Here is a 58,734-nt window from a genome sequence, read left to right as displayed (position 1 = left end):
TCCCAGGGCGGAAATGGCTAACATGAGGGGCCATAATTTTAAGTTGATTGGAGGGTGGTATAGGGGAGATGCCAGAGGTAGGTTTTTACACAGACAGTGGTGGGTGCATGGAATGCACTGCTAGTGGTGGTACTGGAGTCAGATACATTGGGGACATTTAAGCAACACTTGGATAGGCACACGGATGGTAGTAAAATGAAAGGTATGCAGGTTAGTTTGATCTTAGAATAGGATGATAGGTTGGCACAACATCATGGGCTGAAGGGCCTGCAGTGCTGTACTGCTCTATCTTCTATGTTCTATATCAATTGTGTATCTATATGTTGGAAATATACATTTATTTTGGAACCCTAACAAAATGTTAGCAAGTGATTCTCCTCGTTGGGGGATTGGGTGGGTGCGGTGGGTGGATTTGATAGCAACAGCATCTATTTTGGTATATTGTGTCATCAAAACCGAACTCAACTGCTTCAGTTGCTCTGTTCATATTTTTGATGAATACAAATTCAAAAAGTTATGGTAGGTCTGGATTGCCACAATATTGTGAAGTGTTGCAACAACCTTCTTCCATGGGTGTCACTGGCAAGACCAGAAATTATTGCCCATATTAATTACCCATGAAAAGTTGGTGATGAGCAACTTCTTGAACCTCAGTCTATCTGGTGTGGGTGGTCCTACAGTGGTGTTTGGAAGTGAGTCCCAGAATTTCAGCCCAACAACACAGTGACATTTTCCAAGTGAGGATGGTATGTAGTTTGGAGAGGAACTTTAAGTCTTGTTGTTCCCATCCATCTGCTTCCCTTGTAAGTGGTGAAGGTTTGAATGGTTCTGAGGTAGAGTGTCCATGAGTTTCTGTAGTGGATCATGGCAATGGTACACACTGTTGCCACTCCGAGTTGTTGGTGGACAATTAATGTTAAAGGATGTGAATAGGGCAACAATCATGTAGCTGCTTTTACTTTAGTAGGGTTTATGTAAACTGAGACAGTTCAAATAGATTGTAATTAATATCTGACAGCTGCATCAAAACTCAGAAAGCTGGAAACCAACCAGGACAAAGCAACCAGGGCAAAGTTTTATCAATGGCTCATGTATTAACTCAATCAACTATTTCCTTGTTCTCTATTGTACAATGACAGCAGTGGGTCCCATCTACAAGATGCACCGCAGCGCATTCAGAAAGGCATTGAATAATTTCTTACTTAACAAAAGCCCAGAGATCAGACAGATCTCTGGGCAAATGGTTTCTCAAAATTCTGTGATTTCCTGTTTGCAAGAAGACATTGGTTTCCACATTAAATGTAAGATTATCAGTCACTACTTCAGCTTCATTGGTGGGCAAGAGAACTGGAGACTTACACTCAATTGGCTTTCCTTTCTTTGCTTCATTCTACATTCTGATACTGAACTTCCTCATCTGTGGTGAATTGCAATGACAGCATTTTCCAGGTTTTAGAATCAAATGGAATAGTTGCAGCATTGGAAGGACACCATTCAGCCTGTCACATCCATGTCAAGTCTCTTCAAGAGCAACTCACTCAGTCCCACACCCTTAACTTTTCCCTGGCACCCTTCAAACCTTTTCTCCTCAGATAGTTATCCAATTGCCTTCTGAAAGCTACCAATCCATTCCAGGTTGTTGCTGAGTAAAAAAAGATTTTCCTCACGTCACTTTTTGCTCTATTGTTAATTCTCTTAAATCAGAATCCTCAATTCATTGGTGATTCCATCAATGCAAATAGTTTTTATTTTCTCCTTACCTATTCTGCTCAGGCCCCTAACAATTTTGGATGCCTCCATCAAATCCCTTTTTTAACTTCCATTCTCAGCGCAGTACAATCCAAGCTTTGCCAATCTGTCCATGCAGCTAAACTAACACAGAAATAAGACTTGCAGGAACAACTGCTTTCCAAAGCTCCTCGTGGCTTTGGCACAATCTGTCAACTGTGAAGTATAGCTGCCAGGTGTCTGCTTACATTTGACCTCAATTTGTTCAGTTTTTTTTGGTCTGTTGCACTTGGTTGAGAAGTGTGATGAATGTTCAGGTGGTGCATCTTGAATAATCCTCATTCTGTGTGAGTGAAGCATCTCCTAACCTCCCTCCCAACAACAGTTTCCGGAAGGTGAAGACTGCAGCGTGCTGTAGGCCAACAAAAATATACAAATGTTAACCTCATGAAGCATCCTGAACTTTCAATTAAATTTCAAAATTTAATGTCAGACCAAGCCTATTGGAGAGGTTATAGAATTCTCATCCTCTTTTCAAATCTTAACATTGCCCAACCTTTATACCTTTCCCCTTCTCACCTCCTATCTTTTTTCATCTACTATAGTCCCACAATCCTCTGAGACATTCATGCTCACTAACCCTGCTTTGAAACACAGAATCCCCACAATTTGGGAGCAGTCCATCATGCTCATTAAGTCCAAACAAGACATCTCATCCCTGTAACTCTGCATTTCCTATGACTAATCCACCTAGCCTGCACACACTGGGTAAGTTAGCATGGACAATCCACCTAACTAACACATCTTTGGACTATGGGAGGAAACCACAGCACCCAGAGGTAAATGTGCAAACTCCACATAGCGAGTTACCCACTGAAATTGAGCCTGGGCCCCTGGCACTGTGGGTCAGCAGTGTTAACCATGAACCACCGTGCCACTTTTTTGCACAGTTCAGATTTTTGTGACTCTAATTTTGGAAGGCAGCTCAATTACTGAACCTGCTAAAGTCTGGAAACTTTTCCCAGAACAAAAATGCCTTTTGATGCCTCTTTCCTTCTTGAAAACATTCCTTAAAGCAATCTGTTTGGCGAAGCCTTGTGTTTCCATTCTAATGTCTCTTGATGTGGTCTGCTATTACATCTTGTTTGATAATGCTCTGTGAATGTTTTGGTATGTTTCATTATGTTAAAGACTTTATACATAAAGTGCAAGTTCCTTTTGTCATGGGAGGAGAGGTGACTAACCATGAGCCAATGAGGTGGGCTTTAATTGGCATCTACAAGGAGGAAAGAGCAAGTGAGAGGTTGGAGAGGCTGAAATCATTTGGAAGGACTGAAGACCCAGGTGACTGAATGTAATGTAACAATCGGTGGTATGAAAGTGCTGCAGAATGCATGAGTGATCAGATTTGGAAGAAGATGGAGGATTGCAGTTAAAAGTTGCTGCATTTTCTTGTCAGGAATGGTGACTGGCTACTTTTTCTCTCATGATCCACAACTCAATTCATTGTGACTCACGTACCAGTGAGTCCTGTATGTCCAGTCACAAAGCTGCAAAATAAATGAGATAACCAATGAAGAACCCTGAATTAACAACCTGCAAAAGTCCAAGTTGCCAGGACTGAACTATAAATGGCACCCCTGCCATCATTGACTCTGCAGTTTTCTGACTCCACAGGCTACAATGGGTCCTATAAGGGGTCAATCTGTTTCACATATTCCTACCCTATACAGTCTCCTTTGTGTAAAGGAAATGAAAACTATAATTAATTGCGAACCCACTACTACCACTGTTACCTGTAAGCAGTGCCAAGCCCCGGTAATACTTTTCACCAGCTGTTCAAGCAGATCTTGTGTCAAATTCATTTGACTGGTACCTCCTATAAAGTGCCTTGTGATTGTTTGGTGCCTAAAAGGTGCCATGTTACTGCAGAGATAATAGGAACTGCCGATGCTGGAGAATCTGGGATAACACGGTGTGAAGCTGGATGAACACAGCAGGCCAAGCAGCATCAGAGGAGCAGGAAAGTTGACATTTTGGGCCGAGACCCTTCTTCAGAAAAGGGGGAGGGAAAGGGGATTGTGGAATAAATAGGGAGAGGGGGGAGGCAGACAGAAGATGGATAAAGGAGAAGATAGGGTGAGAAGAGACAGACAGGTCAAAGAGGTGGGGTTAGAACCAGTGAAGGTGAATGTAGCTGGGGAGTTAGGGAGGGGATAGGTCGGTCTGGGGAGGATGGACAGGTCAAGGAGGTGGGATGAAGTTAGTGGGTAGGTGATGGTGGTGGGACTTGAGGTGGGAGAAATGGTTAGGGAGGCGGGGACTAGCTGGGCTCGTTTTGGGAGGGGATCTCGAACAGTTCATCCACTTCACTAACACCATCCACCCCAACCTTAAGTTCACCTAGATCATCTCTGATACCTCTCTCTCCTTCCTGGACCTCTCTGTCTCCATCTTTGGCATCCACCTGGAAACCGATATGCATTTTAAGCCCACCGAATCCCACAACTACCTAGAATACTCCTCCTCTCACCCACCTTCCTGTAAAAAAGGCCATCCCCTATTCCCAATTCCTTTGCCTCCGCTGCATCTGCTCCTGAGATAAGGCATTCCACTCCCAAACATCCCAGATATCCTCTTTTATCAAGGACCACAAATTCCCCTCCACAGTGATCGAAAATGCCCTCGACCTTGTCTCCTGCATTTCCCACAACTCATCCCTCACACACCGCCCCGCAATAACCGCCCTAAGAGAATCCCCTTCATCCTCACATACCACCCCACCAACCTCCGGATACAACGCAGCATCCTCTGACACTTCCGCCATCTACAATCCGACCCTACCACCCAAGACATTTTTCCATCCCCACTCTTGTCTGCCTTCCAGAAAGACCACTCTCTCCGAGACTCCCTTGTTCGCTCCACACTCCCCTCCAACCCCACCACACCCAGCACCTTCCCCTGCAACCACAGGAAGTGCTACACTTGCCCCCACACCTCCTCCCTCACCCCCATCCCAGGCCCCAAGATGACTTTCCATATTATGCAGATGCTCACCTGCACATCTGCCAATGTGTATACTATATCCGTTGTACACGGTGTGGCTTCCTCTACATTGGGGAAACCAAGCGGAGGCTTGGGGACCGCTTTGCAGAACACCTCCACTCAGTTCGCAATAAACAACTGCACCTCCCAGTCGCAAACCATTTCAATACCCCACCCCAACTCCTCGGACGACATGTCCATCCTGGGCCTCCTGCAGTGCCACAATGATGCCACTTGAAAGATAAAGAAGCAGCGCCTCATATTCCACTTGGGAACCCTGCAGCCCAATGGTATCAACGTGGACTTCACCAGCTTCAAAATCTCCCCCTTCCCCCACCGCATCTCAAAACCAGCCCAGCTCGTCTCCGCCTCCCAAACCTGTCCTTCCTCCCACCTATCTGCTCCTCCCACCTCAAGCCCCACCACCATCTCCTACCCATAAACCTCATCCCACTTCCTTGACCTGTCCGTCCTTCCTGGACTGATCTATCCCCTCCTTAAATCCCCACCTACACTCACATTCACTGGCTCTAACCCCGCCTCTTTAACCTGTCTGCCTCCTCTCACCCTATCTTCTCCTTTATGCATCTTCTATCCGCCTCCCCCTCTCTCCCTATTTGTTTCACAGTCCCCTTCCCCTCCCCCATTTCTGAAGAAGGGTCTTGACCCAAAACATCAGCTTTCCTGCTCCTCTGATGCTGCTTGGCCCGCTGTGTTCTTCCAGCTTCCCACCGTGTTATCCCATGTTACTGCTGTTGCTTTTGCTTGTTGTTGTATTCGAAGATGATCTTGCATAATTGCAAAATTGAACCTGAATTCAGCCTGTATCTGAATCTTGATGTATCATCTGCTTACTTACAAAAGAAATAGGAGCGTGGGTCACAGATTCCCTGGAAACTTTTCTCCCCACTTCAACAAGATCTTAACCAATTTTATTGCCTCATAGCCCAGATTTCAACTCCCGAAGTAAATATTTCAAGTTAGGTAATATTCTTGCTCATCACACTTGCCTCGGGGGAAAGGTGAGATCTTTGCTCCATGGTGGAATTGGCTTGTCACCTCTGGAACACCAGTTACAGGTGGCCAGGAGGAGTGTCAAGATGAACTGATTTAAAGATCTGCCCCAGTTCTCTGTGACTTCTTCATTCCCTCTGTCAACATCAGTGGACATCCATCAAGGCCCTTGAGAAGGTGGTGCTGAGCTGTCTTCTTGAACAGCTGCAGTCCTTATCCTGTGGGTAGACCCACAATGCCCTGAGGGAGGAAGTTCCAAGACTTTGACCCAGCAACACTGAAGGAACAGAGATATATTCCCAAGTAATGGAGCACAAACAGTCTGCAAATAAGTGGCTTGAAGGAGAACTTGCAGGTTGTTTGTGTTCCCCGTATCTACTGCCCTTATCGTTCTGGATGGAAGTAGTTGCAGGTTTGGAAGATGTTGTTGCAAGGAAGCTTGGTGAATTTTTCTAATGCATTTTGTAAGTGGTGCACACTGAGCATCAGTTGTGCAGGGAATGGATGCTTGTGAATGTGGTGACTCTCATTCAGGCTACTTTCTCTTTGAACAGTGTCAAACTTCTTTCTTCATGAGCTGTATTCATCCAGGCAAGTAGAGAGTATTCCATCACTTGTGTTTTATCGATGATGGGCAGGCTGTCGGGTGTCAGGAATGAGTTACTCACTGCAAGATCCCCAGTTGTTGTGGCCACTATAGTTATATGGCTAGCCAATTCCAATATTGGTCAATGGCAACCCCAAGGATGTCAATAGTGGGGAATTCAGATATGATAATGCCATCAAATATTGAGGTGTAATAAAGGATTCTGACTAGGAAATGGTCATTGCCTGACACCTTTGAGGTACAAATGTTTCCTCAAATCACTTATCAGCCTAATCCCGCTAATCTTGATGGTCATTGAATCACTTCAGTGTGGAAGCAGGCCATTTGGCCCATCAAGTCCACATTCATGCTCTGAACAGCATCCCACCCAAACCCTCTCCATCTCTGTAACCCTACATTTCGCATGGCTAATCCACCTAACCTGCACACCTTTTGGACTGTGGAAGGAAACTAGAGGACCCAGATGAAGCCCACACAGACACAGTGAAAACTCCACACAGACAGTCAGTCAGCCGAGGGTGAAATTGAACGAGGATCCCCGCCTCTGTGAGGCAGCAGTGTTAACAACTGAGGCACTGTGCTGCCTCTTTTCTTATGTATATTTTACTTAATTTCTTTTCCTCCATTGCTCTCAACACAATTACCTCGGCTTTCACAAGTCATTTTCAGATCATAAAATAATAGGTTTTATGCAGCTTACACACTGAAAGACACCTCAGTTATTGACCCAATGTTTTACAGTTCAAAGACCATCTTAATCAAGATTAAAACAGAACATTCAAACACAGTTCTGTAAAAATAAAAGTGTTCTGAATGGGTTCAAGAAGGACGTAGAACACAGCTGATATCTAGCAGTGACACATCATCTTTTGAGTGCTCTATGTGGGTCGTTTCCATTGTTAACAGTGGTCACTGTTGCAGATCCACTGACATTGGTCCCCACCCATTGGGTCTTCCACCATGTACAAAGTTAAGGTTCTGTTGTTGTTGATGGCTGTTGCTTGATGGAGGAAGTCCTCCTTGCAATGGTCCACATTGTGAACGAGACAATGGCCTACTGGCATTATCACTGGACTGTTAATCCAGAGACCTGAATAATGTTCTGTGGACGTAAGTTGGTCCCACCATGGCAGATGGTACAATTTGAATTCATTAAAAGTCTGATGATGACCTTGAATCAATCGTCAAGGAGAGGAGGGGAAAAATCATTTGGTTCACTAATGCTCTTAAGGGAAGGAAGGGAACTGCCAGCTTTACCTGGTCTGCCCGACATGTAACTCCAGATGCACAACAATGCGGTTGACCCTTAACTGCCCTCTAGGCATTTCGGGATTGGCAATAAATGCTGGCCTGGCCAGTGAGGCCCACATCACGTGAGTGAATAAAAAATCCTGTTGTACCTGTCCATTTTTAGCTTGCTGACTAGGAGGAGAAATGGTTCTATGTTCACTTTATGCAACTTTGTTTGTTTGTTTGGTTCAACTGGTTGAGGTATTCTGGACTTGCTGCACTAAATGTGGGTATTTCTGAATATACCAGACAAAACTTTCCTAATTTTTGAAGACCGCCATCTCTCCCAGGAAAGGAATGTTAGGCTGTTTTCTTTTCTTCACCCTGAAGCATAGCCACTCTTCAAACAAATAATATCCCCTGGCTGTATGAGACCTCCAATCTCATTCTGCACTGAAACTGCGACGCTGCCCGTTTAATCAGCCACGTTGCCTGACGTCACCTCAAGTCCATCTTTATTTTTGGTCACCGGACGTATTTCCAGAACAGTTAAAATGACATCTACATTTTTCATTCCTGGCTTAATATCTTTCACAAAAAAATGTGCTATGTGTCGTTGGTCACGCTCACGGTGATTGTGAACATTTGTAGACATGCAGTGCAACACGAAGCATCACTCGGGAGGGGGCAGTGTCTTGTTGCCTGGATTCCTGTGTGGGGAGCCGACTGCTGCTGGTGTACCTTCGCGCACAAAGGGACAGAGAGAGAGAGAGACGGCAAAGTGGGCTTGTTTCATCTAGGTGTTCTTTTATAGAGGAATGGAGTGCTTCAGTTTTTCAGGAGTCAACGAGTGGTGCTGAACATTGTGGGACAAAGAATGCAACAAGTAATGGCATATGCGTATGACTTGTAAGTGTAGAGGTCAGAGGCTGGGAATACTGCAGTGACTAACTCACCTCCTGACTTCTCAGAGCCTGTCCACCATTTAGAAGGCACAAGTCAGGAGCGTGCTGAAATACTCCCCGCTTGCCTGATTGATTATGGCTTCATAAGAGTCAAGAAGCTTGACACCATCCAGGATTGGCACTGGACCCTTAGAGATGAGCAGCACAGAAACAAGTCCTCCAGTCTGACTTATCCGTGCTGGCAAGTTTTGTTTTACATACCTCTCGTTCTATTTGCCAGCACTTGGTCCATATCCCTCTAAGCCCTTCCTATTCATATACCAATCCAGATGCCTCTCAAATGCTGTAATTGAACCGGCCTCTGCCAGTTCCACCAACGGCACATTCCACACATGCACCATCCACTGCGTGAAAATGTTGTCCCTTAGGTTCTTTTTAAATCTTTCCCTTCTCACCTTAAATCTATGCCCTCTAGCTTTGGGGTCCCTTACCCCAAGGAAAAGACCTTATCTATTTACCCTATCCATATCCTTAATGATTTTATAAATTTCTATAAGGTTGTCCCATAGCCTCCAATGCTCCAAGGAAAATAATCCCAGCCTAATCAGCCTCTCCCTATTGCTCAAAGTCTCCAATCCTAGCAACATCCTTTTAAATCTTTTCTGAAACCTTTCAAGTTACACAATAACCTTCCGATAGCAGGGAGACGAGAACTGCACATAGTTTCCCAACTGTGGCCTAACCAATGTCTTTTTCGACCACATTATGACCTCTGAACTCCTATACTCAAAGCATTGACGAATAAAGGCAATTAAACTCCATCTGCCATTCATCAGCCCACCAGCCTATTTGGTCAAGGTCCCTTTGTACTCTGAGGTAACCTTCTTCACTGTCCACTACATATCCAACATTGGTGGCAACTGCAAAGTGACCATAAAAACGATGAAAAGCAGTGGGCCCAGTATGGATCCCTGTGCCACATCACTGATCACAGGTCTCCAATCAGAAAAGCAACCCACCAGCTCCACTCTCTGCCTTCGACCTTTGAATTCTGTATCCAAATGGCTAGTTCCCCTTCTATTCCATTGCTAACCAGTCTACCCTAAGGAACCTTGTTAAATGCTTTACTAAAGCCCATATAGATCACGTTAGTTAGTGAGACGCAATTTCCCATGCACAAAATCATGTTGACTATCTCTAATCAGTCTTCGCCTTTCCAACAGAATCCATTTAACATTTAGTGCGGTACCTTGAAGGGTTGAAATGTTTTGTTAAATGAAGGATTTCTAATAGGGATTAGATTTCTGGGATAGTCAAACAGAAAAGAGAGAGAAAAAGAGTGAGGCTGACACACAACGTGCCACAGATATATAATACAGGAATCAGAGACTCAAGGTGCTAGCTCCACCTGTGGTAAACCAGGATTTAGCATTGCTTTGGGAGACGGTGGCGGGGGGGGTGGGGGGGTGGGGGGAGGTGGTGAATTTTGAGGGGAGAACATTTCCGGAAGTAATTTAAAGGCCTTTTATGAAAAATCTAATCAGGACTCAGACCAAGTGGATAATCCTGACCCAGTCAGGAGATGCCTACAGGAACAGCATCAGAAAGATTCTACGGGCCCTGGCACACGCATCACACCACCCTACATCAGGAACATGTCAGAACTCACCACAAGATTTCTATGACCACTGGGCATTAGAGTGGCACACAGGCCCACATCAAACCTACAACAAGCGCTCACCCGAACTAAAGACCCACTCCCTGCCATGGACAGGACCAATGTCATCTACAAGATCCCCTGCAGAGACTGTGAGAAACACTACATGGGACAAACAGGAAGGAATCTAACAACAAGAGAACATGAACAGCAACTGGCTCCAAAAAGTCACGACCAATACTCACTCATCCAATCCACATGGACAAGGAGAACCACCACTTCGACTGGGACAGCACCAAGATCCTGGGACAGGCCAGGCAGAGACAGGCATGAGAATTCCTGGAAGCATGGCACTCCATGAAGCATACGATTAATAAACACATTGAACTCAACCTCATATACATTCCACTACGAAGGAAACCCAGGAGTGATGCAATCCATCGCAACGGACACCAGAGTTTAAAGACCAGGCAGGAAAACACACTGACACTTTATCAGAGGCTGCACTGAGGATGTTACCAAGCACAGTAGCGAAATGTCTGAGGAACAACAAACCAGCTTGGTGACCCAACCAACCTCAACACCCACAACTTCGAGCTACAGATCTACTCCAAAACCTTAGAATTATGGGCATTGACAATTGTTGATTTTGATTAGCAGTACTTTTAATTAAAACCATGACTTGGTTTTGTTTTGGAAAATACCTGGGCTGTTGGATTCCAATAATTAGATGTCACTGGTCTCCAACCAGGCTCAAACTAACATTCCCAAAGCCTGAAGGTAGAAAGGATGGAGGGGATTCAAAACGGAGATGAGCCAACACAGTTTGGAGCTGGAGGACCACAGCAGGCTAGGCAATATCAAAAGAACAGGAAAGCTGCTGTTTCAGGTTTTGACCCTTCTTCAGAAATGGGCGTTTTCCTGAAGAAGGGTCCCGACCCGAAACGTCAGCTTTCCTGCTCCTCTGATGCTGCGTGGCCTGCTGTGTTCCTCCAGCTCCACACGGTGTTGTCTCTGACTCCAGATCTACAGTTCTTGCTGTCTGTGGTGTTGGTGAGATTGATCTTTTGAAAAGCTGACAATGACACAATGGTCCAAGTAGTCTCCTCCCCCATTTCACAGATTCTACAGGGCAAGCTTTGCTACCCAGGAGGTGGTGCTGAAGACTCAGCAGCTTGAGAATCACTTGCCCTCACCACCTCTGCCTGACACCATGCGGCCTGACATCCGTTCGTCCATCATACTGTATCCTTCCCAGCCTCATCAAACTCAGCAATTTGCATTGAAACAAATATGCACATTTCTCTAGCACCTCTCACAACATCAGGACATCCAACTGTGCAACAACTGAGAGATTCACCTTTGAGCCCAGTAATGAAGGAAAGTAGAAAAACCAATTAACAAACAGCACTATAGTCATGCCTGAATGATCTGTTTCATTTTGTGATGCTGATGGAGGATTCCAAGGATGCCAGGAAGAATTCCCCTGCTCTTTTATGAACACGTACCTGAGAGGGCTGATAAGTTCTTGATTTAACATGTGTTTCAGAGGACAGGATCCTCTGGTAATGCTGCACTGGTAAGGTATTGCCCGTCCTAGTGCCTACATTGGCACAATTTTCTGAAACAAACACAATGATACCACTCACTGAGCCACCAGCTGAAACCATCAGAGACTATGATGCTACTCATGATACTGTTAAGGAAGATCCTGTTGAGCGAAGCACCCTGGCTCAGTGGTTAGAATTGCTGCCTCACAGCACCAGGGACCTGGGTTCAATTCCATCCTCAGGCAACTGTCCATGTGGCATTTGTACATTCATCCCGTGTCTGCATAGGTTTCTTCTAGGTGCTCAATTTCCTCCCACGTGTGCAATTTGCTGGATTGGCTGTGATAAACTACTAACAGTATTCAGGGATGTACAAAATAAGTGGATTGGCAATGGGAAATGCAAGGTCACAGGGATAGGTTAGGTGTTGTTGGTCTGGGTGAGATGTCTTTTAGAGAAGCAGTGTGCACTCAATGGGCTGAATGGCCAGTTTCCATGCTGTAAGGATTTTATGATTGTCTTCTCTGATTAAGTGAAGATGCCACAGTGAGCGCAAAGATATTGAATAATTCTTAAGAGCAGTATTTGATTCAATCTCCATTTTAAAAAAAATTATTCATTAACAGGATGAGGGTGTCGCTGGCAGCATTTATTGCCCATCCTTAATTGTTCAGAGAGCAGCTGAGAGTCAACCACATTACTATGAGTCTGGAGTCACATGTAAGCCTGACAAGGTAAGGATGGCAGTTTCCCTCCCTAAAGGGCATTAGTGATCCAGATGGGATTTTCCAACAAGTCAAAAAACTGTCAAAGTCATTGCTGTGGCCTTTTGAACATGAACTTTGTAAATTGACCCACTGCCAAGTCTGGTCCTGAACCATACTTCAAGGGATCCCGAGTAAAACGGCACAATGTTGGCCAACACATCTGTTCTTCTCGTTCTGTGGCAAACTTTGTTTCCTCCCCTTGTAAAGAATCCGATAAAGCCTGTAAGAGTTAACTTTTATTTCTCAACATTAGCTTTATTGGAAGACATAAAATCTTACATCCATTCATCTCCCCATCTCTCAATCCAGCCCTGAAGGTGAAGTCGGCAAATTATTCAAGCTTCAGTTTCTCTTGTACAGTTACGATAACCTCGAGAGGCAGCAATGTTTATTCAGTGACAATATCAAATCTGACAGCAGAGGAGCTTGCCAAAAATAATTGAGAACGGAAATAAAGCACATCCAGGGACAAAGCGAAAGAAAATAGATTTGGTGAGGGAGCTGGTGTTGGAGGGAGATGTTTACCTAGAAAAAGGTTGATCTGAACCACCCACCAGCCCTGTACCTTACCTCCTAACAGGAAGTGGGTTGGGTGGTCAATTTAAAATAGTTCACAGGGCAGTCACTTGATAATGCAGAACTTAAATATTGCTGAAAAGACAGACGTGTTGCTGTAAGTTAAAATTGTGATCAGAGATGATGGGAACTGCAGATGCTGGAGAATCCAAGATAACAAAGTGTGAAGCTGGATGAACACAGAAGGCCAAGCAGCATCTTAGGAGCACAAAAGCTGATGTTTTGGGTCTAGACCCTTCATCAGAGAGGGGGATGGGGAAAGAGTTCTGAAATAAATAGGGAGAGAGGGGGAAGCGGACAAAAGATGGATAGAGGAGAAGATAGGTGGTCAGGAGAGCATAGGTGGGGAGGTGGGGAGGGGATAGGTCGGTCCGGGGAGGACGGACAGGTCAAGGAGTCGGGATGACGTTAGTGGGTGGGAAATTGAGGTGCGGCTTGAGGTGGGAGGAGGGGAGAGGTGAGATTAAGAACAGGTTAGGGAGGCAGGGACGAGCTGGGCTGGTTTTGGGATGCAGCGAGGGAAGGGGAGATTTTGAAGTTTGTGAAGTCTACATTGATACCATTGGGCTGCAGGCTTCCCAAGCAGAATATGAGTTGCTGTTCCTGCAATCTTCGGGTGGCATCATTGTGGCATTGCAGGAGGCCCAGGATGGGCATGTTGTCTAAGGAATGGGAGGGGGAGTTAAAATGGTTCGCGACTGGGAGGTGCAGTTGTTTATTGCGAACCGAGTGGAGGTGTTCTGCAAAGTGGTCCCCAAGCCTCCGCTTGGTTTCCCCAGTGTAGAGGAAGTCACAATGGGTACAGTGGATATAGTATGCCACATTGGCAGATGTACAGGTGAACATCTGCTTAATATGGAAAATCATCTTGGGGCCTGGGATAGGGGTGGGGGAGGAGATGTGGGGGCAAGTGTAGCACTTCGTGCGGTTGCAGGGGAAGGTGCCGGGTGTGGTGGGGTTGGAGGGGAGTGTGGAGCAGTCAAGGGAGTCACGGAGAAAGTGGTCTCTTGGAAGGCAGACAAGGGTGGGGATGGAAAAATGTCTTGGTGGTGGGGTCAACTGTAGATGGCGGAATTCCTGCAACACATCCCTCACACCCCGACCCGGCAATAACCGCCCTAAGAGAACCCCCCTCGTCCTCACATACCACCCCATCAACCTCCAGATACTATGCATCATCCTCCGACACTTCCGCCATCTACATTCCGACCCCACCATCCAAGACATTTTTCCATCCCCACCCTTGTCTGCCTTCCAGAGAGACCACTCTCTCCGCGACTCCCTTGTCCACCTTCCGTTGCAACCGCACGAAGTGCTACACTTGCCCCCACACCTCCTCTCTCACCCCCATCCCAGGCTCCAAGATGACTTTCCATATTAAGCAGGTGTTCACCTGCACATCTGCCAATGTGGTATATTGTATCCACTATACCCATTGTGACTTCCTCTACATTGGGGAAACCAAGCGGAGGCTTGGGGACCGCTTTGCAGAACACCTCCGCTCAGTTCGCAATAAACAACTGCACCTCCCAGTCGCGAACCATTTTAACTCCCCCTCCCATTCCATAGACGACATGTCCATCCTGGGCCTCCTGCAATGCCACAATGATGGCACCCGAAGACTGCAGGAACAGCAACTCATAATCCGCTTGGGAAGCCTGCAGCCCAATGGTATCAATGTTGACTTCACAAGCTTCGAAATCTCCCCTTCCACCACTGCATCCCAAAACCAGCCCAGCTCGTCCCTGCCTCCCTAACCTGTTCTTCCTCTCACCTATCCCCTCCTCCCACCTCAAGCTGCACCTCCATTTCCCACCTACTAACCTCATCCCGACTCCTTGACCTGTTCGTCCTCCCCAGACTGACCTATCCTCTCCCCACCTCCCCACCTATACTCTCCTGTCCACCTATCTTCTCTTCTACCCATCTTCGGTCCACCTCCCCCTCTCTCCCTATTTATTTCAGAACCCTCTCCCCATCCCCTTCTCTGATGAAGGGTCTCGACCCGAAACATCAGCTTTTGTGCTCCTAACATGCTGCTTTGCCTGCTGTGTTCATCCAAATTCACACTTTGTTATGCTGCTGTAGCGTTCTGTTTAAACTCACCAGGAGAAATGAAAGAATGCCAAATTTCAAATGATCACAAAGAGTTTAACTACAGAAGAAGAGTGTTGCTGATTGGTTTGTTGGTGAACTCTAGTTGGTTGAGATGTTGATTTCAAAGAACAAAGTAGGGGACAATGGACTCTCCAAACATGCTGCTAACTGAAAATAAAATTAAAATTTTATCTTTCTCTTTGCAAAGTATAGGTGCCTGAGTTTGATCATATGTCACTTCTCATGTAAGTGAACTATTGTTTTGGCTATATACTAATGATCTTTAAATCATTCTTATTAGTCACCTCAGGCTTGATGAGCAAGTGCTGCCCAATTTTACAACTGCATTTTCTTTAAAGGCAGAGTTGGCTCTTTGGGCCTACATCTTCTCCTCTTTCTTCTGCTATGATGACATAACATATTCTTACATGTGATTTTAAAGTAGTCGAAAAAATACTATATCACCATCTTTTATGTCCTTGGAAATATTTCATGACTGATCTGACATTTCTTTACATCAATATTGCACATTATTCAGGCCCCGGGGCAACCACATAAACAAATCAGGTTGGAAAATACTAAGCACATTTAAGAAAGATCCTCTTTGACTTTCTGAAACATGCTACAAGCTTTAAAGTATGTGTGCAGTTTCAATCATTGCTTCTAAGCTTGATGTTCTCCTGAACACTTCAGGCTGCCCCACTGGTTATCTGGAAGGGTTGGCAGCAGAGTTATATGCTCAGCAGTGCTGATTTCATCCACAAAATACATGATTAATGTTGCTCCAGGCACTAGACAGGGCAGAAATATTCCTTGGGAATTTTCCTGTTTGATCATTTTCTCTTGTTGGCAAAGTGAATGTGACTGCAAAGAGTGAATTCAGTAATGGTATCTTTCTGTACTCTGTAACAATGAGAATATGGAGAAGGTAGACAATAGGGAGGAAGATAAACAGGCCAGAGGTGATCAAAAAAACAGTTAGAACCCAGGATTATGTTAGCTGTACATTTTTAAAATGCCATTTCTGCGACAAGACAGACTCAAGCAATTGTTTGCAATGAAGATAATTCAAATCCACTTAAAATATACACTTAAATGCATTGTTCCTGGTTGTATTTCTAAATGGATGCAAACCCAAGAAAAAGAAATTACTGTTTATAATAGTGCTCTTCACAGCAATGGGCATCTTAAAATACTTCATTCATAGTGCAGTGTTTTTCAGGAATTTTTAATTTGAGAATATAATTTATACATAAAAATGTTTATAGTCACAGTCACAGTTCGGTCTGTACAGTAGCATCTCAAGGAAATGAACAAACAGACCAAAGGCAGCTCTTATTTGAACAAGGCAATATGACAATACATTTGAGGCACTGGGAGAGTCCAATAACTGAACAGACCCCCATTTAACTTCGGCAGAAGCACCTCAGACAGTGGTCTTTCCCCACTGCGACTTGGCAGCAGGTAACCCAGGCATCCCTCAGCACATAGTCCTGGACACTAGAATGTGCCAGTCTGCAACACTCAGTTGGGGTAAACTCCTTGTTGTTCTGAAAGACCAACAAGTTTCAGGCAGACCAAAGAGTGTCCTTCACTTAGCTGATAGTCTTCCTGGCGCATGTTGCAACATAAGAAAGACAGAAACCAGTTAACACTAACCAAGGTCCCACAGGCAGCAAAGAACGAATGATCAGATGTTCTCACTTTTTGTGATGCTGACTGAGAGATCATTGGTGACCAGGAAAGTGGGAGGGTAAAGGGAGGGGAGGGTTAGTTGTAAGTCCCCTGCTTTTCCTCAAAATAGCCTACCCAGATAGGCAGACTTGGCATTGTTCTGGCAGTGCAGCATTCTCTCAGTTCTGCTCTGGGTGATCAGCCTTGAGCTTTGTGCCCATATGCTGGAGTGGTATTGTACAAGGAGCTTTCTATTTATTTTATCATGGCTGGGATTCTTAAAGGGGCCCTGATAGAAAAAAAATGCCTCTACTTTGAAAAGTAGGCTGATTTCTCTACAAGGATGAGCTGTAGATGAGAACCTCCATTTACAAAGGATCCTGATAAATATTTGTGGGAATGCCCCACAAATATTTTAAATTATTGCCACACAAAGAAAATAAAATCAGCTGTTGCTGCTTTTCAAAGTAGGATAAACTAATTCGTCATGAAGGTAACTCGCAGGAAAGAAAATATATCTGATTAAGTGCTGAATGTTGAATGTAAGCTTATCCTCCAGGCTACAGGAGGTGCCATTATATCCAGCTCTGTTCAGAGTGGTCTTCCTTTGAAAAGGAACCATTTACTGAGAGTTGGTTCTCTTACTATTGACTAATAACAAGTGGCTGGGCCCAGCATTTATTGCCCATCCCTAGTTGCCCCTTGAGAGGGTGCCAGCGAGCTGCCTTCTTGAACTGCTGCAGTCCAAATGCTGTGGGGAGATCCACAATGGTAGATCTTTTTTGGTATTCATTATCATTGCTACAGCAATGTAAAACACAGTGACACGACACCACATTCAATCACTTATATTTTGTTGATTTTTATTCAATAAATACAGATTATTTTCACCTCCATTGTTCTACATTGTCAGTCTGGAAGAACCTGGATTTCCTGTTCTTTATCAACAGGTCCATACCTCCCCCACCAAGAGTTTGATGATGACGTTTGATCTTGGAATCAGATTGAAGTCATAACACTGAACAGGCCATTCAGCCCAAGCAGTTCATGTTGAACTTTACCATCTAGCATTCCTGATTCCCTCGTTTTTGTGCTTTCTCCCTCTTTCCTACAGCCACCCTTCTAATCTATTCTTGAAAGACGACATGGCCGCTACTTCAATAGTTAACTCCAGTAGGGTATTCACCAGTCCCACTTCCCTTACCCTTGTCCTACCAATTCACTTTTAGCCAGTTTTCACTAACATAAAACCATAAGAAATAAGAAAGAGAATTGGGCCCCTCAAACCTGTTCCACCATTCATTAGAATCATTGCTAATCTGACACTCCTCACATCTACTTTCTCACTCTTTCCCCATAACCCTTGATGCCCTGACTAAGAGTCTATCTATCTCAGCCTTAACATACACAAGGCCTCTGACCCTAGAGCTTTCTGTGGCAAGAAGTTCCAAAGACTCATAGCCCTCTGACGACCCTTCCACAGGTTCCTTTTTAGCTGTTTGGCTTCTCCAGCATTATCCCACACAATACCTCATCAAAGATAGGTGTCCATTACATCACATTTTCTGTATTTTGGACAAAGGATATCATGGGAAACTTTGCAACTTGAGGTATGCAATCAGCCATGATCTTCTTGTACAAGAGGCTCTCTATCCAAATTCTTTCTTTTATTCTCCTTCACCTAATACTATGTTTCACTTCCTCATGATTCTTCCAAATGCTTTAGTTGTCTCCAGCTTTCAATATTCCTCTTTCATCATTCTCCCTTGTCTCAAAACCAGCTTGTTACTTCCACTTGTAACCCCCAAACCACTGACAATGCCAGTTAGGCTACAGCTCCTTCTCATCTTCATCACATAACATTGAACTTAGAACAGTAAAGCACAGGACAGGCCCTTCGGCCCACCATGTTGTGGTGACCTATTATCCTACTAAGATTAAACTACACTGCATACCCTACACTATACTATTATCCATGTGTCTGTCCAAGAGTTGCTTAAATGCCTCTAATGTATCTGGCTCCACTGCCACTGCCGGCAGCGCATTCCACACACCCACCACTGCCTACGTAAAGAGTAAAAATCATCATCTCTGGCTTTAGTTTGTACTTTTACCTTTGAATTCACAGGATTTTTCTTCATCCTTCCATCAACTGGAATAAAGTTAAGGCATTAATGTTAAACTATCGCTCTCAGTGAAAGTTGGGTGGAACACCAATGTTACGCACAGCTCATTTTTTTCTCTTCTCTGGAGCTGTGATTTTCACTTGGCGGGACCAGCATTTGTTGTACATCTTTAATTGGTGGTGATGAACCAATATGTTGAGCTATTGCAGTCCATCTGGTGAAAGAACGTTCACCAGGCTGTTAACACCAAAAGTTGAACTAAATGACAGTATCCTTACACATGCTGGAAGCAGCGTGTGAAGTTAGCCTTCAGTATTAGAAAGGAGAATGGTCATTGCCCTGAGACAAAATCCAGTGACCCTGATGGAAAGAGCATTCAGGATGTACCCAGTCAGCCACGATACACTCAGAAAGGTCGCATTTGTTTCACTGAGGCGCTTTTCACAACCTCAGTGCATCATAGACTATTTTATGCGATCGCATGTAGTCACCCGCTCGCAAGGCCCTTGCACATTAATCACTGTTTCACTGACTGACTTCCACCTCTCAATCGGCCAGGGTTGGATCTGGTGGTACGCGGGTCAGCCACTCACAGACCTTGCATGACAAAGAAAAACTCAAGGGAACTCTAGTCATCACAGTTGCAATGTAAGACAAATAGGCAAAGAATTTATGCAGAGCAAGATCCCTGAAATAGCAACATGGTAATGAAAGCTTGTCCATTGGTGATGTTGACTGAGAGATCCATTGGTCAGGACAGTGCAGAGCACTCGCTGTTTTTCTTGAACATTATAATTCAGAAGGCTAAGGAATTTTGGCACGTCCATAAAGACTCTTACCAATTTTTATAGATGTGCCATAGAAAGCATCCTATCTGGATGCATCACATTATTGTATGGTAATTGCTCTGCTCAAGAGCGCAAGAAATTCTGAGGACTGTGAACACAGCCTAATCCATCACAAAAACCAGCCTTTATCCATTGACTCAATTTACACTTCGCACTACCTCAGAAGAGCAGCCAATATAACCAAAGATAAAAACATAAATTGCTGGAAAAGCTCAGCAGGTCTAGTAGCATCTGTGGTGAGAAATCAGAGTTAACACTTCAGGTTGAATGACCCTTCTTCAAAACTTGAAGACCGCCCATCCTGATTATAGTCTCTTCCAACCTCTTCCATCAGGCAGAAGATACAAAGGTTTCCATGGACCTACTGAAAGATTGAAATGCAACTGTTCTTTCCCAATATTATCAGACTTATGAATGGATCTCTCATATATTTGAGTTAACTTTTCTCTGCACCTTCTCTATAGATGTGACACAAATTCTGCATTCTGTTCTATGACCCTGAAGCACTTTATGTAAGGAATGATTTGTCTTGTTAGCACACAAAACAGTACTTTATACTGTATCTTGGTATCGGTGAAAATCACAAATCAAATCAAATCATTTTTTTGCTGCTCACTGGGAAACAGACCTCAGTACAGTATGATTAGGTAGCATCTCCATCTGGGTAGGAGTTCCATCAGTACTGCACTGGGAGTGACAGACCCCATTCAGCCTCTGAGCTCGAACTGAAGTCAACAACCTGGTGACTCAGAGGGAGCAGTGCTAGCCATTGGAAGTGACTGAGATTGCACATCTGAAGGGCATGGCCACACTTACTAATAAAGCTCACATAATTGAATGAAATATCACTGCTGGATCTCATGTCATAGTTTCCTCAGCATGTCTCAATCGGCCAGGGTTGGATCTGGTGGTACGCGGGTACAGAACTTTGTGCCTGCCGCCTACCTGGCTCCATCTCACTCTGGACTCTTTTACTGAATGTGGGGTTTAATTGGTTCGGGAGGTCTATTTGCCCGCCAGCAGCCCCTACACTCACCCCCATATGTACAGATGGTCTAATTGAAAGCCCCTTAATGGAGGGTGATTGACATTTTCCAGTCAACCTCCTCTGGGAGCAAGAGGGCAGGAGGAGCTCAGATAAACTGCCTGGAGGTAGAACACATGTACCGACTCACTATACAGAGCCCCTGGTAACCTGTCCCCCATTTGGCCCTCAGGGATGGGTAGCCCTACTACCACCTGCCACAGTATCCTCCTGCTGTTTTCCAGCTTGGAGAATTCAAACTGGCAGGTGAGCATAGCTGCTGGGCATCGGTTGGCAACTCTGTGGAAAATCATATCAAGACTGTTCCCCACAGTGTGGGATCCTCACCATCGTCGTTTCCCCCAATCTAAAACTGCTGGTGCAGCTCAGAACCCATGCCAGGGAAAACCTTGACTTTAGAAACAGAAAATAGGAGCAGGCTGAGACCATTCAACCCGTCCAAACTGTTCTGTCATTCAATATGATCAAGGCTGATCATCCAAGTTGGTACCATGTTCTCGTTTTACCCTCACATCCTTTGATTCTTTTAGCCCCAAGTGGGCTATTCAATTTCTTCTTGAAATCATATCATGTTTTGACATTAACTGTAGTCTACGATAGCAAATTCCACAGGCCCACCACTCTCTGAGTGAAAAAATTTCTCCTCAGCTCAGTCTGAAATCAATTATCCCATAACCTGTGACCCTTCTGCCCTTGATGTGGACTCCCCAGTCATTGGAAACATTCTTCCTGTGCTTACCTCATCTAGACCTGACGGAATTTAGGAAAGCAGAGTAGAAAATCAAAAGAAAAAGAATCACAAAAATAATGTTTGCTCGCAAGTCACCATAGCAACCATCACCTCATGAAGATGCATTTTGATGTGGAAACTATAGGCCATCGAGTTGCGAATAAACATTTGATGTTAACACATGCCGCTCATTACAATTTTTGTTCAACGCTATGTTAATGAAGGTGCTAATCCAATTAACTAATTATACCTTTAACTAATACTTCACCAGTACATCTCAGCCTCTTGGTTTGGACTGTAAAGAAAAATGATAGTAACTGAATTTAAGAGAAATGACTTTTGGAATATGGAAGCAATTCAATTTATTATCTTGGAGTTGGCAGTATACAAAATGTAGGATCAAACTGGATTATTACAAACAACCTCAAAGTACAGAATAAATAGACAATGACAGGAACTTTCAGTGTACAGGATATAGCATTTGATTTATTTATAATGTAGAAGTTCATGTTTATAAAATATAAGTTGTCACTATATGAAATATTGGAGTTATTCAATTTTTGGATACAGGATACAACAGTATAAACAATACAGGAACAATTGGATTTATGGTGTAAGATTAGTCATAAATACAATAGAGAAGGAATTTGATCTATCATATAAGGTCTGACAGTATACAATATCAAAAGAATTGTATTTCTGGCATAGCACATAACAGATTATAGTCAACGAATCAAAACAAGCCAACCTAGATTGGGCCAGCAAACACACATGTAATAACATATCCACCTGACTATTGTGGTGCCATTCATTCTGAGGACAGAGAAATTGAAGGTTCCAAGGCCTTCTCCTTTGCCCGTGTAGGAGCAAAACAGGAGAAGATCATTCAGTTCCCCAAGCATGATCTGCCAGTGAAGTAGCTCATGACTGACCAATCATTGGAGCACACAATATAAAGGCTGGTACAGCTCAGCTGGTCTCCCTGCTTCCAGTCCTGCACCGGTTCCTAACTGAGGTGAGAGTGGGATGTCTTTACACCGCATATCACTGCATCCAACCTCCCTACCGTTATGGTCATTTCCTCACCATCATTCAACCCAAAGAATTTTGCACTCTGTCAATTCTGAATTTGTTAATTCCAGACTCAACTATTCCAATGAACTGTTCCTACTTTGAAGCTTTTGTGAATTTGAGCCCATATAGAATTCTGTAATCCATATCTAAACTCAAATCAATTTCCCTGTGCTGGGTGACCTATATCTACATTCTGTAGATGTGCACTTGAAATACCAAGGCATAAAAAGCCAAGTGTTGCAAAATGGCATCAAAGTCCCTTTTCCTATGCTGCAAACCTTTACGACTCTATCAATCTACACTGGCTTCCAGTCCAGCGATGCCTTGGTTTTAACATTCTCATCCCTGTACACAGGTTGCTCCAGGAGCTCTCCAGTTTCTCTGGGGTCGCTTTGCTGTTATGACTCCAGGCTCATTGGGTGTTCCTGACTTTATTTGGAATACTCTGCCATGGAATGTGGGCATTGCTGGTAGGGTCAACATTTGCTGCCCATCCTTAATTGTTCGGAAGTCAGTGGCTTGTTTGGCCATTTTGCAGCATCGATAAGAGCCAACCATGTTGCCATGAATCTGAAGTCACATGTAGCCCAGACCAGTTAAGGAAGGCAGATTTACTTTCCTAAAAGACATTAGGAAAACAGATGGGTTTTTACAACAATCTTAGCTAGTCACACTACTGAGGCTAATTTATAATTCCAGATTTTATCTCCGCCATTGACAGGTGTGCTTTCACTCACACAAGTCCTGCATTCTGCTTTCCCCTCAATTATCTTTGCCTATCTCGTTAACTGAGCAAACACCATGACACTGAATGGGATCCACAGGACCTTTATGCATCACCCACCTCATATAACTCAATATCAGTTTTCATTCTTAGATTCACTCCTATTTAACATGTTGGGGCCCTTGCTTCATGAAAGGTGCTAGAAAACATAAATTGCTCCTGTTGTAAGGTGGGGCGGGGGTTGGGCAGCAGCGTGTAAATTTCAACACCTACCCAAGGAAAGGCACAAAACCTCACTATTTACTAATGGATTCCTTGCAGCCTATAGCAGGAAGCAGACTGATCACAGAGGGAAGAGCAAGTCCTACAGCATACAGAGCTGATAAAATATGAGAGATAGTAAGATAAAATATGCCAGCACATTTCTGAAGAAGGATCCTGACCTGAAACATCAGCTTTCCTGCTACTCTGATGCTACCTGGCCTGCAGTGTTCTCCAGCTCCACTATGTTATATCTGATAACGTGGGATTGTCTTCACAGTGAATTATTGAAAACAGCATGAGCACTTTTACATCAGCACATAAGCTTAGCTAAATCTACCTTTTCAATAATAAATTTGAACTGAAAGTTTCTTTTATTTTGGTATCAGACTGAGCAAGAGCTGTCCGAAGAATTTTCAACATGACCTAACACAACGCTTGAAGGAACAAGTGCAATTGACGATGCCTGAAGCGCATTCTTCCCAAAGGGATTGAAATATCTTGCAACACGGGGAAGAGAAATAATGTTGTAAATGATATAAATGCTCAATTTGATTGAGGCGTAGGTATTTTGCATGCACAGTCCTTGTTTTACAATTGATTTTCACAAGTATCTCTGACAATATTGATTTAAGAACTACACTCAAAACATGGCCTGCAATTACCAAAATCATAATCACAAAGTCTCTGAGACTGGAATATCAAGCAGTCACTGAGTTGATGAGAACATTTAAAGAGGCAATCCTGACACAGCGTTCAGAGACAAGAATTGGGCCCTCTTCCTCAAGGTGCAGTTCATAAAGATTTTTAAAAATTGATCCTATTGATTAGATAGAGAGGTCTCGGCAGGGCATTGTAGACAAATAGACACTGTTTGCTGTTGGACATTGTTTCAATAGACTCTGTTTCCTTGTGGGCATTATTTAAAGGGATTTTTTTTGCTCTTAGGAAATTGTTGATTAGACATGAAGAGCAGAATTTAATACCTCCCTGATGGTGAGTTTGGTGAACTGAGGTGTGGATGGGGCTTTTAAATAGGCAGAAGTCCTTGTAGGAAAGGAGTGGGCACACTTTACCCAGCCAAACGCTGATTCAAGTCTATTAATTTGTACTTGATCCCAATTTAATCACAATCCCTTCTGATATTTAGTCAGTGGCAGACGGGAGGAATTTGTCTCTCAGGAATGCCAACAAATAAGCCTTGTCAGGTTTGCTTAGAGATTTCCAGGGGACAGTATCTTATCCAAAGACGATGACTGAGGGACTTGGCACCAGGGAGTAGGGGTCTGCTAAAAGTCACACCTCACCTTGCTGTTGCTGTTGACAAACGTTCTCCTGTATGACCACTACCTCACCACTCCCTCCTTCATGCACTTTTGGCCTATGTCCCCTCTGCTCACCAGCAAAGGAATTGCCTGCAGCAATCACCACAACAGATGGCACACTGCCACCAGTGGAAAACCACCAACCTTGAATTACCTGTCAGCCCTCTGGCAGGGGAGAGACATGGCATGGAAGGGTGTAACTTGGCCCTTAGGATCCCTAATCTAATGAGAGACCTGGTGCAGTAAATTTAAGCATTTAATTAGCATGAGGTGGGATGGGGCATTTAAAAAGGCATAAACTGGCCTTCACCAAGAGAGGTGGCACTGGGCTCCCACTAGTTTTCAAGCTGTTGCTGAAACCTCCATCGTGAGTATTAAATTCTGCCCCAACCATGACCATTCCAATAATACCAATGCTTTTGGACTAATAAGTGAACATGCTCTGAGAAAACCAAAAAACCACTTTGTTCTTGGCATGCCATAATGTTGCTTTTGTCCGTGTCACAGAGTCCAGAGGATTAATCTTGCACTTCTGGAGGCTTCAGGGGAATTTTTGGGGGGTTTGGAACCCAAACAACAGTGTGCCAGATACCTGCCCTGGCCCAACTATGGGTCCCATTCAGTGTCATGGTGTTTGGCCTCAATCACCACAACAAGCACCAGGATGGCACAGAGGACCATGGCAGCAATGCCCACGGCCAGGCTGACGAAGGAATAGTTGCGAGCCTGTCGGGAGGCGATCTCCGCTGATAGACGATCACCTCGTGTCACCGCTGCCCGCGTCTGCTCAGGAGGAAGAATAAAGCTGGTTAGTGACCATCCGTAATCAATCTGCTCCGAAACCTGTCAACTGTGCCCTACCTCACACCAATTTCCACCCCCGGCTCACTGGCAAGACCCTGGGGGAACTTTTCCCTGTTCCTCTACGGAATTGGATTTTGTTCATTGCCATAAGCAAGAGACAGATTCTCTGTTATAAGCTCCCACTCAAAAACTACACCTCTGGGAGGACAGCACATCCTCAGTACTTCAGTGGGACTGTCAATGTAGGTGTTAGAGTGGGACTTGAACCTACAACTTTCTGATTCAGAAATAAGAAGTCTATCCACTGAGGCGGGGCTGAAAGAGGTTTGATACCCTTCCAGAAAGAGTTTATTCTTGCTCCAGCCCTTTCCCTTAATATTTATTCACTGTCTGGCCTCTTTTCCCTCAGACAGGATTTATTTCTTCAAAGCTGTCAATGTGGGTGATATATTGGCTATGACAAGCACTGTCAGCATGAACAAATCTGCTGTAAACTTTAGGCAAGAGCTGTTGTTACTTCAGCTGCTGACAGGTCTCAAAATCAATGCTTTTGGTTTTGAAGGTAAATGTGTAGAGACATGAGATTCTAATCATAGTTGCTGTCGGATGACCAGCAACTGAGAGGTGATTCACCCTGTCATGTACCAAGCCTCATTAAAGCTGATGGGAATCATATACTAGAATCAAAGCTTCAGCACAGATACAGCAGAATATACACAGAGGACACGAAAAGCAGAGATATCGACTTTGAAATACTGATTGCAATAAATAACCACAACATTTATTCACAGAACACCTTTAATGCAATAAAATATACAGAGGCATTTCAAAAGAGTGTTATAAATCAGATCAGACATGTGATGTTGGGTCAAATGGCCAAGAGTTTGGTCAAGGAAGTACGTATTAATTTATTCCAAGTACAAAAAATGAATGCAAGGCTCAGAGGTTCGGGGAAAGAATTCTGGACCGTAGGATTTCAACACTGAAGTCAGAGCCTCCAATGCAATTTAAATCAGAGTTTTTCAAGGAGGCCAGGCTTTAATGACCACAGATATCTTACAGGGTGGTGGAGTTGAAGTTCAGTACAGAGTTAGGGAATGGGTAAGATTCTGAAAGGATTTGCAAACAAGAGATAATATTAAAATCAAGATAGCACTCAAAAGATTGTCACTACATGTTAACGAGCACAGGGGTTAAAAGGGACAAGTTAAACCACAGAGTGTCACATTTTGAGATGATCTTGTATGCAGGGGAATGTAGGAGATTGACACAACTAGTGGTAACAAAGACAATACACGGGCTTTCAGATAAGCTGAGAAAGGACTGAAGTGAGGAGATTTTACAAAGCTACAAATAGATGGTCTGAGATAACAAGGTGTAGAGCTGGATGAACACAGCAGGACAAGCAGCATCAGAGCAGGAACGCTGACATTTCGGGCCTAGACCCTTCTTCAAAAGTCATAGATGGTCTTGCTGTTGCCTTTGTTGATGTTACCAAATTAAGAGCAGATGGGGAATAGTCAATACTAAGAATAGCAAGAAGAGTTTGTTTTTGAAAGTTGGATACAGAGAGATAATCACCAAGAAATCCAATAGACAACACAGAAGCAATATCTTTACCCAAAGAGTCTGAGTATAAAGAACTCAGGAGCACAGGAAGTAGTTGAAGTGAATAGCAAAAATGTATTAAAGGGGAAGGTGGAGAAGCATTTAAAGGAGAAGTGAATTAATTGTGACAATGATACATTTTGAGAGAAAAATAGGAAAAATACTTGAATGGTGCAGAAACACCAGCATGTATTGGAGATAATGGGAACTGCAGATGCTGGAGAATTCCAAGATAATAAAATGTGAGGCTGGATGAACACAGCAGGCCAAGCAGCATCTCAGGAGCACAAAAGCTGACGTTTCGGGCCTAGACCCTTCATCAGAGAGGGGGATGGGGAGAGGGAACTGGAATAAATAGTGAGAGAGGGGGAGGCGGACCAAAGATGGAGAGTAAAGAAGATAGGTGGAGAGAGTGTGATTCCCTGAGGTTGGTCCGGAGGGAGGAGGGTAACTTCTTCAGGTTAGGCATCCCTGGAAGAGGCTTCGCAGTGAGGTTAAAATAGTATCAGAGATAATGGGAACTGCAGATGCTGGAGAATTCCAAGATAACAAAACGTGAGGCTGGATGAACACAGCAGGCCAAGCAGCATCTCAGAAGCACAAAAGCTGACGTTTCGGGCCTAGACCCTTCATCAGAGAGGGGGATGGGGAGAGGGAACTGGAATAAATAGGGAGAGAGGGGGAGGCGGACCGAAGATGGAGAGTAAAGAAGATAGGTGGAGAGAGTGTGATTCCCTGAGGTTGGTCCGGAGGGAGGAGGGTAACTTCTTCAGGTTAGGGTCTAGGCCCGAAACGTCAGCTTTTGTGCTCCTGAGATGCTGCTTGGCCTGCTGTGTTCATCCAGCCTCACATTTTATTATCTTGGAATTCTCCAGCATCTGCAGTTCCCATTATCTCTGATAATATTTTAACCTCCCTGCGAAGCCTCTTCCAGGGATGCCTAACCTGAAGAAGTTACCCTCCTCCCTCCGGACCAACCTCAGGGAATCACACTCTCTCCACCTATCTTCTTTACTCTCCATCTTCGGTCTGCCTCCCCCTCTCTCCCTATTTATTCCAGTTCCCTCTCCCCATCCCCCTCTCTGATGAAGGGTCTAGGCCCGAAACGTCAGCTTTTGTGCTCCTGAGATGCTGCTTGGCCTGCTGTGTTCATCCAGCCTCACATTTTATTATCTTGGAATTCTCCAGCATCTGCAGTTCCCATTATCTCTGATACTATTTTAACCTCCCTGCGAAGCCTCTTCCAGGGATGCCTAACCTGAAGAAGTTACCCTCCTCCCTCCGGACCAACCTCAGGGAATCACACTCTCTCCACCTATCTTATTTACTCTCCATCTTCGATCCGCCTCCCTCTCTCTCCCTATTTATTCCAGTTCCCTCTCCCCATCCCCCTCTCTGATGAAGGGTCTAGGCCCGAAACGTCAGCTTTTGTGCTCCTGAGATGCTGCTTGGCCTGCTGTGTTCATCCAGCCTCACATTTTATTAACCAGCATGTATTGGTTGGGCCAAATGGCCTGTTGCATTTCTATAAATCCTATATTACCCAATGTAATTTTCATATAGTGTTGTTGGATTTTAATGTTGTGAGATTGGATTGTCACCACACAAACAGAATGGAAACTCCTTTAAACACAAACCATTAAATCTATTACTTGAATGCATCTCAGAGCTGGAATAAGGCCACTGACAGGGCTCTCTTTTCCTCTGATGATTTACTTCGAGTGAGTGGGGTGATTGAGAACTTAGAATTTTACCTCCAGTGCTTTAATAATGGCAATGATCCCAGTTGGCCAGAAGCAGCACACTGTAGTCAGCACTGCGATGGGTAGGTAGTCATGAGGCGGTCTTTGTGGCTCCAGGATCCGGAATCCTGAAGGCATCTGAGACTGCTGCGTGCCTGGAGTGATTCCAGTGTATCCAGGCAAGTAGGGGGCAGGGTACTGGAATGAAATAAGAAAGTGTCGATAATATGGAAGAATATTGCGGTTGGCTTCATTGTCAGGAGCCACAGTGACACACACAAAGCACTGAGTTCGTGGAATTTCAGCTGTACACCCTCTCCCTGCCTAATCTTACTCTCCAGTCACTTCATTGACGACTATAAATCAGGGCAGGGTGTGAAGTCAGCATTGTATCCAATCCCCTCCTGATGTGCGGGCCGACTAAAATGGCTTCAGGGTGAATCTGAGATAGTAGGAACTGCAGATGCTGGAGAATTTGAGATAAGAAGGTGTAGAGCTGGATGAACACAGCAGGCCAAGCTGCGTCAGACGGAGCAGGAAAGTTGATGTTTCGGGCCTAGGCACTTCTTCAGATCCAGCTGTACACCCTGTTATTCTCAGGGTGAATTTGCTGGCCAATTAATAACCCTGTCCTCTGATGGCAGGATTTGTTCTGGGCGTACTTTGTGAGTTCTGGAGTCCAGTCGCAATTTGACTCCCCCAGCCCTGCCAGCCCCAAATGGGGCTGAAGCCAGCTGAGGTACATTGCTACAAAAATAGAAATTGCTAAAGAAACTCAGCATCTGTGGAGAGAAGCATAGTTAATTATTTTTCAGTGGGGGGGGGGGGGGGCGGAACCAGTGACCCTTCTTCAGAACTACATTGCCACCTTGAATGAAACGCCTTCCGCTCGGTAAAGGGTTTCTGGACAATACGGTACCACCTGTAACAAATAGAAAAACCTATTCTGTCGTAATTTTGAGTGGTACTGAGAGCCAGATTTATATTCTACATTTCTGCATATCCCCGATAATCTTTCATCCCCTGAGTCGTCTACCTCTGCTGTAAAAATATTCAAAGATTCAATATTCAAACTGCTGCCTTTTAGGGAGGGAATTTCAAAGACAACCTGGCTTTTCCCTACAATAAGGTAACTTGCAACAAGAGCAAATTTGTGATCTCTGCAAACATCAGATCCTACGAAATATCCTAAACAAAGTGTTTACCAGGGAATTCAACCAAAAAGAGACATATGGAAGTAAAAATTGAAAACTCTGAGGATGCTGTAAATCAGGAACAAAAGCAGAAGTTGCTGGAAAAGCTTAGCAGGTCTGGCAGCATCTGTGAAGAAAAAAATAATTAGAGTTAACATTTCAGGTCCAGTGACCCTTGTTCAGAAAGTGAATCAAATCCCTTCACAGCGTTTCTGTTCATATTCACCATCGTAGCCATCTTCCACTTTCGAGTCTTACTACTGACCTGCTAAAGTGTGACATTAGTTCTACATCTAGAGAGCAGGGAGGACAAGAGAAATATTTGTTGGCTTTTTTTTCCTTGAAATAAACAATTTCAGTTTTCCCCAGAGACAATTCACCTTTCCAACGCAAGAGACAGGCACAGCTGATGCACTGTGCAGTCATCTCAGTTCAAAAGCATCTTGTCATGAGATGACAAACACCCGTCTAAAAACTTTTTACATTTCAAAATACTTTATTCATAAAAATGTTATATACATACATAGTCATCAGAGTTGTTCGATTCTGTACATTTTTGCATTTTGAGAAACAGACAAACGATGGAGTATGACTTACCCCAAGGTTCCAACGAGCAAACACAAGGCATCTCTTACTTAGGCAAAATAATATTTATCTGTGTTTGAGGCACCAGGAGGGTCGGAAAACTGAATGGACTCCCGTTGTACTTGACCAGAAAGACTTCAATTGTTAGTCTTTCACAACTGTGCCTTGGCTGCAGCTAGACCAAGCTTTAGAGCATCCTTCAGCACGAAGTCCTGGACCTTGGAATATGCCAGTCTGCAACACTCAGTTAAGGTCAACTCCTTACTCTGGAAGACCAACAGTATTCAAGCAAACCAAACAGTGCCTTTCCTTTCACCAAGTTGATGATCCTCCAGATGCAGTTGATGTTCGTTTTGGGGTGTGTTCCGGGAAATAGGCCTTAGAGCACACAGTCCTGCAACACGGAGCTGCTGGGGACGAACCTTGACAAAACCAATGCACCTCTCTCCAGACTTCCCTGAGGCCATCAAAGCAGCAAGTGCAGTCCCTCTGCTCCAGCCTTGCATTGAGGCTGCCCTCCCTCAGCTCACCAGCAATTATTCAGTACTCAGGGCCACTGACTAGCATCAGTTGCTTCATGGAATGCAGACAGACAAAACCTGCAGAGATAGTAGGAACTGCAGATGCTGGAGAATCTCAGATAACAAGGTGTCGAGCTGGAAGAACTCAGCAGGCCAAGCAGCTTCAGAGGAGCAGGAAGCTTGACATTTCGGGCCTAGGGGTTCCAGGCCTGAAACATCTGCTTTCCTGTTCCTCTGATGCTGCTTGTCCTGCTGTGTTCATCCAGCTCACTCCTTGTTATCTCAGACAAAACCTGCAGCTGCTTGTAGGAGGAAGCTACATCGCCTGTTGCTTTTCCTGTAGTACCTTCATGTGGGAGGGCAAGGAATTGCATTGACAAGGTTTCCCATTTGTTAAAACCGAGAATGGTTTGGGGGTGGGGGAGTGGCAGCTTTTATACTCAAACATCTGGAGCCCTTGTGTTGTCAATTTGCTGCTTACAGATTGCTCAGTCAGTTCACAGCTGCCAGCACAGCTACAGAGATCATGGAGAACGATGTAGGCCAGACAAACTGTGAGCTGATAGGTTTTCCTGCCCCCAGGAACATGATTGACTCATTTTGTTTTATTTGACAATCTGGCTGTTGTTAATGATTTATGACATTCACTTTCATTACTCGCCAGTGTGAGACTGGAATGCACAGCATCTGGACTGATCATCCAGCTCGACCACTGTACTGTAGCCCACACAGATGATGTTATGCTGGGTATATGTGTTAAAGACACCAAGGCTAGCCATTTCAATGCACAAATTAAATGTACACGTTCCTGAAGCCAGCACCACCCCCACGCCCGAGGTTTGTTACAGCATATCCATTTGTTATGTTGGCATCATCTGTTTTCGCACTTGCTCAAATGCCCCTCCTTCTTTGCCATCACTTCATGGAATCTCAGATTTGTTCCGCAGCAAGAGGAGGCCATTCAGCCCATATCGTCTGAGCTGCTTCTACAAGTGAGCATTATGACTTTGTGCAATTCTGCTACCTTTCCTGAGTAAACTCGTTCATTTCTTCCAGTCAAATAAGCATCTAATGCCATCTTGATGTCTCAGTTGAACCTACCTCCACCAAATTTCTTCACAGAGAATTTTAGACCCTAACTCCACCCGGTGTGAAAAAAAGGTTTTTTTCTCACATTACACTAGCTCCTGTTGTGAACTCCTTTAAATCTGTGCCCTCTTGTTCTCGATCCATTTACAAGCAAGAATAGTTTTCTCCCATCTGCTCTGTCTGGATTCCTCATGACTTTGATTGAAAACTTTAAACAAGCTTTAAACTCAGCAATAAGTATACCGTTTTGGATACTGCTGGGGGGGATGACCTACCAGAGGAAAGCCATAGTAGTCAGTTCTCTGGCACTGAGCCTGACACTGTGGCAAAGAAGGGAACGGCGCAGAATAGAAAAGTACTCGTGGTAGGGGACTCGATAGTTAGGGGAATTGACAGGAGATTTTGTGGTCAGGATCGGGATTCCCGGAAGGTATGTTGCCTCCCTGGTGCCAGGGTCCGGGACGTCTCCGATCGGGTGTATAAGGTTCTAAAAGGGGAGGCCGAACAGCCAGAAATCGTGTTACATATTGGCACAAATGATATAGCCAGAAATAGGATTGAGGATATAAAAGTGATTTCAGGGAGTTAGGATGGAAGCTGCAGAGCAGGACGAACAGAGTAGTGTTCTCTGGTTTACTACCAGTGCCACGAGATAGCGAGGCGAGGAACAGGGAGCGGGCGCAGCTGAACACGTGGCTACGCAGCTGGTGTAGGAGGGAGGGCTTCAGATATGTAGATAATTGGGATGCCTTCTGGGGAAGGTCGGACCTGTACAAGAAGGACGGGTTGCATCTGAACTGGAAGGGGACCAATGTCCTGGGTGGAAGGTTTGCTCGAGTAGTTCGAGAGGGTTTAAACTAGTATGGCAGGGGGGTGGGAACCTGAGCTGTATACCGGAGGTGAGAGTAGATGCAGGTGAGGCAGTAGCAAGAGGTAGACCAGCTAGTGGGAAGGAACCAAGGGATCGGTTAAAGTCTGTTTGCTTTAATGCAAGGAGTATCAGGAATAAAAGCGATGAACTTAGAGCATGGATCAGTACCTGGTGCTATGATGTTGTGGCCATAACAGAGACATGGGTTTCTCATGGGCAGGAATGGTTGCTGGATGTTCCAGGGTTTAGAACATTTAAAAAGAATAGGGAGGGGGGAAAAAGAGGAGGGGGTGTAGCACTACGAATCAGAGAGGGTATCACAGCTACAGAAGCTTCCTTTGTCGAGGAAGATCTGCCTACTGAGTCAGTATGGGTGGAAATTAGGAACAGCAAGGGAGTAGTCACCTCGTTAGGGGTTTAGTACAGGCCTCCCAGTAGCAGCAGGGAGATTGAAGAAAGCATAGGTCGACAGATTTTGGAAAAGTGTGGACGCAGTAGGGTTGTTGTAATGGGTGACTTTAACTTTCCTAATATTGATTGGAACCTCCTTCGAGCAGAAGATTTGAATGGAGCTATTTTTGTAAGGTGTGTTCAGGAGGGTTTCCTAACTCAGTACGTTGACAGGCCGATGAGGGGAGAGGCCATTCTAGACTTGGTGCTCGGAAACGAGCCGGGGCAGGTATCAGATCTTGTGGTGGGAGAGCATTTTGGTGATAGTGACCATAACTGCCTCACATTCTACATAGCTATGGAGAAGGAGAGGATTAGGCAAAATGGGAGGATATTCAATTGGGGAAGAGGAAACTATGATGCGATTCGACATGAGTTAGAAAGCATGGACTGGGAGCAATTGTTCCATGGTAAGGGCACTATAGACATGTGGAGACTGTTTAAGGAACAGTTGTTGCGAGTGATGAGTAAATATGTCCCTCTGAGACAGGCAAGAAGGGGTAAGATAAAGGAACCTTGGATGACGAGAGCGGTGGAGCTTCTTGTGAAAAGGAAGAAGGTAGCTTACATAAGGTGGAGGAAGCTAGGGTCAAGTTCAGCTAGAGAGGATTACACGCAGGCAAGGAAGGAGCTGAAAAATGGTCTGAGGAGAGCCAGGAGGGGGCACGAGAAAGGCTTGGCAGAAGGAATCAGGGAAAACACAAAGGCATTTTACACTTATGTGAGGAATAAGAGAATGGTCAAAGAAAGAGTAGGGCCGATCAGGGATAGCATAGGGAACTTGTGTGTGGAGTCTGAGGAGGTAGGGGAAGCCCTTAATGAGTTTTTTGCTTCTGTCTTTACGAAAGAAACAAACTTAGTAGTGAATGAAACCTTTGAAGAGCAGTTGTGTATGCTGGAATGGATAGAGATAGAGGAAGCTGATGTGCTGAAAATTTTGTCAAACATTAAGATTGACAAGTCGCCAGGCCCGGACCAGATTTGTCCTCGGCTGCTTTGGGAAGCGAGAAATGAAATTGCTTCGCCACTTGCGAAGATCTTTGCCTCCTCGCTCTCCACTGGAGTCGTACCTGAGGACTGGAGAGAGGCAAATGTAATTCCTCTCTCAAGAAAGGAAATAGGGAAATCCTCGACAATTACAGACCAGTAAGTCTCACATCTGTCGTCTGCAAGGTGTTAGAAAGGATTCTGAGGGATAGGATTTATGGCCATATGGAAGAGCATGGCTTGATCTAATTCAGTCAACATGGCTTTGTGAGGGTATAGGTCATGCCTCACAAACCTTATCGAGTTTTTTGAGGATGTGACTAGAAAAGTTGATGAGGGTCGAGCTGTAGATGTGGTGTATATGGACTTTAGTAAGGCATTTGATAAGGTTCCCCATGGTAGGCTCATTCAGAAGGTCAGGAGGAATGGGATACAGGGGAACTTAGCTGCTTGGATACAGAATTGGCTGGCCAACAAAGACAGCAAGTGGTAGTAGAAAGAAAATATTCTGCCTGGAAGTCAGTGGTGAGTGGGGTTCCACAGGGCTCTGTCCTTGGGCCTCTACTGTTTGTAATTTTTATTAATGACTTGGATGAGGGGATTGAAGGATGGGTCAGCAAGTTTGCAGACGACACAAAGGTCGGAGGTGTTGTTGACAGTATAGAGGGCTGTTGTAGGCTGCAGCGGGACATTGACAGGATGCAGAGATTGGCTGAGAGGTCGCAGATGGAGTTCAACCTGGATAAATGCGAGGTGATGCATTTTGGAAAGTCGAATTTGAAAGCTGAGTACAGGATTAAGGATAGGATTCTTGGCAGTGTGGAGGAACAGAGGGATCTTGGTGTGCAGATACATAGATCCCTTAAAATGGCCACCCAAGTGGACAGGGTTGTTAAGAAAGCATATGGTGTTTTGGCTTTCATTAACAGGGGGATTGAGTTTAAGAGTCATGAGATCTTGTTGCAGCTCTATAAAACTTTGGTTAGACTGCACTGGGAATACTGCGTCCAGTTCTGGTCGCCGTATTATAGGAAAGATGTGGCTGCTTTGGAGAGGGTTCAGAGGAGGTTTACCAGGATGCTGCCTGGACTGGAGGGCTTATCTTATGAAGAGAGGTTGACTGAGCTCGGTCTCTTTTCATTGGAGAAAAGGAGGAGGAGAGGGGACCTCATTGAGGTATACAAGATAATGAGAGGCATAGATAGAGTTGATAGCCTGAGACTATTTCCCAGGGCAGAAATGGCTAGCACGAGGGGTCATAGTTTTAAGCTGGTTGGTGGAAAGTATAGAGGGGATGTCAGAGGCCGGTTCTTTACACAGAGAGTTGTGAGAGCATGGAATGCGTTGCCAGCAGCAGTTGTGGATGCAAGGTCATTGGGGTCATTTAAGAGACTGCTGGACATGCATATGGTCACAGAAATTTGAGGGTGCATACATGAGGATCAATGGTCGGCACAACATTGTGGGCTGAAGGGCCTGTTCTGTGCTGTACTGTTCTATGTTCTATGTTCTATGTTCTAAGTCTCATCTCAGCCTCCTTCTCTCCAAGGAACAATCCCAACTTCTTCCATCCATCCTCAGACTTAGCTGGTGTGGAGAAACATGACTTTCCTTCAGCAATTCCTATTTGTCCTCTCTAATCAACCCAAATTTAAGTATGGATTCTAAGCCAATTTATTTTTTCTTCCCTTATTGAGCTTTACTGAGGTTGCTTTTACCCACTTTGGCACACTGCTCGCAAAAATTCAACCTTTCATCAATTAAACTGGACCTAAAATCAGATTAAAAGCAGACACCACAGAACAACTTCCAATCATGACTTCATGACACAGGGAATTCATTTTCCTGATCATTAGGAATCAATATGCATTTTCTACATTCAATGCATTACAGACCAAGAGAAATGGAAAACACCCAAGGGATTGAGTTTATAACCGGAGCCTCCATAAACCCATTTTTCCAATTCAATTTACCAGAAAGAGCATTGAGGATTGTGACAGAGAATTCCCTGTAAATGCCTTAAATTTTATTTCTCCGTCTTATTTTCAAATTCAAATATGAACGACAGTAAACCTTTGGCCCTTAGGCCTTTCACTAGGATCATGGCTGATCTGATGTTAACCTCAACTTTACATTCCAGTACATCCCTGCTCTTCTTTCATCCTCCTAATCATCAAGAATCTATGCATCTCTTCCATAAAATTATTTCAAGTTTTTCAAGTCCAGTGACTTCTGAGGAAAGGGAATTCCAAAGATTCATGATGCTCTGGGAGGCTTTGTCCCTCCATATCTCTGAAACTTCCACTGCAACTTGCGTTCTCTTCGAATTCTAGCATCTCGAGGGTCTGAAGTTAATCCACCCATCATCGGCGGCTATGCCTTCAGTTCCCTCGGTCCCGTAGAGTCATAGAGTCACACAGCATGGAAACAAACCCTTCAGTCCAACACGTCCACACCGACCAAATATCCTAAACTGTTCTAGTCCCACTTGCCAGCATTTGACCCATATCCCTCTAAACCCTTCCTTTTCATATTCCCATACAGATGCCTTTTAAATGCTGTTATTGTACATGCCTCCACCACTTCCTCTGGCAGCTCATTCCATGCACCCACCGGCCACTGCATGACAAAAATTACTCCTCAATCCTTTTAAGTCTTTCCCCTCTCACATTAAACTTATGCCCTCTATTTTGGACTCCCCTGCCCTGGCCCTCAGGATTTATAAACTTCTATAAGGTCATCCCTCAGCCTTCAATTCTCCAAGGGAAAAAGCCCTGCCTATTCAGCCTCTCCCGATAATTCAAACCCTCCAGTCCTGGCAACATCCTTGTAAAGCTTTTCTGCACTCTTTCAGGTTTAGCAATATCTTTCCTCTTCAGGTTTTCCTCCCTCTACCCTATTGGTTCTCCATCTATCCTCCCTCCCTGAAGATGTTCCTTAACACATAGTTACCTTGTCATCACATGTTCCCATGTGTTTTACCAGTGCCCTGTTTATATGTTGTGTGTCAAACTGAACTGAATTGAATTAGCTTTTTTGTCTCATGCACTCCCATGAGTGCAGTGAAAAGTTTACAAGTCACCACTTAATATCCCATTTTAAATACTAAGTTACCCAGGCCCAGATTCTTGAATACAAATTCTTAGTAAAAAAAAATTAGGAAAATAAAGAAGCAAGAAGTCCAGCATTACAGACCATCAAAAGTCCAAAAACATGGCAACAAATTAGAAAAATAAAGAAATAAAAAGTTCAGAATAACAGTCCTTCCTTGATAATATAACAAAGAAAAAAAAAGAAATTTTTTAAAAACTGCATATTTATGGTCTCTGAAGGAGCTCGAGATGTCTTCTGCAATGAATGTGTTGTACAAGTGTAGGTTATTGTCGATATTCACTCCAGTTGTCCACTAGCGGTGTTAGAGAGGAGAATTCCAGTTGTGGAACCTAGAAAGAAAAGGCTGAGACTTTCCCACCCCAACAACCCATCCAGCAGTACTAATTCTGAATTTCTAACTTAGAGACAGAGTGAAGGAGAGAAATAGAGAGAGAGAGAGAGAAGTACAGGTGAGTAGGAAGTTACAATCTGAAGCAAATGGCTGATTAATAATTCAGCGTGCCCTACCAGAGTTACCATCCTGAGCAATGACATTTGGAAAATAGAGCTGAATGAACAAAGCTGAAATAAAGGCAGAATCCCCCGGTCCTCACATATCACCCCAGCAACCTCCTCATCCAGCACATCATTCTCTGCCACTTTTGCCACTTACAGTCTAACCCCACAACCACAGATATATTTCCCTTCCTATCCCATCTGCCTCTTGTAGAGACTGGTCACTCCGAAACTCCCTCAACTGTTCCACACTCCCCACGAACCCCATCACACCCGGCATCTTTCCCTGCAACCACAGGAAGTGCTACACCTTCCCGTTCAAGGCCCAAAGCAAAACCTTTCATATCTGACAAGGGTTCACCTCTCCATCTTCCAAGTTGGTTTACCGTATCTGCTGCACCCAATGTTGCTTCCTGTCACATAGGTGAGACCAAGCGTAGACTCAGAGACCATTTCATAGAACGCTGGCACTCTGTACACAACAAATGACAACACCTTCTAGTTGCCAACCATTTTAATCCTTCCACTCTGTGGGCCTCCTCCAGTGTCACAATGCCACCAATCGCAAACTGGAGAAGCAGCACCTCATGTTCTACCTCAGGAGTCTACAGCCCATTGGCCTAAACTTAGAATTCATCAGTTTTAAAATTTCCCCACCCCCGGGCCCATGTCCAAACCACCAGCTCATTCCCACCTCCTTGACCTGACACAAACTGTCCATCTTCTCTCCCACCTATACACCCCATCTATCCCACTGACCAATCCCCACTACTCCGTACCTGCACTCAACTGTCACCATCCCACCTACCTTCCCCAGTCCCACGCCTCCTCTATTTATTTCCCAGCTGCCTTTCCCCACTGCACTGCCCCCCTACCCCATTTCTGAAGAAGGGTCCAGATCCAAAACGTCAATTTTCCTGCTCCTGTAATGCTGCCTAACCTGCTGTGGTCCTCCTGCTACACTGTGTTATCTCTGACTCCAGCATCTTGCTATGTCTGAATGAACCCCTTGTTTCAATTATTCATGAATTTCCAAACAGGTGAAGGTGCTGAGTGGGTTTTCAGGTGTAGAAATGACCCACCTACTTTTCGCCTCCTCAGCCCTGTTCATGACCTGCTACAATGGAGCATAAACATGTTGAATTTTGTACTTAGCAGGACGGTGAAATGTTATGTACCCTACCTGTCATGTAATAGATGTCCCAAGGTGTTTTACAGGAGTGATTATTAAATTTGACTCCAAGCTACCTAAGGATATTGCAATGTAAGGAATGTGGCAGCTAAATTGCACACAGAAAGAGTCTAATAACAACAATGAGATAATGATCAGGTAATCTGGGCTGGTGGAATGGGTGCTAACCATTGTTGGTTGGCAAAAAAATATTGGCCATGGCAGCAGTGAGAACTTCCCCGCACTTCAATCTTTATCGCAGAACCTTTTACATCCGCCAGAAGGCAGGACAGGCCTCATTTTAAGATATCATCCAGACAATGGCACCTCTGACTGTGCAGTTCAGCACTGGGAATGTCAGCCTGGAAGCTCCAGTCCTTGGAGCTGTGCTTGAACACACAGCCTTCTGACTCATCCATTTATGTCATTTGCAAAGCCTTGGTTGATGGAAAATTGAAAGAAAAAGTGACCTATATTACATTTGCATGTTCCAATTACCAGGGAGGCAGAGACAGAAAACCCAAGCCTTTGACGTTGCTCCTGGCCTAGGTCCCTACTCTCATACCTGGTCCATCTCCAACCCTGACCTGAGCAGACCGGCTTTGCCTGTCGACTTGGTGATAGTTGGTTCCTGAGGCTCTAAATGTAGGGCCCTGATGTACCCCACTGTCACCAGCCCCGAAACTCCACTTCACACCAATAGCACAACTTGTTTGTGAGGTCGTACTCAGGTTGCAGAAAGGCAGGCAGGTCGGCCTTCACACCACTGAACAAGAACCTCTCAGTAACCACACACCGAGCTGGCTGGCAGAGGAGAGAGCTCTCCTTGCACTTTGCTGGCTCAGGCCTGGTTCCATGTCTGTCAAGTCTCAGGCATCGCTCATAATGTGTATTATTCATTAACATTATTGGACTTAACTCCCATACACACTTGTTCTTGCTTTCCTATATTAACTGATATTATCTTGACCAATTTCAAAAATGAATGCAAATATCCACATATAATTCGAAGATGGCAGCATACTCACATTCCCAATGGGATAGACAGGGACCAGTGTTGTGTAGGGTTGAAGCTGCACAGCGTAGCCTGGTGGTGAGATGTAGGTTCCTGGCCCCATGGGTCCGTGTGGCATCACGGCAGTGTATCCTGGCGCTCTGCTGTGGAACTGCGTCTCCTGAATGTAGCCCCGCATGCCCATGGGAAGGGGAGGTAGCTGTGCCGGCATGGAATACCCCGTAGATGTGGCATTGTGACGTGTCTCGATTACTTGGTTGTAGGGAGGAGGTGAGGAGTGCTGTGTAGGTGCATCTGATGAACCTGAAACTGTACAGGAAGAGAAAGTGATTTACGAGCTGGTTGGCCCGTGTTTATTACCAAGTTACCAGAGGAACCCACAAACTACATGCCAATGCTATTAATTCTAACATTGCTAAAGCCTTTTCATCCTATACTCATCAGAACAAATGAAACAATGCCAAATTTCAAACGATCACAACAATTTAGACCACTGGCGAAAAAGATGCAGATTGTGACAATTCAATTCTGATTGGCCAAGTATTGGGATAATGGGGAACTTTAAGTTCTCAAGGCTGAAGGTAGATGCAAAGCTTTAATGTGCTCTTTTCATTTGGTGAGAACAGATCCTTGTGTTTAAATGTATGTCATTTCAGCAAGTTAAAGAAAAAAGCCATGTTATGAGCTCCACTGATTACCTTAAATTGGTTGTGGGCATACCTAGGATTGTATCGCCAACTGTTGCCCAACTGCAGAATCACATCTGACACACTGTGTTTTGGGTTTCACAGCTATGGGCTGGTTGAGTATGAACCCTGCCCACTATGACCAATAGGAACATGCTATTTGGTTCAGGTCGCCAATCACTGATTAGTATTGCACTGTTACTAAAATTCATACAAGACAGCGCTTCATTCTATGGAAGGCAGACCATTGTTTTCAGACATGGTTAAAAACTCTCATGCAGCCACTACATAGTAACAATTCTCCTCTGCTGAACTGGAATCTCACCATTTAGGATCAATTTCTGCTGCACGTATGTGTGCTTGACTGCAAGCAGGTAATATTCGCCAGGAAGGTACATCAGGTAAGATCAATGCAGTAAGTGAGACTGATGGACAGATGAACAGATACACAGATATAAATACACATGATGTCAACTGTGGCTCTGTAGGTAGCATTTTGACCTCAAAGCCTGAAGGACCAGATGACAGCAAGGGTCTGGAAATCTCTCTATGAAGAGGCAGTAGAAATAGAAACACTTAGCTGATTGAAAATGTGGGACAAAAATAGAAGTTGCTGGAAAAGCTCAGCTGATCTAGCAGCATGCGTGAAGAAAAATCAAATCTGTTCCGAGGAAGCATCACCAAACCCGAAAGGTTAACTCTGATTTACTTTACAGATGCTGCCAGATCTGCTGAGCTTCTCCAGCAACTTATGTTTTTGTTTCTGATTTACAGCATCTTCAGTTCTTTTGGTTCTGATTTAAAAGGTGCCCAGTTATGCAACTGAATTAAGGTCCTGGGTCATGCACCAAGTGCTGGGAAATGAGAGTCGGCTATATGGTACATCTTGTGGCAGACGGTGACATGATGGACAGAGTAATTTTGTTTTAAATATGTTAAATTGCTGAAGATGAAGATCGTGTAGTGACATGGGGGTGCCAGTAAAATACTCCTTTGAAGGGCCAGCACAGGCACGATAGATTGAATGGCTTTCTCGATCGCAGTAATGATTCTATGAAGAGTTTGGATTCGATGTTCGATGCTGATCCTCCCAGCCCAGTTCTGGGAGACCACTGCACAGTGAGAGGTGCCTCTGCCAGGTGAGATTTTAAACCTGACTGCCTTTTCAAGTGGGCATCAAAGGTACCATGACACTGCCCAATAGGATCATCGAGAAAGTGCTTGCCCTTCTGACCTGAGACATTGAATCTAAGACGAGCAAGGTGATACGAAATTGTATATACACATTAGTTTGGCACCAGCTAAAGTAATACATGCATTCTGTCACGGTACTGTATGCCAAAGGTTTGATTGCAGTAGAAAGGAAACAGAGGTGATTTATCAGGATTGTTTTTTAATTTCTGGAGAATTTGTGTTTTGATTGAATATTATATGGGTCAGTGCTGTTTACTTTGGAAAGAGGAAGTTGAGGGGAGATCTAAATGAAATTTATAAAATTAAGAGGGGGTTGCTGCAGATTGGATGGAAAGACTCCATTCCAGTTAGTTGAGAGATCCACAGTCACTGGTCATTGATTTGGGATGAGGCAGGAGGGGATTGAAGGAGAAATATTTACACTTAAAGAGTGGTAAATATCTGCTACTCACTGCCTAAAATAGTGATAGAGGCAAAAACTTTCCTAGTATGGAAAAAAGAGCTTGGATTATGTGCTTGACTTGTAGGCTAACCTTGCCTACAAGGTTATGCATTGAAAGCAGGGGATAGCGATAGATGGCTACTTGACTGATACATACACAAAATGACCAAAATGGCCCCCTTTTGTGCTGTAGATTTCAATAAATTCATCTTTACAATCTATTTCAAAGAAGAGCAGCAGGGTGTTCCTCTCAGGCCTGGGCAGTGTTTAGCCCCTAAAACATCATGAAAAAACAGATGATCTGGTTATCATCATGTTGCCAAAGGGGAGCTTGTTTTGAGAAATTGCATAGTGTGTTTCCTCCATTACAACACAGTCAGTAATCAAGGTGACCTTCATTGGCAAAAAAGCATTTTAGGATGCTCCATGATCAGAAAATTAAAACCTCAAGTCTCCTTCCATTTGGACAAATGAAAATTGCCACAGTCCCAAAGAATACTTGCTTTGCTAGAGAGACAGTCAACTGAAGGGAGGTTTAACCCGAGGATCAGTGTAGGGTGAGGGTTAACTTCAGGTAACCTCACCTAGTACAGGAATTAAACATGTACTGTTAGCAATTGGTCTGACATTGCAAACCAGCTCTCCAATTGACTAACCCAATGAAAACACCCATTAATGTGTGTGTTTGTGTTAACTAGACAAACAGGAAGATAGTTGATTGAAATACTGTCCTGATGAGAAGGATAAAGAAAAATCATTCAAAAGGGACCTTTCAGTGTATTGGAGTTCATTTCTCTGCAGAATGCGGGTGTTTTGGAACCCAACAGGGAAGTAATTAGATTATGCTTCAGCCAGCCATCTCCCACTGCTCCTCTCTGGGTACAACATCTTCCAATCAATTATCACCTCCCTTCATCGCTGGCACGTCTCCACAAACAGCAGGCACTGCCATCACCTTCACAGAAAGAAACAGGGAGGTCTCGATCTGCAGCAACGTGACAGCTGGTGCATGTTCAGTCCTCTTAATGCACACAGGTTGAATCCTGTCGTAACTCGTACTCACCCTATTACTTCCCAATTACTGTGCAAAACATGTTTCATATTGAAATGGACATTCATTCATGTTCATTATCAATATTCCACAGTAACAAGCCAATATTACTTCCTTCACAGATTAACTCACTTGTGGGATGTATGAATTGCTGGCAAGGTCTGCATTTATAATACACCCCTGATTCCCCTTGAGCAGGTGATGGTAAGCCACTATCCTGAACTGCTGCAGCCTGTGTGGTGCAGGTACACTCATAGAGCTCTTAGGGAGAGTGCCCCAGGATTTTTATCCAGCCAAAGTGAAAAAACAGCCAGCATACATCTCAAGTCAGGATGGTGAGTGGTTTGGAAAGGAACTTAGAGTGGACATTGCTTCGATGAGTCTGCTGCCCTTGTCTTTCTCATTGATCGGGGTCACGGATTTTGAAGGTATTGCCAAAGGAACCTTGGTTAGCTGCCACAATGCATCTTGTTTGTTGTACACGCTGCGTCCAAGACGGAGGAAGTAGATGCTTTAGATGTTGGATAAGGTGCCAGTCCAACAAGTTGCTTTGTCCTGGATTTTGTTGAGCTTCTTGTTTATTTCTGGAACCGTACTTTACTGTAGAGACACATTTGACAGAATTTCATCACATTCCTGACTTGTACCTTGTACATGGTGTGTGGACAGTAGGCTTTGGGGAGACAAGGCATGAGCTATTCACTGCACAATTCCTCTGCACTTTTGTAGTCAGAATACTTCCAAGGCTTCTCCAGCTTAGTTTCTGATCAATGGCACTTCTTACCCCAGGGTGTCGATAGTGGTGCAGTGGTAATATCACTAGACTAGTATTCCTATTGCTTGAGGATATATGTTCAAAACCCACTGTGGCAACTGTTGGAAATTAAATTCAATTAACAAATAATTTTAAAAATCATGAATTGCTAGCTAATTTCCTCAGTGGTGATGTTGAAACTCATCTGGTTCAGTAACAGCTTTAGGAAGGAAATCTGTAATGTGAGAATATTCTGAGTTGAATATGACACTCCGACAGAACAGGAGCAGTCACATATGCTTTGAACCATTGAATCTGTCTCTCTCCCCTCAGTTGCTGCCAGACCTGCTGAGTATTTTCAGCACCTTTTTTTCACAAGTAAGTTTAAAACAATGATAGTCCATACAGCCTGTGAAGACGGTCCAGTGAGGGGGGAGGTTGAGAGATGGAGGAAGTAGAAACCCAATAGTTTTTGCTCATGAGATAGTAGGAATTGCAGATGCTGGAGAATCTGAGATAATAAGGTGTAGTGCTGGATGAACACTACTGGCTAAGCAGCATCAGAGGAACAGGAAAGCTGACGTTTCGTGCCTAGACCCTTCTTCAGATTTCTGAGGAAGGGTCTAGACCCAAAATGTCAGCTTTTCCGCTCCTCTGATGCTGCTTGGCCTGTTGTGTTCATCCGGCTCTACATCTTGTTATCTCAAGTTTTGCTCATGCATCTATTTACTTTCTCTCTAGGCCACCTCCCTGTACAGTACTGACAGTGTGTGCCATACTGTCGGAGATGCTATCTTTGAAAGGAGGTCTTACACTGGGGCAAAAACAGAAGTTGTGGGAAGCTCAGCAGATCTGGCAGCATCCCCAGTTCTGAGGGAGGTCACCGGTCCTGAAATTTTAACTCTGATTTTTTTTCTCCACAAATGCTGCCAGATCTAATGAGCTTCCAGCAACTTCTGTTTTTGCTCCTGATTAACAGCATTCACAGTTCTTTCAGTTTTTGTTAAACTGGGGTCCTGTCTATCCTTTCTGGTGGATATAAAAGGTTCCCTGATGCTTGGGATGAGATGTGTGTTTAAAAGGAATTTGTTCTGTCCTGATTGTCTTGAAACCAAGTGTTAGAAATCTGGCACTGAGGTCTGTTCTATCAAAAGCAGTGTAAATGGCTTTAGCTTCTTTTTTAAAATGTAGACAAAAGAACCATGTGTGGTTGGAGTCAGGCCCACACAGATCCAGGGTTTTAGATTTTGCTTTCAGTTTTTGAAGCTAGGGATTTTGAGAGTTGGAGCTCCACAATATAGTTCTTTCTCTGCTGCTGCAAAAACCTTGAAGTCTCTTTCTGTTGCTAACCTGTTTCTTTCAGCATGTCATTCTGCTGAGTTAGAGTGAGAAGACCATTAGTGAGAATAACACTATTTTTCTGAATTTGCCTTTGCCAAGGATGTGTTTATGGGATGCTGCTATTGGAACAGTTGATGATCAGTAGATAAATAACATATGAAGACTTTTAAATACAGTTAAAGCTATGTGTTTTTTTTTGTTTGTAATTTAACTTGGTATAAGGATAAAATGTGCTATGCTTAAAGCTTAGATAACAAAGTGTGGAGCTGGATAAACACAGCAGGAAAAGCAGCAACTTAGGAGCACAAAAGCTGATGTTTCGGGCCTAGACCCTTCATCAGAAAAGGAGGATGGGGACAGCCTAGTGGTTTGATGAATTGAATCACAAATGGAAGTCAACACCTAACACTTGTCTTCAAATTACTTGCAAATAAGAGTCTGGGATAAGTCCTTGATATGTTTTGAGGGGATTTGGTCTGTTCCATTACAATGGTATTTCAAAGAAGAGCAGGGAAGATCATACATAGTCCTGCCTAATACACATCTATCAATCAGCAACACTTGAAAAAATTGTTGCCTGACTTGTATGTGTTTCATACGGGAGCTTGCTATGCACAACTTGATTGCCACCTTTCCTATCTTACAACAGTAGACTACAAGTCCATCATGAGCGGTCAGCCCGTAGCATCCTTGAGACCCTGTGGAAAAGGAGAGGGTAAATCCTGTTGGGCTATTTCCTGAGCAGACTGTCAAGGTCATTTGGCAGAATGTCTCATTGCCGTACACTGTCCAACAAACACCAAAACATTGCTTGGCTGGTGGTGAGAAGGGCACTACTTATGAGACCTTTCTTGAATGCTCAGTCTGTCTGTGCCACTGCACTCTGCCCTCAAAGCAGCAAAAGGGTGCGGGGGGTGGGGGGGGGGGGGTGCAGGGTAGACACTGTCTCATATCCTTTGCTGGAATGTGCCTTTGTGAAGGGGAAAGATGCAGCAGTTTTTGTCAGGGTTTGCCTTATGCAGTTCTGTGACGCAGGACCCTGTTCTACAGTCTGTTCCCTGGGACTGCACACCGAGACAAACAATCACAGTACCTGGAGGATCATCAACTCAGTGAAAGATGCTCTTTGGACTGCCCAAATCCCATTGGTCTTCCAGACTAAGGATTGACCCCAACCACATGTTGCAGACTGGCACATTCCAAGGTCCAGGACTACGTGCTAAGGGATGCACTAAAGTTAGGGGCAGTTGCAGCCAAGGCACAGTGGGGAAAGACCGGGTCTTCTTGCTGAAGCTAATTGGGGGTCTTTTCAGTTATTGGACCCTCCTAGTGTCTCAAATATATGTAAATATTGTCTGGTTCAAGTAAGAGGTGTCTAGTTTGTTTGTTGGATAGAGTCAAACTTCAGTGTTTACTTGTTTCCTTTATATGCTGTTGTACAGAACCATATTTTTATGAGTAAAGTATATTTTTAAAATTAAAAACGTGACAACATTAGGAAAATGACCATGATTTGAGATGTTCTGAGATTACTAAAAGGTTTTATCTATAAAAGTCATTTTCTTGGATGAATAAAGGATAATCTTGTCCGCTGTTTTGACATTGTGACACTCACTGTCGAAGACCAAACGTATTGAGTTTGAGAATTGCAGTAACCTGTGAAATTATTTTCAGCATTAGCCAATGTTATCATGATATGATATAAAGAAATGGGAAAACTAGAGAACTCATTTTGCAGCCCATGTAATGTAGAATGTGATGGGAACTTAGCTACAGTCTTTTATTTAGTGTGAATGAAACCTATCTAAAGCAAATAACAAAACAGTAATATTTTGTTGTTAGCTTTTCCACCCACTTGTGGGCATTTAGTTTGGTAAATTTTTTTACAAGCAGAGATAAACCATTTGTTTGACAATACAATCTGTCTATATTACACTATTAAGCAAGGTGAATGTATTTTAATTTGTGAACACTTACCTCGACGTCACTTTGAAATTGGAACCAGTTGAAGATAACCTCTAACCTAAGGAAGGACTTAGAATTACAAAATGTATTTCAGCGCAAGTTTGTCAGAGTCAATAAGGTGCTCTTGCAGTTTTGTCATTATTCTAACCTCAAACCAGTGCCTGTGACATTTTACATTTTTAAAAGATGCTGGATAATTACAAGTTGTCGGAGCTGAAATGCATCGGCCAAATTGAACACAATGAATTCCTACAAACAGCTATACAGTAATGATCATATTTAGTGATGTCAGTTGGAGGATGAATATTGGGCTAGGCACTGGGGAAAGCTCACTCACTGAATTTGACAATAACACTGCAGGATCAAACATCCAGCTGACAGGGAGGGCAGGACTGTCTATTTTATGTCTCATCTAAAAACATTATTTCCAACAATGCAGCACTCTGTCCAAACCGCACTGGGAGTTTCAAGTTAGATGTTACTCTTAGAAGTGGCATCACTACTTTCTGACTCAGACACAAGAGCACTACCTGCACAACTAACAGTGACCATTGTGATCCAAAGCACATGTGTAGACTGAATGCCAGTAAGTTCTTTATAATTGATTCCTTTCTCAAGCCACCTATGCTGCTCAAGGTGAACATTTAGACCGTAGTCTATTACAGAGCAGTAAGTGGTTACCCAGAGCAGCCCACATCCTCTCCTATTTGTTAATCCAATACACTATTGCTGTTGGACATCATCTCCTTAATGTGTTCCTTGAAAGGGGAGTTGGTTAGTTTGGATGACTGGTTTGCAACCCAGAGTAACACCAACAGTGTGAGTTCAATTGCGACATCAGCTAAGGTCACCATCTAGGTCCTGCCTCCTTAACCTTGTCTGAGCTGTGCTGAGTGACCTTTCACAATCACCCACCAGTTATCTTGCTTCAATGAGAGAACAACCTAATGGGACTACTGCTACCTCATTTAGCTCCACTTCCAGGTTAAGGATCTACCTGTCATTCACATCCTCTCAATGACTTTAAGTCTATGGAATGATTTTATAAATCTGCAGTGTTCACACGCAGCAAATCAGATGTGATATTCCGGTAAGTTTAACTATAGCCTCATTCACCAGCAGTAGGGACTCAAAGAGATTGAAATGGGCCACCCTTTTCATGTCTATTCCAATATTCAGTTTGAAAAATGACAGTGGAGCTGAGTATCAAGTGCGGGTTACTGAATGAGAGTTCATTTCAAAGCCATGATATAAAATCTCCAGGGCTTCCTCTGACATCCTGTTCTATGTCCTCACAGTCATTTTTGCAAAGATGGATCTCTGAACACTAATTCTGAATTAAATTTCTCTCATCTTAGCCAATTAATGTATGGTTGTCTATCTAACAGTCTGGTCGGACCCATTCTCCTCCCTGTGCCCGTAGCCTGACACGAGCCTGCACTAATGTACACATCCAATTTCTTTTTGACATCATTCATTGTCTCTGATTCCATCAAAATTCTACTTCCAAGTCATTATCCCCTCTGCATAAACTCCTTCTTCACACCTTAAAACCTTAAATCTTTGCCCCCTAGCCCTTACACCATCAGCTAATAAAACAGGTTTTCTTTATCTACCTTATCTAAACCTGTCATAATGTTGTACAGCTCTGTCAGATCCTGCCTCTACCTATTTTGCTTCAAGGAGAACAGCCTCAGCTTATTCACCCTCACTTGGTCACAAAAACCCCTAGGCTCTGGAACCATTCTGGGAGATCTGAAGCAGTCCAAGTCCAAATACAGCAAGATCTGGATAATACTCAAGCTTGGGCTGAAAAGTGACAAGTAACATTCATGTGACACAAAAACCATTTCCAATAAGCGAGAATATAACCACCGGCCTTTGACTTTCAATTGTGATACCTTCACCGAAATCTTCACTATCAACCTAGGTGTAATCGTTGATCAGAAACTAAACTGGACTGGTGACGTAAATACTCTGGCTACAAGAACAGGTCAGAGGCAGGGAATACTGCAGCATGTATTTTACCTCTGGACTCCGCAATAATTGTTCACCATCTGTACAGCTCAAGTCAGGCATGTGATGGAATATTCACCATATGCCTGAATGAATGCAGTTACAGCAACGCTCAAGAAGCTTGACACCAACCAGGAGAAAGCAGCCCACATGGTTGTCACCAGATCCACAAATATCCACTTCCTTCACTACCGACGCTCAGTAGCAATGGTGTGTGCTATCTACAAGATACCCTGCAGAAATTCACCAAGATCCTCATACAGCACCTTCCAAACCCATGACCACTTCTATCTAGAAGGACATGGACAGCGGATACATGGGAACGCCTCCCCTTCCAAGCTTCTCACCACCCTAACTTGGAAATATATCACGGCTGTTTAGCTGTCGCTGAGTCAAAACCCTGGATTTCCCTCCCTAAGGACATTGTGGGTCTACCTCTACCAGGTGGACTGCAGCAGTTCCAGAAGGCAGCTCACCACCACCTTCTCAAAGGCAATAAATGCTGACCCAGTCAGTCACGTCAAAGCTCTATGAATCTATAGAAAATAAATGCCTCTTCAGCATGTTTTCAAGGACATTCACATCTTCCTTAAGGTGTGGACATAGACCTGGACACAACATTTTAATTGTGGTCTAAACCACACCTTAGATTATTTAAGCATAACATCCCTGATATTTTCACTGCCCAATGTGCTTTGTTAACCTCATACTCCATATGTTCTGCCACTTATGCCATTTACCCCAAGTCCCCCTACACCACTTCTTAGATCTGCACCTTTAAATCTATGTTTCCTCTCTCTATCTTCCTTTCTCACACCATTCTGTACTAAATTGCATCTGCTACTTGTCTGTCCATTTTTCCAACCTAGGTACCATTGCAGTTGATTGTATAATACTCACAATTTGTCACAACTTGTCACAACCAAAAAAGCTTGGTAAAATTATCAAATTTTGAAATTTGACCCCCATACCCCTATATTTGAGTCACTTATGTATTTCCAAAAAAAAGCCTCATTTTTCAATCAAGATAATACAAATCAAATTAACTCTCTGTCATTTATATGTCAATAATCCTATCCAAGTCAGAAATGGCACAAGTATGGTGCTTTACCTGAAATATACAGTAATGCCTGTGATTTTTATCTTTGTTATTGAGTACCACACTTGGTGATGTTGAATGTTGCAAGAGTGCTGGATTTGTACTCTTTTCTGTGATTTATATATATATTTTAGTAAATGGGAAATGATATTTTTATTGCATTAGGTCTGGTATATCAGCTCATTATGGTAACTAAACTAATTTGCAAAAGTGACTTATATTCATTAGAAGATTGGTTATGTCTATTGTACAGGATACACTCTCATTTGGGAAGTTCAAGGCATGAAACAATACGGAAAAAAATCAACAACTGATGATTTTCCGGTCTTGTAGTGATTTTATATCTTTAATTCCTTACAAAATAAAGTTATCTGCTCCAGTCTTCTACATTTGGGTAGCACAGTGGCTCAGTGGTTAGCACTGCTGCCTGACAGGACAAGGCACATGGGTTTGATTCCACTCTCAGGCAACTGTTTGTGTGGAGTTTGTACATTCTTCTTGTGTCCGTGTGGGTTTCTGCTGAGTGTTCCGTTTCCTCTCACAATCCAAAGATGTGCAGGTTGGGTGGATTGGCCATATTAAACTGTCCATTGCTTCAGGGGCATGTATGTTAGATGCATTAACCATGGGAAATGCAGGATTACAGGGAGAGGGTAAAAGGATGGATCTGGGTTTGATGCTCTTCAGAGGTTTGGTGTGGACTTGTTGAACCAAATGGCCTGTTTGCACAGTGTAGGGATTCTATGGAACTTTAAATTGTTTCTTTGGGGTGCTGAGTGCTCTGAGCTGCAAGCATAAACAGAAAACATGAAGACATTTCATGCCATGTAATTTCTTTGAGTAGCCAGATCTTAGTGATGAATAAGTGAGGACAGCTCAGGGCTGGTGAAGGAAACACTGTTCCACATTTAGCATTAAGCACTCAGTTAAAGCGTCCTCCTACATCTATCCAAAAAACACAAACTTACAATAACACTATTATGGCACTCAACAAGAGATGGAAATTTCAATGTCTGTCTGTTCTCTTCTTTGAGTTTCAAAAGTTTACTTTACTCATAAATTATTGAGCAATAAAAGGCAGGTTTAACACCAATCCATGCAGACTGAAGACAGTCTGGTGGAAGTTTGACATTTCTTATCCAATTGCAACAAAAGGGCATTTACTAACTATGAAAGAAAACTATTTACATTCCATTAAGCCTATAAGGGTATCTTGAAACTAAACAGACACTTGGAATTTGTTGTACTTTGCCAGAAAAACCTCAGAATTTGGTCATTCCCCTCTGTGCGTTGGCAGCAGCTACCCCAGGGAGATTTATGGCAGGTGATCCAATCCTAACCAATGCCGACTTTTCATAATTGTGAATGTAATGGCCTGTTAATCTGCAGACCCAAGTAATGTCCCGGGGACTCGGGTTTGAATCCTGCTAAAGCAGATGGTGGATTATGAGTTCAATAAAAATCTAGAATTAAGAGTCTAATGATGAGCATGAAACCATTGTCAGTTATCAGAAAAACCCATCTGGTTCACTAACATCCTTCAGCAAAGGAATTTGCCATTCTTACCTTGTCTGGACTACTGTAACTCTATATCCACAGTAATGTGTTGACTCTTAACTGCTCTCTAGAATGGGCAATAAATGCTGGTCTAGCCAAAGTCACCCACATGCTGTGAATGAATGGAAAACAAAGTCGTTCTGCTTGTCTGCTCATTAATTCTACAACCAGCCTCTTTGACACCAGGTTCATGGTGTCATGCAGTGGGACTGGCAGAGGTGCTCATTGCTGCTAAGGTTTTGTGATGTTTGTTCTACTGGCATCACATTAAAACACAATTTGACAGCACTGTCCAAATGCAGCAGCACATGGAGAGCAGGATAACAAAGTGTGGAGCTGGATGAACACAGCAGGCCAAGCAGCATCTCAGGAGCACAAAAGCTGATGTTTCGGGCCTAGACCCTTCATCAGGGAGGGGGATGGGGAGAGGGTTCTGGAATAAATAGGGAGAGAGGGGGAGGCGGACCGAAGATGGAGAGAAAAGAAGATAGGTGGAGAGGAGAGTATAGGTGGGGGGGTAGGGAGGGATAGGTCAGTCCAGGGAAGACGGACAGGTCAAGGAGGTGGGATGAGGTTAGTAGGTGGGAAATGGAGGTGTGGCTTGAGGTGGGAGGAAGGGATGGGTGAGAGGAAGAACAGGTTAGGGAGGCAGAGACCGGCTGGGCTGGTTTTGATATGCAGTGGGGGGAGGAGGCGAGCTGGGCTGGTTGTGTGATGCAGTGGGGGGAGGGGACGAACTGGGCTGGTTTTGGGATGCGGTGGGGGAAGGGGAGATTTTGAAGCTTGTGAAGTCCACATTGATACCATTGGGCTGCAGGCTTCCCAAGCAGAAAATGAGTTGCTGTTCCTGCAACCTTCGGGTGGCATCATTGTGGCACTGCAGGAGGCCCATGATGGACATGTCGTCTAAAGAATGGGAGGGGGAGTTGAAATGGTTCGCGACTGGGAGGTGCAGTTGTTTATTGCGAACCGAGCGGAGGTGTTCTGCAAAGTGGTCTCCAAGCCTCCGCTTGGTTTCCCCAATGTAGAGGAAGCCACACCTGGTACAATGGATACAGTATACCACACAGGCACCCAGCTTTGAGCAGACAAGTGACAAGTAACATTTGTGTCACGTAATTAGCATTTCAATAGAAAGGGAATCTGACCATCACTGCTTGACATTCAGAACTATTACCTCGCTGAATCCCCCACAATCAGCATCCAAGAATACTATTGACCAGAAACTGAACTGGACCAGCCATATAAATACTGCAGCTACAACAGCAGCCCAGAAGTTAGCAATATCACAGCAAGAAACTCGTTTCCTCACTGCCCATGGCCTCTATATCCTCTACAAGGCACAAGTCAGGAGTGTGAGGGAATACTCCCCAGTTTCCTGGGTTGGTGCAGCTGGGAGAACACTCAAAAAAGCTCAATTCCAGGGTGTACAAAGCAGCCTCCATATCCACATTCAGTCCCTCCACCACTGATGCTCAGTGGCTGCAGTGTGTACCATCTATATGATTGACAGCAGAAATTCATCAAAGCTCCTTAAACAGCACTTTCCAAACTCATAGCTAATGGCATCTAGAATGACAAGAGCATGGGAACATCATCATCTGCAAGGTCCCTTCCAAGCCACACACTATCCTGATATATTGGAAATATGTCACCATTCCTTCAGTGTCACTGGCTGAAATCCTTGAAGTGACTCCCTAATAGCACGGTGGGCGTGACTACACCAAACGTGCTTCGCAGTTCAAAAAGTCAGCTCATCAGCAGCTTCTCAGAGGACAACTAAGGATGGATACCAAGTGATGGCCTGGTGGCATTATCACATCTAATATCACCATGGCAGATGGTGGGATTTGAATTCAATAGAAAACAAATCTGGATTAAAAGTCTAATGATGACCATGGATCCATTATCGATCGTTGGAGAAATCAGTCTGGTTCACTAATGTCCTTTAGGGAAGGAAACTACCATCCTTAACTGGTGTGGCCGACAGGTAGCTCCAGGCTCACAGCAATGCCTTCTGGGCAATTAGGGTTGGGCAATAAATGCTGGTCTAACCAGTGAACCGACATCCCATGAAAAATTGTAACCACATACAACAAATCCATGATTGACATCTTTAAAATGCTTTAAGTATGTGTTTTTCTTCCTCTACCATCTTTTTTGTCAATGGCTTAATATTTATTTCTACAAGATAAAGAAAAGTCTTTTACTGAAATTTACAACTCTGTTTGATTGACACTTTTGTAGGGCAGTCACAACTTTTATTTTAACGACAGCATTCACTGGTTTGATACAGAGTGCATGCTGGATGCACAACATCGAGGGCCGAAGGACCTGTACTGTGCCGTTATGTTCTATGTTCTAGGACTTGGAAGTGTCATGAGTTGTAATGGAGATTGGGCGGGGTTTGAAAGGGTGTGTGTTGGAGACCGTAAAATATAACTAAATAATTGACATGAAGAAGCAAAACAAAACACCACATACACCTTCCCTTCTCCCTTTTATCACTGAGTGAAAATTGGGACTGACAGGTTACTTTCTAGAATATTAGATCTGCCAAGTTAGAAAAATTTCGTATTCAAGCCACGTATTTCTAAAATGAAAACCAACGTCTGTCTCTGAATAACTGTTCTAACTGTTTCTACTGAAATTCCTTTCATTATTTCTGCAGCAAATATCAACCTTAATCCACTGGAAATTTCTTTCATTGTCCCTCTGTCTATTTTTTCAACCATCACAAGATTGCCTCTTTCTTTGGTTTTAGGTTGTATACCTGTGTGAAACAGAAATTTCTCACTTCCCTGATATAACAAGGTGTGAAGCTGGATGAACACAGCAGGCCAAGCAGCATCAGAGGAGCAGGAAAGCTGATGTTTCGGGCCTAGACCTCCCTTCCCTACTGTCTGCAGTATTTTTTTAATCCAAAATATCTCTATCTCTGCACAATGAATCCTTTTCCATGTTGATTTTGGATTTCAATGGCAAAGAATAGGCTGACATAAAACCTGATGACAATTCACTGGCACTAATACTGCACAAGACCCCAACTTTCTCGTTCTCTGCCATACAGCCCCAGTCCATATTGATCAGAACTTTATGTCTTTCACTTTGTCTTTCTGCGGAATACCTCCATCTATATCAACAAAATTATTCTATCACTCAGCAGTGGAACCCTGTTTTTAATAAGCTAAAGTCTGTTTCTCTCTGGTAAAGCTCTATCTTTATCTAACTAAACTCTCCCTGTATCTATGTAACATCTGTCTCTGTACAAATATATCTTACCCATATCTATCTAAAGTTTATCTCTCTGCAGTATATTTCTATCTTTATTTTGCCTGTCTTTCCCTCTCTCTGCTGTACATCTCAATTTAAAGTCTCTCTCTGTGCAGAGTATCTCCATCTGCATCTAGCCTCTCACTCTCTGCAGTGTCTATCTGGACCTAATCTCTTTCTCTCTCTCTCTCTCTCTCCCTCTCTCTTTCTATGTAGTGCATCTCTAACTCTCTCTCTCTCTATGCAGTGTCTCTCTAACTGGGTCTAGCCTCTCTCTCACTATGAAGTGTACTCGATCTGTATCTAAACTCTTTCTCTCTCTGTCTCCCTGTCTATGCATCGTGTATCTATCTGAATCAAGACATTGTGCAGCGTATCTCAATCTGTATCTAGTCCTTCTCTATGCAGTGCATCACTATCTATCTAAAGTCTCTCTCTCTCTCTTTCTCTCTCACTCTGCAATCTAGACTAGCTCTAGGCAATGTATCTCCATCAGTATCTAGTTTCGCTCTATCTGTCTGTGCATGTATCTATATCTAGTCCCCGTCTGTGTAGTGTATTTCTAACTGTGTCTAAAGTCTCTCTCTCTATGCAGTGTTTTTTTTCTGCGTCTTGTCTCTATGCAGTGGGCTCTATTTGTGCTCTCTCTCTCTCTCTCTCTCTTTCTGTGCAGTCTCTCTCTATACCTCCCTGCAGTATCTCTATCAGTAAGTCTTAGGGTATCAGCAATACCTTTCTTTTGTATTTAAAAGCCGACCTCTTCCTCTCGCCCCACCTGCATCATATCTCCCTTCCTATGGCTGACTAAAGTTTGCCTCTAGCTCGTAATATCTCCTTTCCTGTTGCCTGGTTCTTTCTTCCAGTGAGCCATTCATCCGTGGGGAGGGCTGCCTCTCACATGGGCCCCGTGTATACCCACACCTCAGACATAGTGTCGCTTCTGGCGTGTTTCTACATGACTGCATCAAAATGCAGATATCTGGCATGTAGCATTATATTGCAAACATTTCCATAAAATGCTCTATCTCTCTGTCTCTCTCTCTCTCACACACACACACACACACAGCCTGCTGATTTACACCGCGAGCTTCGGGCCAAAGAACAACAGCAGGACAGAGAGGGAGATGGTGTTGACAAGTGAATCTCATCCTTCCCCTATTACCCTGCCTTCAAACTCCACGCACAACTGCAGTAATGATCTTTGTTGCTGTCTGAACTCTCCTCGTTCTATGTCTGGGATGCTTGTCCGTTTCACCATAAATATTCTGCTGGCTCGCCCTTTTGCAATGAATGGGAGATTAAAGCTTCATTGGAACCTGCGATGCCGCAGAACTGCAATAAATTAGAAATGGGGTAAAGTGTTTCTTTTACATGAGAAAGAGGGAGAATAGCCCTGCTTTCTATAACCAGAGCTGCTTATCCTTTTCCAGGACAACTGGTACGGTGACAGGACTGTCAGTGCTGGAAGCCCCGGATTCATACAGAGCACCGTCAAGCACTGTGTATCCCCACAGCTTCCAGCTGAGAAACGGCCAGGTAGCTGGGCCATTTCCGTGGATAGCCAATGGCAATGAAGCCGTGACAGGAAAGGGGCTAACGGGAAAGGCACATGTCACACTTTGCATCCATTTAGCTCCGGCCTGCCCTGTTTGAATCCAGAACGCAGGCGGACCAATGTGTGCTAACGCTAAAACATTGATGCCATGAGCGGTCCTGCTACTATGTAGCTCTGACCGATTGGTTGGAATTTTTCCTATTTAATTGTTACATGTCAGGAGATTCCCACTAACAATCCAGCACAACATTTCCACATTCCACTCACCCCAGTAACACAACTAAAGCAAAAAAAACAAAAATAAATTTGGGTTTGCAGCACAACCAGCGTCATTAGGACAAGGGAAAACGATTTTACCTGCTTTTTCAGTAGCCATGGTCTGTGTTAAAATGAAACTAAAGTAAAACTACCGGAAGCCTCACATTTATTGAAACAGAGTCGATGGAAAACAATAATCAAATTAAACTGGCAAGACAGGTTGCTTTTGCGTTATCATCCCCTAACAGTTGGACCTGTGTAGAGTCGCTCTTTCAATACATCTCTGGTCCCGCCTTCTTCTCTCCCCAGAGGCTGCTTATTGGTGTTAGCGGCAGAAGGGCTCGCCCCCATCCGGCAATTCCTTCTCTCTGATTGCTCCGTCATCGCGTCAATCACAGTTTTGGGGTCGTTTGGCTTTTGGTGCTCACACTGTGCTGGCTACCTACTTTTAACTCCCTTGCAGCTCCAGCCGTGAGGCTGAAAGAAGGTCCCATCACTGCAAGAAGTGCATAGCTGCAGAATGGGCTTCCTTATAGGAGATCATAAAACATGACGCTGAGCAAAGTACTGCGGGTGCTGGAGGGTTGTGGAGAAAACAGACACTAAGCAGGAACAGAGATAGATTAGGAACTGCAGATGCTGGAGAATCTGAGATAACAAGGTGTAGAGCTGGATGAACTCAGCAGGCCAAGCAGCATCAGAGGAGCAGGAAAGTTGACGTTTCGGGAACAGTTCGCCATGCCAATGGACTGAGAATTACTCATCATAAATTTCGAAAATTATTTCAGTAACTTTTCAGGTCCGGCAACCCCTCCTCAGAACCGGACTCGAAATGTTAACTCTAAAATTTTCATCACGGATGCTGCCAGATCTGCTGAGCTTTTCCAGCAACGTCTGTTCTTAATTTTAAAGTAT

At 44.0% G+C, this 58,734-nt stretch overlaps 1 protein-coding gene across 2 annotated transcripts; it reads right to left on the bottom strand.

The window, feature by feature from the left end:
• Nucleotides 1-21,955: 21,955 nt before the first annotated feature.
• Nucleotides 21,956-58,234, bottom strand: LOC125446451 (proline-rich transmembrane protein 1-like). Of its 2 annotated transcripts, XM_048520049.2 has the most exons (5): nt 57,919-58,234; nt 48,074-48,119; nt 40,642-40,937; nt 29,150-29,335; nt 21,956-25,766 (listed from the first exon to the last, which is right to left on the bottom strand). In XM_048520049.2, exons 3-5 carry the CDS (start codon nt 40,837-40,839, stop codon nt 25,590-25,592), a joined length of 561 nt encoding a protein of 186 aa, XP_048376006.1. In that variant the 5' UTR covers nt 40,840-40,937; nt 48,074-48,119; nt 57,919-58,234; the 3' UTR covers nt 21,956-25,589. The 2 variants fall into 2 exon arrangements, with proteins under 2 accessions (XP_048376006.1, XP_048376005.1); XM_048520048.2 differs by lacking the exon at nt 48,074-48,119 and having other exon boundaries at nt 57,919-58,231.
• Nucleotides 58,235-58,734: the final 500 nt, after the last annotated feature.

The sequence above is a fragment of the Stegostoma tigrinum genome, chromosome 34 (genome assembly GCF_030684315.1).
Source record: "Stegostoma tigrinum isolate sSteTig4 chromosome 34, sSteTig4.hap1, whole genome shotgun sequence".
NCBI classification, from domain to species: domain Eukaryota; kingdom Metazoa; phylum Chordata; class Chondrichthyes; order Orectolobiformes; family Stegostomatidae; genus Stegostoma; species Stegostoma tigrinum.
The sequence above is the reverse complement of the archived record's forward strand: the minus strand, read 5'-3'. Positions and strand labels throughout refer to the sequence as shown.

Coding starts and splice junctions, on each gene's coding strand:
- LOC125446451 (XM_048520048.2), bottom strand. Junction 29,336..40,641: donor CTGTCTATCCCATTGGGAAT/GTGAGTATGCTG, acceptor ATTTCATTCCAG/TACCCTGCCCCCTACTTGCC. Junction 25,767..29,149: donor CCATTATTAAAGCACTGGAG/GTAAAATTCTAA, acceptor CCTCCTGAGCAG/ACGCGGGCAGCGGTGACACG.